The sequence below is a fragment of the Panthera uncia genome, chromosome B1 (genome assembly GCF_023721935.1).
Source record: "Panthera uncia isolate 11264 chromosome B1, Puncia_PCG_1.0, whole genome shotgun sequence".
Taxonomy (NCBI): domain Eukaryota; kingdom Metazoa; phylum Chordata; class Mammalia; order Carnivora; family Felidae; genus Panthera; species Panthera uncia.
This window is the reverse complement of record NC_064811.1, coordinates 193,580,343-193,652,431: the sequence shown is the minus strand read 5'-3', so window position 1 is coordinate 193,652,431 and position 72,089 is coordinate 193,580,343. Positions and strand designations below refer to the sequence as shown.

General features: G+C 43.3%; 2 protein-coding genes and 1 long non-coding RNA gene across 9 annotated transcripts in view; 2 read left to right on the top strand and 1 right to left on the bottom strand.

Annotated features, from left to right (window-relative positions):
• LOC125923480 (zinc finger protein 705A-like) overlaps window positions 1-12,353 on the top strand; it is a 20,828-nt gene extending 8,475 nt beyond the window's left edge. For 5 of the 6 annotated variants that reach the window (XM_049631807.1, XM_049631810.1, XM_049631808.1 and 2 more), the window contains 2 exons: window positions 856-951; window positions 11,970-12,353. In XM_049631807.1, the coding sequence (XP_049487764.1) occupies window positions 856-951; window positions 11,970-12,076 (203 nt within the window). In that variant the 3' untranslated portion in view covers window positions 12,077-12,353. Of the gene's footprint in view, window positions 1-855; window positions 952-1,226; window positions 1,295-11,969 lie in introns of all 6 variants that reach the window. The other variant, XM_049631811.1, reaches the window with a different exon arrangement.
• A 9,034-nt stretch (window positions 12,354-21,387) lies between these two features.
• LOC125923479 (uncharacterized) lies at window positions 21,388-43,182 on the top strand. Its single transcript, XR_007458054.1, has 4 exons — window positions 21,388-21,498; window positions 33,243-33,347; window positions 39,398-39,535; window positions 42,497-43,182. It is a non-coding gene; the product is annotated as an uncharacterized LOC125923479 (long non-coding RNA).
• On the bottom strand, window positions 31,848-63,470 carry LOC125923478 (zinc finger protein 705A-like). Of its 2 annotated transcripts, XM_049631805.1 has the most exons (9): window positions 63,095-63,470; window positions 55,666-55,947; window positions 55,327-55,397; window positions 37,791-37,827; window positions 37,097-37,182; window positions 35,153-35,279; window positions 34,336-34,431; window positions 33,768-33,850; window positions 31,848-33,323 (listed from the first exon to the last, which is right to left on the bottom strand). In XM_049631805.1, exons 5-9 carry the CDS (start codon window positions 37,106-37,108, stop codon window positions 32,679-32,681), a joined length of 963 nt encoding a protein of 320 aa, XP_049487762.1. In that variant the 5' UTR covers window positions 37,109-37,182; window positions 37,791-37,827; window positions 55,327-55,397; window positions 55,666-55,947; window positions 63,095-63,470; the 3' UTR covers window positions 31,848-32,678. The 2 variants fall into 2 exon arrangements, with proteins under 2 accessions (XP_049487762.1, XP_049487761.1); XM_049631804.1 differs by lacking the exon at window positions 37,791-37,827.
• Between the last annotated feature and the right edge of the window lie 8,619 nt (window positions 63,471-72,089).

Genomic DNA, 72,089 nt, shown 5'->3' with positions numbered 1-72,089 from the left:
CCGTTTGTGGAAATTATACCTATTACTTATTTTTTTAATGTTTATTTTTGAGAGAGAGAGCAAGCAGAGGAAGGGCAGAGAGAGGAGGGCACAGAGGAGCCAAAGTGGGCTCTGAGCTGTCAGCATAGATCCCGATGTGGGGCTTGAACTCACAAACCATGAGATCATGACCTGAGTTAAGTCAGACGCTTAACCAACTGAGCCACTCAGGTGCCCGATGTTTTATTAGCCTTTTACCTATTTTCAGAGAGAAATTAAGTTGTTCTGGTGAAGCTTCTGTGTACTTGTTTTATTTATTTTTAATTTATTTATTTAAATTCAAGTTAATTAACATACAGTGTAATACTGGTTTCAGGAGTAGAACCCAGTTTTTCATCACTTACATACAACAGTGCTCATCCCAACAAGTGCCCTCCTCAATGCCCATTACCCACTGAGTCTACCACCACCACCCCCACTCTCCTCCAGCAACTCTGTTTGTTTCCTGTATTTAAGAGTCTCTTATAGTTTGCCTCCTTCTCTGTTTTTATCTTATTTTTCAAAATTAATTTAACTCTACTGTGGGAACATGTAATTTCTCCTTTGTTGAAAAACACTAAAGATTCTTCACTCTGTCTTTGATCTTGGTCCTGCAAATCAGCAACAAGAAAATCTCCCTGTGTTGGCATGGTGTCACGATGTTCTTCTTGCTATGGTGAAGGACCTTAGTATTTTCAGTGTTCAAGGTGCTCTTCCCTGGGCTCTCCTTTGTTGTTCACCTTGTTCTTCCTTGGTATCCTGTCCTGAAATTAAAGATCATTCATGTTTCTCTGTACAGGATCTAAAATCGGTATGTCTTTTACTCCCCACAAACAGGGTATCAAGTTTGCAAATCAGATGTGATTTCCCAGTTGCAGCAAGGAGTGGAGCTGTGGAGGGAAGGGAGAGGATTTCCCCAAGGCGTGATTCCAGGTGAGCTCCAGGCTTGTGTGTGCTCAGCACTGGGAAGATCCTGATACAGGGAGAGCAGGACAGGGAAATGTCAACAGCAGATATCTTATGTCCTGAAAACCCTTGATAGTTTTCACTTACCTGAAATGCCTTTCAACTCACTGATATATTCCTTCTTTTCACATTTTTCCCCTGTGGAAGAGTCAGTATTTGAAACATACACAGGCCTTGCATGTTTTCAACAGTTTTCTTCCTCTAAGGCACACTAGCAGTTCATTTTATTTACATTATTTTAGACAGAAAAAGTAGCCTTATGAGGCAAGAAGATGTCTGCAGGAAGGACCCATCTAATTGCATGTCAGTGGTAAGTTTCAAGGGGGTGAACCCTCCCTGAACATTAATGATATGGGACTGACAGATTTTAGAATGCAGCACACAACTGTGATTTGAGTAAATGCTGCCCAGCAGAGAGCTTTGGGTAGTTTGAAATTAGGGAAAAAATTAAGGTATTGCTCAAAGACACCACCTGAGTTCTTCTAAAAGGACAAACATAAACATGGCTCATGCATCTAGTCTTTGAAACTAATGAAATCTTTCAAATAAATCTGATATCTCTGCAGTTGAGATGTTATGAAAAAGGAAATCTCTTTGTATTGCAGAAAATAATAGGCATTGCCTGTATAACTAACACAGGGAAGATTTTAACAGGAGATGTTCACTGCATGCATGGTCAAAGTAGGAGTCGTGTGTAGAGAAAAGAATTAACGAGTGTATGTGAGAAATTCTTTAACAGCCTCTCATCTTCGAACAGCGGAGATTTCACACTAAAAAGGATACCTATGAATATGATGAATGTGGGGAAGTTTTCCCTTACAGATCCATGGTGACTCAGTATGTGCTAAATCACATGGTGGTGTGTGGGGAGGGGGGAGCCCTATAAATGTAAGGAAGGTGGGAAGGAATTCTGCCAGAGGACTTCGCTTTCTGTGCACAAAAGGACACACACTGGAGACAAACCCTACAAATGTAATGAATGTGGGAAATGCTTCAGCCAGAAGGCTAAGTTTGACTCACACCAAAGAAATCCACACAGGAAAGAAACCTTATACATGTAAAGAATGTGGGAAAGGGTTCCATTGGATCACTTCAGTTTATATACACCAGAGAACCCACAGAGGAGAGAAACCCGATAAATACAACAAATATAGGAAACACTCCAGCCAGAATGCTAACTTCTATTCACACAAAATAAGTCACAGGGGAGAGAAAGCCCACATCTGTGATAAATATGGAAAAAGTTTCTATCATCCTTCCTCCTTCAGTCAACATAAAAGAAGTCAAACTGAAGAGAACTAATAGGAATTTTTTCGTCAAAATTGTCACCTTAAACAGCATGAGTAATTTTACACCAGAGAGGAGCCCTGTGTATGAAATGAATGTGGCCAAAGTCTAGGTAAACGTCTTACCCTTTAGTTAAAATAATCACATAGAATGGAAAAGCCTTCATCAGTCTCTGACCTCAGTTCGCATGAAAGAACCCGTATGATAAATGTGAGGCAGGACTGCCTTTGTACTCCACTCTAACCACCCCAGAGAGCTCACAGAGGGAGAACTGTATGCACACAGTCACTGTGCCTTCACAACGTGCCATCACACGCAATCTGTTCTTTAAGCGCCATGAGCAAATGCTACGGCAGAGACTACAAAAAAACTCTACCTAGAGAAACCTATAACCCACACTTCATCAGAGTATTCAGACCTTTGCCAGATGGCCTATTACAAACAATGTAAGATGAAAATAGAGATTTGTGTTGTGATCCATGAATGTTTAATGAAGAATTTGTAACAATAAAAATTAAATCCTTTCAATAGATCAGTACTTGAAATTAGTAAAAATTGTTCCTCAAAAGGCTAATATGTTGTTCACTTTATATTTTTATGCAGCTTTGACCATAATTACAGACATGAGTCAATCATAAAATAACCTAAATACGCTGAAAGATCATAATAGAAAATAATGTGATTTACATGTATCAGTGTTGAGGGGCATTCACTTTTGAATGTCCCCTCTCTATAAAGAGAACTTTCCTTTTATTCTTCTTTTCTAATCTTATACTCTAATAAACTTATGCCTGCTGCTCAGAAATAAATCCAGGTTTAAAAATACATGTACATGGTAAAAATTAATACAAACATGCAAGAATAAACATTTGGTTTGTGAATAAAGTCCAGTGTTAAAACAGTACTCCTCTTTTTAAAATGTCCAACCTGTCCACATTTTCCTACTTGCACAGCCACAGTCATTCTTACCTCGAACAGAACAGAGGAGGAGAGAGTGGGGATGTGAGGCCAGGAGACCAGGGCCCGGTTGGGGTAGGATAAACATGGGCAGAGGGAGAAGTGAGTACAAGCGGGTGAGGAGGCAGCTATAGGTGCATGGCTGGCATATGAGGTGCCAGGTGATGTTGGAGCAGGGTAGATTGAAGGGAGCATTTGGTGGCCTTAGGTGTTGACGAAAGCAGAAAAGAGGGAAAGGCGTAAGAGCCAAGTTACTGAATGAGGATGCACAAGAGGGAATCTCCAGGTAGACTCAAGGTCATAGGCCAAGCCACTGGAAGTGACCAGAGCAGCGCGTTGGGACAGGTATTGGTGATCCACGGTGTGCACAGGTCTCAGAAAGAGGGTCCAGGTAGGGAGGGTTAATGTAGGTTAAAGGATAGGATGGGGGAGTATGGGATACACTGAGGGGAAATAGGGGTCCAGCTCTGAGGTGAGGGATTGGGACCATGGTAGATGGTCTGGGTGGAATCGAAGTCTTTTTCTTCTCTCCCAGCACTTTCTGCTAAACCCCTAAGCGGTTATTCCTTATATATTACAGCCTCAGACTCTCTGGGTTGGAAGAGGATCAACAGTAATTTTGAGGCAGTATTCAAAGTTTGCCCCCAAGATTATACCCGCTAGTGTTCCCACCTATATAATTTCTTTCCTTTGCTTCTGTTCTGGACCTTTGAATGTGATAGAATATCATTCTCATCATGTGGCAGTGGGGAAGGGGTTTTGCAGATGTGGTTAAGATCTCGAATTGGTTGTCTACAAGGTGATCCCAAGGACGTTTCTCCTGAATAAGCATAACCTAATCAGGTGAGCCTTTTTGAACAAGATCTGCAGGTCAGAAACAGCATGTCAGAGAGACGTGAAGCCAGAGACAGTCTGCTGCTGGTCTTGAAAAAGTGAAGGGATGGGGCGCCTGGGTGGCGCAGTCGGTTGGGCGTCCGACTTCAGCCAGGTCACGATCTCGCGGTCCGTGAGTTCGAGCCCCGCATCAGGCTCTGGGCTGATGGCTCGGAGCCTGGAGCCTGTTTCCGATTCTGTGTCTCCCTCTCTCTCTGCCCCTCCCCCGTTCATGCTCTGTCTCTCTCTGTCCCAAAAAAAAAAAAAAAACGTTGAAAAAAAAATTTAAAAAAAAAAAAAAAAAAAGAAAAAGTGAAGGGAGGATAATTAATAAAAGTAAAATATAGGGAGTGGAGAGGAGTATCGAGGAAGTGGGAGGAGGAGGAAGACACTTCTGAGAACACTTCTGTTTGGAAGCTTGGTTTGGGAACGTTTGCTGTACCAGCAAGGAAATTAAGTGAAAAGGACGAGTGGGGAAAAATTGGAAAACAAACGAGCCTAACTTTTTATCAAATAACTACCATAATCATAGAAAATAAATTAAAAAAATACCCAAATTCAAGTAATTTTTGAGCACAGTGTTTTTATACACTCAAGTGAAATACAACAATACTTGCAAATTATTCTTAATGCCTACTTGATTTGATGATTTTTTTCAGTGGTGTGAGTGTAGCAGTTTTTAAAGTTTTTATTTTTAATGTATGACTGAGTATGCGATTAAATATATTTAGGTGTTTTTCAGCCAAAAGTTTACCTGGTAATAGAAAATGGAGATACAGATACTTGAGAAAGGAGAAGATAAGTTTCAGGGCATTTGGATTGGAATTAGACTTAATTATCATGAATTGACAATCTGTGTTCTTGTGCATGTGTGCAGACATGTGTCCTGTGCCCTGAAAGGGCCTAGAAGTAGGGAGGGACACCTCAGTTGCAATGACAAATATCACTCAATTACTGGTTTCTAAATTTCCTTCTCACTAATTGGAGCTAGGCTTTCTTGGAGAAGGGGTTGATTGAGGTGGGCAAATGCAAGATTGGTATTGAGTAGAGAAAGTACAGATGAGTCTAAGGTATCTTTTGCTGGAAAGTAAGGAGGTACAAAAGGAGAGTGGACAGGTGAAAAGGAAATAGGGGGCAGACTGAAGGGGCTCCTATGGCCACATTTGGGACAACCATATCATCAAAATAAAAAACAAAAATAATGGATTTTTTTAGCACATTGAAAGATTAACATATTCATACACATATACATACGTGTCTTCATATGTGGCAGGAAGTGAAACATCACAGTAGAATACTGGCTAAAAAATGCAGAGGGAATGGTAGGAAAAACACCACTTGAAACTACCTTAGTGAAAAAGGTTAATGTTAGGTAAACACTTTAAGCATGTAACTGAAACATCGATGAAAAATAATTGACATCATAATGAAAAACATTGACATCATGTGGTTCCTGGTGTAAATCACTGAGAAAGACTAAACGTCACTTGTGGAGTGTTCCTAAAAAATGAAAACAAAAAGAATAATACCACGTAAACTAAATCCCACCATTAGAACATGGAAGGAAACACCGTTTTGGGGAATTCTGGTGAACAAGTGGCTCATACTCTACACAAATGAGTTTCATAGAAGACAAAGCTGAGGAAAGTAGCAAGCTAAGACAGCTAAAAAGCAATGCATGAGCCAGAACTGAATCCTAGAGAGCGGAAAATTAATAACATTTATGTTAGTACCAAAAGAATGGAATGCTTAAAATACATTTAACACAGGTAGATCTGTACTCAAAATATTTTGAAAGAAATGAAATAGACCATGAAATATTTAAATGGCCTAATTGAAAGTGATTATGGGTTGGAAGATTTAATATCAGATGGCAGCACGCCCAGACCTACAGATTCAGTGTAATCTTTATCACAGTTGCAGCTGACCATGAAATGCACGTGGAGATCCAAGGACCCAGAAAAAGCAGCCTTGAAAGAAAAAAAAAAATTAGAGTGTTCACACATCCCACTTTCACATCTTACCACAAAGAGACATTAATCAAGACTCTAGTGCTGGAGTATGAATAGACTTCTAGATTAATGGGCTAGAATTAAGAGTTCAGAAGTAAATCCTCACATTTATAGTCAATTTATTTTTGATAGGGGTTCCAACAATATAGTTATTTTAATAAATGGTCCTGAAGTAACTGGACATCCACATACAAAGAAAAGAAATTGTACTCCTACCTAATATGCAAAAAAAAAAAAAAAAAAGCCCTCACATGGGTAAAATAGCTAAATATAAGAGCTAACATCACAAAACTCTTAGAAGAAAACAAAGACATAAAAATTTGTGTTCTTGGGAGCACGTGGTGGGCTCAGAAGAGCATGTGACTTGATCTCGAGGTCATGAGTTTGAGCCCCACAATGGGTGTAGAGATGACTTAAAAAAAATAAACTTAAAAATACATATATTTGTGTTCTCAGATTAGGCAGTATCATAAGCATGTGCAACCAAATAAAACTGATAAATTGGACTTCATCAAAATGAAAATGTGCTTCCAAGGACGCTAATAAAGTTGAAAGACATCCCACACAAGGGGAAAAAATTAGTTGCAAATCAGAGATCTGAAGAGAGAGTAGTATCCAGAATGCATAAAGAATTTGTACAACTCAAAAATTATCTAGAAATCAAAATTAAAAATGGGCAAAAAACTTGAATAGATCTTTTGCAAGGAAGATATAAAAGCAACCAGTAGGAATAACAAGAAGATCCTCGAAGTCAATGGTCATTAGGGAAATGCAAATCAAAACTGTAAAGGGGTAGCACCGCACTGCCACTAGGATGGTTCATGCAAAGACGGTGGAAAGTGAGAGGATATGGAACATTGAACTCTCATCCTTTCCAAGTGGGAATGTCACATTTGGAATACAGCCTGGCTGTCCTTCAAGAAGATAGAGTTACCATATACTCAGCATTTCAGCTTCTGCTGACCTATCCATAAATGAGAACATAGGTTCATGCAAAAATGTACGTGTGAGTGTTCTTAGCAGTTTTCATAATAGCTGAAAAGTGGAAACAACCTAAATGCCCATAAGTTGAATGAAAAAGCAAAACGTGCCATACTTGAACAGTGGAATGTTACTCAGCTATTTGAGAAAGGATGAAATGCTAAATACATGCTCTTACACTGATGAACCTTGAAAGCTTTCTATTAAGTGAAAGAGGACAGACACGAAAGATACTTCTCATGTAAATCTATTTCTATGAAATACCCAGAGGAGGCAGGTCCACGGAAACAAAGTGGAGTAGTGGTTGCCAGTGACAGGGAGGAGGGGGGATGCAGAGTGTCTGCTAATGAGGATGGGGATTCTTGGCAGATGATAAAAATGTTTTGTAATTGGTGATGGCTTCACAGCTTAGTGAATATGCTAAAAGAAAGTCACAGTTTAAAGGGTGAATTTTATGGAACGTGAATCGTATCCCAGTTGAAAAGGATGACACCAGCTACAGAACCCGAATCCTGGGGGTGACCTGTGACCTGGGAGACGAGAGAGCTCAGCAGGACACAGAGCGTCCCCGCGGCTGCAGACAAAGCAGTGGGGCTGAGGAACCTGAGGGCAGCAGGCTTGGCCCCTGTGCACCCGGCCTTGCCCTCCTCATCTTGGGAGTTTGCTCCAGCGCTCCCGGAAGAGTTCCTTCTCTCCTTGAAGTCATTGCATCGGACTTTTCTCTGGGGCTCCTCCTCAGGAATGAGAGGGGTGAGTAAAACAGGAGCAACCCTGAACTCCTTTCGCTGGCCTGTTTCCTTTAGGTGTTGGCCACAGGGGGACTCAGCACCAGAGAGCAAGGTCGTAATACCGGGATGTGTGGGATTTGGCGGGAAGTTGCTTAAGAGACTGGCATCTTTTGTGTGCATGGCTACCAAATGTAGAGGCAGTCATGACACACCTTTCGGCTGTTCTCTCGTGGAAGGTGCACCTTGAATTCTGCAGAGATGTGATGCGGGTGCAAGCGGAGCCTGTGGAACAGCCTGATTGAAATTTGACTCACTGAGCCATCCGTCACCTCAGCCAAGAGCATCTGCCTCACGGTTCCCATTCTTGGCTCTGTGAGAATCCCATCCCAGACTCCACAGCTGCAGATGGGTTGTCGCACACTTGACGTCAGGCAGGAAACCTAACAGAGGACCGTGGGTGGGGAGTGAAGACCCACGGGCAGGGGCCACAGCCTCGCAAGAGCTCAGTTTCTTCCGGGCCTCCTGACACCGTGATACCCCTTCATCTGCCTCACTGAGTAGTGCCTTGATGGATGGGGACCTGTGGCACACACACGGCCGTGAACACCTTTTCTTTGCTCCTGTCGCTCCAGGGCTTCAACTAATGATGGCAAATTCTCCATTCCACGTTTTTGCGCCACTGCCCACGCACACGTCCACAACCAGCAGCTTATCGTGGCCCCACGACGGCTGGCAGTCTTTGTGCCAGTCCTCATGGGGGGCATTCAGCTCAGCTTACTGACCGTGCATTGTGATAGTGTGTTTAAACATTGAGAACACAGATCCGGGTTTGTAAAATAAAGTGTGTATGCCTTTACGCACATGCAGATGTTCATACTTTATACACAGCTGTCCGTGACCTCCAGCTAAAGACTGTCCGAAACGTGCCTGCAATTGAACAAAAATTGGATTCGTCACTCCTTTCATTTAGAGACAAGTTTCAAAATGGAACTTTGGAAATTCTCAATAAGAAGGTCTTAGAACGAGCTGATTTTCACTTGTGTTAGTTGATTTCGGGGGGCAGTTAAAAGTTAGAAGAAGATCTAGATATTTTCTGTCAGAAAGCAGGGATAATTGTTTAACTGGTGTCTTATGAAACCTTCTCTCTCTGGAGGTATGCATAGAATAAGACTACAGCTGTATCTTGTAAAGAAGCAGCGATCACTTATATAGGCTGAGAGGGGTAAGGAGTTGGTATTTTGTGGCTTGGATGATGTCTCTAGTTTGTGTCTGGACATGACAGCTGGGTGGAATTGTCTTCCTCTTGATCTGTCATCAAGGTTTGTCACATAACGGCCTGAGATGATGTTGCTGTTCTGCGTGATTGGTTATGTTCACCAGGAGCACACCACGACCTGGCTGAGGGTCCAGACCAGTCTGGGGATGGCATGGTTTGCTTCCTGCTCATACAATTTAGAGAGAAGCAGGGGCAGAGGTGAGCTGGAACATTCAGGCTATTCGTTCTGGACTCTAGGTCTCTGGTAAAAACAGAAGTGGAATGAAACCTGGCAGAAGATAATGGAGCCATGTAAGCTTGACTGAAGGGTAGGGGAGCTGGCCTTGGGGTAACAGTGACCTTCGGCAAAGGGATGAGCCAGTGTCCAGGCAGCCAGTGAGCCGTGGTCTGTTCTTCTTAGGGATGATCCCTCCCTGGTGGCCCTCACCTTCCCTTGCGTCAAGAACACATGTTTGAGAGGTGCCTGGGGGCTCAGCCTGTTAAACGTCCGACTGCGGCTCATGTCATCATCTCCTAGTGCATTGGTTCTAGCCCTGCGTCTGGCTCTGTGCTGACAGCTCAGAGCCTGGAATCTGCTTCGGATTCTGTGTGTCCTCCTCTCTCTGACCCTCCCCCACTCGTGCTCTGTCTCTCTTTCTCTCAAAAATAAAAACATTAAAAATTGTTTTAAAAAAGAGCACGTTTTTGCTCCTGCCTTCCAGCTCTGCTCTGCCAGCTCTGTGCACCAGCTCAGTCCCGAACAACTGCCTGAAATGCCGGTGCTGTGGGATTTAAGGCTGGTGTTGCGACTTTGTCACTGCCAGATGCCAGCTTGGAGAGGGTGGGAAGTAGAAAGGCTGAGCAGTGAGCTACACTCAGTGTGTCACAGTGCCCCCCCCCATGTTACATTTGAGAATATTCCAAATAGTAAGTGAATTGATAAAGATTTCTTCCATGAAAATCATTTTGTATGGAACATTCATGACAGTGAAAAGTAGTCAAAATAAAAACTAAAAACCTTGGCTTTTACTCTGAAAATTGATGGGTAAACTGTACATGATGTAACAGAATGAAAGGACACTGCACATCGGCCCTGACTGGAGAGAGCAGAGGAGCCGGTGTGCTCGTGGGCATGTCCACGTCACGTACCTGGGATGCTAGGTTGACTTGGGAGTCACTCTCCTCTGAGCTTGCTGGGCTGAGTCTCCTACAGAAAAGTCTGTAGGATTTACATTTATCTTCACGGAACTAGTTTTTCTCCTGCTTTTTGGGGCTCAGTGGCAATTTTCTCCTCTAAGTAGACAGACCTCCTTTCTATTTCCCAGACTCCTCTGGCTTTTTAATTTGATTCAGGAGAATAACAAGGGGAAGATATGAGTAAGTACTAAATCCTGTTGAATGATCACTCTAGCATAATACAGGAACACAATGGTATTTTGTTATTGCCACTATTATATAGGAATCACCATATTTTAAAAACATATTAAAAGTTGATGTTGGAAATCTATTACATCTTGGTTTTTAGAGAACTAGGGTAATGTAAAAACATAGATGAGTCTCGTAACTTATGCGTGATGTATATTGCTGGTTCATATGAAATATGGAGATTCTTATGTTCCAGTCATGCAGAGAGTAAAATAATTCTGTTTTAAGCTCTATCTTAGGGTCTGTCATCTAGCCACATTTCATGCTGGGCTCACTCAAACACTACAGAACTGTGAATGTTCAGAGGAAACTTCTAAAACAATTAAAATGGCATAATGTATAAATTACATTGAGATGCAAGCAATTAATATGAAATTTGAAATTAGTATAAACACAGCAAATATTTTATGGCATAGGCTGAATGTTTTCAATTAAAATAGTTTAGTGGGTAGTTATTTGAATATTCAAATAAACTGCTCTTTAGCAGAAAATGATATATTTACAGTATGCCATAGTGCAAACCACTTAACACTTCATGTGAGAACATGAATCAATATTAGGAATTCTTCATTAATGTAAAGTGAATAATAATGATTTTATTATGTGGAAAATGAAAGGACATTAAAATAGAACTTCGTGGTATTCCTTTTTTTTTTTTTTTTTGCAAATACACAGTTTTTAAAAATTTGATCAGCACTGAGGATTTTTAGTGCAGTGAAAATATTCTGAATGATGTTATACGATGGATCTATGTCATTATACATTTGTCCAAACCCATAGAATGTACAACCAAGAGTGACCGTGAGGTAAACTGTGGACTCTGGGTGATGATGTGTCAGTGTAGGGCTATCCTTGGTAAAAAACAAAAGACGTACCCCTCTGGCAAATGGTGTTGATAAGGGGGGGGGTGCTGTGCATGTATAGAGTCAGGCAATAGATGAAAAATATCTGTACCTTTCTCTCAATTTTGTGGTAAGCCTAAAACTTCTCTAAACAAATACTTAAAAAAATCATTAACTGGAAAATGCCAACACTTTAAACATTGTTTTCTTTGTTGGCCAAACAATACCTCACACAACTTCTATATAAATATTTCTGGGAAACTTAGAAAACATTCCGTTAAAATTTTATTGACATTAAGTATTATATCAGACTAATAAGTTAGTAATGTAGAATATATTAGTATTACTTCATAATTTGGTATTAATAAGGTATAATTACTTTCAGGAATTACTGCATAATTCAGTATTAGTAGTCTAAGCACAGATTATATAAATAATGTTATTGATATTGATACTTACACCCTTAGACTATTTCATTATAATTTAAACTTAATGTTTTCATTAATTTATCATTAATGTTGCAGTTATTTTATTATTTAAAGTAGCTTTTCCATTTTAATATTAGATGTTGTATCACAGTTACTTCTATCAAAGTCTTCTCATTGGTTTCTCTTTTGAATTTCAGACTTGATTGCGGTCAGCCTATCATTGAATCCCGCTGTTCTGAAATCTAAGGGTTCTCACTGCCTGGGTGCTGCAGGAAGAAATGTAACTTTTTCACCTCAGTCATAATTTGATAATTTGATTTCTAATGTTTTAATTAAAATAATTTTTAAAATGTGAAAATCCCTAAATTTTCACTAAATGCAGTGAAAATCTCTTCACTAAATGCAGTGCAGATTGGTACAGATCAACTACAGTTCTTTTCGTTTAATCCAGAGTTTTCAGAACTCTTCCGTCTATATGTGGTCATGAGTCAACAGTTGGTGACCTTTCTCTGGGCTGCAGTTTTCCCCAAAGAAGAGCTGCGCAGTTTGGCTTTAGGAACTAATAAACTGAGTTAAAGCTACCTTTGCATTTTAAATGTAGTGATATTAATCAGTTCAGCACAGTGATCACCCAGAGATTGCTTTCCTCCACGGAAAAGACTAGAAACTCGGTGATCGTTCTCCTTGCCGTAGTTCAGGCTGATGTACTCGGAGAACTAGGACTGGGCTGGGTATGGTGACAGGGAGGGTCAGTGAGCAGTGGGTAAGGGAAACTCATGTCCTCAAATGGCTTTCTCTTGGAGCTGGGAACTCCGGAACCAGTTCTGGAGATGGTTCCACATTCAACATCTTCTGTGCTTCAGAGTCTCCAGGTCTTACACTTGTCCTGCAGAGGAAGTCTTCAAAGGATTTGAGCACCTGTTTTCTTATTTGGGAGGTTTGGTCCGTGTGCAACTATAGTGTCACGAGACACCAGTGGGGTAAAGAAACTTGGTTCCCGTGGGTCATCTGAGAACCCGGAGCGAGGTGACAGGAATGGTCACAGATGCACAGTAATGAGCATACAAGAGTGCAGATAATCTGTTCAGTTAATATTCCTAACCTGTGACAGATGAGCTCGTGTCTTCAAGGGTGTCCCACCGCCTGTCCCCCCAAGGCCTTAGCTACAGTGCTGAGGGAAGAGGGGCTGACCTCTGGGAGAGGAGACAGGCACCTCTCAGGCGGTCGGGGCTCCCAAGGTGGCCACGGCTCTGAAGCTGGTCAGTCGGCTTGGACCTTTTCTTGGTAAACTAAGCACATTTTCCAGAGATGTTTAAAGCGGCGACAGCTCCAAGGGTGGTTTTCCTTTCCTGTGGACAGTCCCCCAGTAACACGCACTGAAACCTAGACACAAGTTCATTGTGATGGGCCCTGGGAGAAACCGCGTGTTATTGCTGTCACACAAGCAGCTGCCTCTGAAAATCATTGTAACATTATAGATGGCAAGATTGGGGAACTGTTTTCTTTGAAATTCTGTTTTCCTTTTGGAGATGAGAAGACTAGATTTAACTTCTTACATGACCATGCCCATCTCTGAGTGTGAGAAAAAATAACTCTAGAAAGGAAAACCTGAGGGGTGACATCTGCAAGGTGGAGGGGTAGGAGGGCCCAATGCTCATCTCTCCCACAAAAACAATAAACAACTACAAACTGGCAAAAATAGCTCTGGGAAAGCTTTGGATTATGGCAGAGCAGCAGCAACAACCTTGCAGAGTTCAAAACCCAAGGACAGCCATAAGAAGATCTGGGAAGCGTTTACCAGTGTAGCCCCATCCCCGGTCCAGAGCAGCTCGGCGTCCGGTCCGTCAGATGAGCCTCAGCCCACCAGAAAGGGAAAGGAGGACAACCTCACCTCGGGGCACATTATTAGCCTTTGCTGCCAAGGTCTCCCACAGTCTGCACCAAAGCTGAGCCAGCTGACAGAGTGGTTGCTGCACAGACCTGCCCCCGGGGGCTCTGGTCATTGCTGTGCTCCGTCCCCCAGGATGGGGACGCTTGGGGCACGACAGTGCCTCACCACGTACGGGGCCGGAGCTGTGCCTGCTCTGAGCCCCACCCTCAGTCGGGGCGCAGCTTTGTCCCCCCAGCACCAAAGCATCCTCCTCTGCCCTGTGCCCCAGCCCTGGTTCCCAAGTCCCACTTGGGCCATCGCTCCCTGGGCCATGCTGCCCTGAGCCCCGTCCCCAGGCCTGGCCGCAAATACTGTAATTCCCAGCGCAGGCGAGGGTGCAGCGAAACAGGTACTGCCATGCGTTCCTGACAAAATAGCCTTTCTGGTAGCAGTTTCTATGAATCAAGAGTCGAGTTCTGTTAGGCACTGAGCTCTTCTTCCGTGCCAGGTATTGCCGCAGGCGGATGACAAAGGCGCACCCTCTCCAAGACAGATGGCGTCCGGGGAGGGAGACAGACCCCAGGAGCTCTGTCTCAGGGGGCAGATGCAGAGACCTCTGCCGGGTGGGGTAAATGCGGGAGCGCCACCAGGGTCAGCCTGGCCCGCTTGGGAGGAGGATTGGAGAAATGGCCCTGAGCTGAATCTTAAAGCATGACTAGAATTAGTTGGGTGGAGAAGGACGAAGGGAAGGACATCTGGGCAAGTGGAGCGCTGACGAAGGCCTGGTGTCTGCGGGAGGAGGGAAGTGATGCAGCCTGAGTGCGGCTTCCGGAGCAAGGGCTTCACCCCAGAGGCCGCGTGAGGGCTGGACACGGGGAAGGATGCCGGTAGATACGTACTGTTTAAAATCCTGCGTCAAAGTCACCGTGGATTATTTCTCAAATTTAAAAAGTAACAGACGGAAACAAATGATCCCCATTAGTCATTGGGCAAAGGATTGAATAGACATTTCTCCAAAGAAGACCTTCAGTTGGCCAATAAGCCTGTGAAAAATGTTCAACATCACTAGGCAGGAAGGACTGATGAAATGGAAATGACCATGAGATGTCACGTGACCCCTGTTAGGATGGCTGTTTACAAAGTAATAATGGTGTCAAGGATATGAAGAAGCCACAATCCCTGTGCATTGCCCACAGGGGTGTAAATGGTATAAAATTTCCACAGTGGAAAACAGCTCAGCAGGTCCTCAAAAGGTTAAACACAGAATTAACCATACAAGCCAGAAAACCCTCTCCTAGGTATATAGCCCAAATCGTTGAAAGCAGCGGGGGGTGAGATACTCAGCATCATTTGCAATCAAAAGGTAGAAACAACCCCAAATGTCCATCAACAGACGAATGGATAGACAAAATGTGGTATAGAGGTGCAGCCTGAAAAAAATGCAATTCTGACAGATTAAATTACAACAGGGATAGACCTTGAAATCACTGTGCCAAGTGATTCAGCCAACCCAGAAGGACAAATACCATGGGATTCCACTTACATGAGGTACAAGTAGTGATCAAATCCAAAGAGACAGAAAGTAGAAGTAACTGGGGGCTGGGGAAGGAGTCATCGGGGAGTTTGGGATGCTGAGAACATTCTGAATTTTGGATAGTGGTGATGGTTGTCCAACAATGTGAATGTACTTAATGCCACTGAATTATATACTCAAAAATCGTTAAAATGGTAAATCTTTATACGTATTTTACCACAATTTAAAGAAAAAAAGAAAAGACTGACCTACAAGTTGAAGGACAAATGGACACAGGATGCCTATTGTTTGTGACAAAGGTGTGGGGCAACCTAAGAAAGTGTGAGTTCCCCTTTCCACGGTCAAGGTCAGAAACCCTGCTACTGCAGCCCTGACTCACAGCCCAGATCCAACGTCATGGTTTATGTCCGTCTCCAGACAGCTGGGAAGGATGTGTATTCTGCTAACTCGAGTGACAGAAAACAGAAAATTCGGTCAATTTTGTTTGGCTTAAGTGTTGGAGCTGTCGAATGACCCAGGATGTGTGCCTTGGGACAATCTGGGCAAGTGGTTTGGAAGTTTAAAGATCCACGTAAGCGCATCCTATGGTTTAACGTATCTATTCATGGTTCAGCTGCAACAAAAAGTCTTCCATATATGGTCTCCAAAAGTCACGGACAAGAATGTTCACAGCAGCACCTTCATTAGTTAACCCCTACAATATTCACATCATGCCCGTTAACAAAGAATAGGTAAGTAAATATTGAATAGTCATTAAACAGAATAATCAACAATGTGAATTAGTGACCTACAAATCGACCAATGATTAGAACAAATTTTACGGACTTAGCCAGACACAAAAGGACACGTGATCTATAAATTCAAGTTTTAAAGGACAAAAATGAATCCATGCCATCAGAAGTGGTGGGAAAGGCTACCTTTGGGATGATGAAGACTGACCACGTGCGCAGGGGTTGAGTGGCAGATACTGGTCATGACTCCCGCTTAGTCTGGCTGCCAGTGCAGTGGATTCAGTTTGTGAAAATATATCAAGTGTTTCAGTTCCAATAACAATTTCTGAAAAATTGGAAAGCAGGCTTTCAAAATGCTTTAAGGAATTCAATAGTGACGTGACATTGGAGAGAAGGTTATAGTGTCCGGATATAAACCAGATCTAGCCAGGTGTGCACCGTGATGACAGCAAAGATTGTCAAGGCACAGGAAGACCCACAGAACTGGCCACGGTGTCTCCAAATTCACATCTATTTTAACAAATGGCCCGGAAATGAAGAAAACTCAGCCCCAATTTTCCTCCCCTTGGTGGGCCAAGGGCTTTTTCTGGCTGCCTCCTCGTCTCCTTGAGAGTGGTAAGTGTTAATGTTGGATAAAAGTGCACTCTGGTAAAGGCCGTTTTAGGTGATTTGAAAAAAATTTATTATCGAGTTATTTTAGTAATTTCTAAAAGGCTTTTGATGTGTAAAAGGTTAGTATTTTCTGTTTTGTTGGTTTTGTTTAGGTTTCCTAAATAAGGAACGTCTCCGAGTTCTTTCAGTAATCTCTCAGTAACTGGAGACCCCACACATGGCCGCGGGAAGGTTCCTGTGGTTTCCCCGCTCTGCTTCTAGTCTCCACTGTGCCCTCCCTTCTCTCTCGCCCCCATTTCTTTAACCAAGAGGAACGTGGACACAAGCATCCCCACTTGATGCATCCCCCGTGGCCACCAGGTGGCGCTAAGACCCTGTGGTTTGGGCTCCAAGTTTCTGATCAGAGACCTGAGGCTCTGGGAGAAACTAGGACCCCTCAGAGCACAGCGGAGCCGCTGGCCCCGCCCAGTGTCTCAGTGAAGGACGCACCACATTCTGGTGAAGGGAGGTTGCGTGAGGAAAGACACAGAAGGAGCATGATGTTTTGAAGTGGAAAAGCATTTCCAATGGGCCCGTGAGCTAGGAGTGGGGGAATGCAGGTCAGGACAAGGAGAGGGGAAAGGATTTATCATAAATTGTAAAGATTCTATTAAAAGAACAGCCTGTAACTATGCATCTTAGGTGACAAAAGATAGTGCTAAGAAGCCATATTATGTACCTTCCATATAATTCTATTACATTTTATTACTATATCAAAAGTTCAGCAATAAATAAGGGAAGGAAAAGGAAAGTCAACGAATCAGTGTAGTAATTTGACAAAGTTATTGTGCAGACGCCAAAAAGACAGTTTGGGACCCAGGAGCATAGAAACCAAATAGGGAATGAGGCTTTAGATTGTTACAAACCAGGTTATATAAGAAGACAATGACTGCTCATTCTTCACAGTGACTAGGTATACTATTAAAAAAAAATTTAATGGTAGGGAATTTCTTTCTGGTTACCTCATATCAACTTTGGGAAACAGTTTTAGTTTGATTTTTGATTTCCAGAGGCATGAAAAAGAAAATGACTCAGTCCGAATCTGCCTTGCAAACTAAGCTAAATGATGGTTTGCTTATCCCACTAAACTGGATTTCTCGGCTCAGGGAATTTTTTACGCTGCCTCCATTTGTCTTGACTTTAACAGGCTTTAATAGTATCATCGTTATTATAATAAACAAAAGAATGAACAAGTAAGTGAACAAAGAAGCCTTCACATCCGCTGCGCGCCTCCCCCCATGTCCACTAGGTGGTGCTATAACCCCGTGGTTTCCTCTCCAAAAAGCAGAGGAATCAGAACTGCCATCAGACACTGGTACCTGAGGGTCTGGGAGGAGCTAGGACCCCACGATAAAACAGGGGCTGCTGGCCTCTCACACGGACTCAGTGAAGGAGTCACCACATTCTGGGAGGGGAGACTGAGTTAAAAGCACAGAAGGAGCATGATTCTTTGGAGTGGAATACCATTTCCCATAGGTTCATGGGCTAGAGGAGGGGTGGTGGATTTATGTTTATTAAATTGCAGAGATTCTATAAAAATAAAATAAGTTCTATAAAATAGATTCTATAAAAATAAAATGCATCTTAGGTGACAAATTAGAGTTATTAAAAAACCATGTTATATACCTTTAATATACTAGTATATTAAATAATATGTATATATGTCAAGTGTATCAGTAACAGAAGTAAATGCAATGAATAACTGAATAGTACTTAGTAAAAGTTTATTGTGCACACACGAAAAACAGTGCATGACTTATGACCCAGGAAGACTCACACACATATGGGACGAGGCTCAGGACTGTATTGTTATAAAGTAGCTTGTAAGAAAGAAAAAAAGTAGCTTGTATACTGGGAAAGCAGTGAAAGTTTATTCTTCACAGTGATTGGTAATAATATGATAACTCTCTAATCATAAAGAATTGCTTCCTGGCTATTTGGAAGCCAGTTAACCTTGGGAACCAGTTCAAGTTTTGCTTGTGATTTACAGAGGACACACAAAATACGACACAGAACCAGTGAGTCTCAGAAAATAACCAAATTTAAGATGTGCTTGTTTTACTAAATTTGTTTTCCCTGCTCAGAGAATTTTCAAAGCTGGGCTCCATTTCTTTTAGATTTTAACAGACTTTAATACTACTGTCATTATCATATGAAAAGGATGACCGGCTACATCTCCCACGGACACCAGGTGGCGCTAAGTCCCTGTCCCGGGGTTTTGGTTCCAGGAAGCTGATCACAGCCACTGTCAGACCCGCTGGCCTCTCTCAGGGACTCAGTGAAGGAGGCACTACGTTGGGGAGAAGAGGTTGTGTGAGGAAAGGCACAGAAGATGCATGATTCTTAGGAATCAAATAGCATTTCCCATGAGCTCATGAACCAGTCGTGTAGGAATAAAAACCAAGACAAGGAGGAGGTGAAAAAAGGATTTATCATAAGCTGCAAAGACTCTATAAAAATAAGGGCACATAACAATGCATCTGAGCAGGTGACAAAGGAGTAATAAAAAGAACCCATGTTATGTAGCTTTAATAGAGTATACAGTAAAAATTATATATATATATATATATATATATATATATGAAAAGTTAAGCAATACTGAAGTACCACCAATAAACTGTTGAATAGTACTTGGTGAAAATTCAGGACACACGCAAAAACTTTCTGAGCCTGAAGTACTCCAAACATGGGATGGGTTCAGGGATATATTGTCATAAACCATCTTATATTCGGGGAGAAGAATGACTGTTTCTTCTGCACAGTGACTGGTTATAAGAATGTTCAGCGATGTGGAACTGGTTACTCGATCCTTCATTTGAACCTTGAGAAACACTATGTTTTCCTTACGATTTCCAGAAGCAGAAAAAGCCAAGACCCAGGGTCGGTTGGTATTGGAAAATATGGCAAATGAGCTTTGCTTATTTGACTAATCTGGTGCTGTTGCTCGGGAACTTTCAACACTAGTCTTCGTTTGCTTTTGACTGTAACAGACGTTACTCCTACCGTGGTTGTTATCACTGTTGGGAGAAATGGATGCATTCACACCTGATGCACCCCCCAAAGCCAGCAGGTGGCGCCAAGACCCTTCGTTTTGGCTCCGGATTGCTGATTTCAGAGTGCCTGGGGATCTGAGGGGAACCAGGACCCTATAGAGCCCAGGGGACATGTTGGCCCCTCCCAGGGACTCACTGAAGGAGTCCCCACATTCTGGGGAGGGGGTGTTGAGTGAAGAAAGTGACAGGATGATGAGCATGGTGCTTTGGAGGGGAACAGCGTTTCATGGGCTCATTGGCTAGGGGGAGAGGGGAAAATACAAGGACAGAGAGGAGAGGGAGAGAAGATCTGGATTTAATTACAAACATTCTGTGAAAATTATCGCCAATGTCAGTGCGTCCTATCAGGAGACAAAGGAGAGAGTGATAAAAAGGTCTTATGTCATGTGACTTTAATATAATAATATATAAAATAATGCATAGATATATGCATAATGAAGTAATAATAGAACTAGAATCAATGAATCCTTGAGTTGTAATAAGCAAGTTTGCTGCGCACACACTAAATATTCACTCTGTGATCCAAGAGCACTACATGCATGCAACCTAGAAGGAGGCACAGGGGTATGTTGTTATAAAGCACACTATGTAGTGGGGAGACACTGGCTGTTTATGATTCATAGCGATACATTGTGCTACTACATTTTTTAAAATAATGGGAATTGGTTGCTCGTTACCACATATCAACTTGAGGAAATAGTTTAGATCTTGCTTGTGATTTCCATAGGCAAAAACAAGATATAACTAGACCAAATTAAAAATCAGGTAAATTAAGTTCAGCATGCTTCACTAACGTGGTGTTGTCTGCTCATGGACTTTTCAAGGCTGTTGCCCATTTGTTTTGGGTTTTTAACAGGCTTTACTAATACCGTGATTATTTTCAATATTAGGAAGACCACACTAGCATCCGCACCTGTTGCATACGCGATGGCCAGCAGGTGACGCCAAAACCCTTGGGTTTGGGCTCCAGGGAGCTGAGAGTTTGGCTGTCAGGGGCTGAGGCTGTCAACCTGAGGTGCTGGGGGGAACTAGGACCCCTCAGAGCACAGGGGAGCCGCAGGCCCCGCCCAGGGACTCAGTGAAGGAGACAGCGCGTTGTGGGGAGGGGAACTTGAGTGAGGACAGGCAGAGAATGTGTGTGACACTTTGGAGCTTCCTCGAATCTTTTATGATTTAGGGCTAATGGTGGTGGAATAAAAATCAGGACAAGCAGGAGAGGAAGAGGGTTTATCATAAATTGTAGACATTCTCAGTAATGTCCATAGCAGTTTATTCAGTCCATAGCAGTTTATTCAGTATATTCAGTATATTCAGTCCATAGCAGTTTATTCAATTTGTGGCATAGGAGGACATGAAAAAAATCAGATGTAATATATAGTGTATAATAATAACATAAATATGCCACAAGTGCAACAATGATAGAAGTAAAGTCAATGAATCACTCCATTCTACTTCGTCAAAATTGCTTCTGGACACACAAAAAAGGCAGCTTCTGACCCTGTGGCGCCGCTATGTAGCATTGATGCGAGTCAGGTGTGCATGCTGTGATAAGGCAGTTTCTCTACTGGGAAAGCAGTGCCGGTTTATTCTTCACCATCTGGGCTCTAGTGTGAACAGCTGCATAAGTGACAGGGAATAGCCGATTGCGTTTAGGTAACCAATAACCAATGATCACCAGGGGTGCTGTTGTCCATCCATGAGCGCAGAGCTTCCTGCGCTGCGCCCTGAAGGCCGGCAGGGGGCGCGCCGACCCGCTGCCCCTGGCCCGCGTGGAACGCATGCGCATCTGCGCATCGCGCTCCTGCCCTAGACGCTAGCTCGGGGACGTGTTCCCTCGGGGGGCGATGGACTAGGCGACACCAGGGACTACGAGGGACGGTATCTGCCGTGAGTGACGTCTCTGTGCGGCCGCACTGGTGGGAGGGGGCTGTTGCGGGATGTTTCTCTTAAATAGCAAGAGAGAAGCTCGTTGTTTATCCGCACCGCCTGGCGTGGAGGCTTTTCCCAGGACATATTATCCGGGCGTGCCCGTTCACCCAGGGCCTTTGGGTGGAAGTCACAGCATGCTGTGGGCAGGTGCAGGGATTCGGGATTGTTTCGGGGGGTGTAGGGGCCCTGGTGCGGCTCCGGGGTGCACACGTGCACGGTGGGGAGGGGTCGCGCAGCCCCGGGACCCCCCAGGCGGGACGAGGACCCTGCCGCCTTCGCTGGGGGTGAGCGCCCGAGGTGCCTGGTGCGAGGTGTAAACGTTTTAACCCCTCGTGTGTCCTACGCATTAAAGCACAGGGGAAAGATACGGGGAGTTTACAAAGTAGGTGCCTTAAACCTGATACCACGGTTTTCAGTGTAAATAATGGCTTAAATCTGTGCTGAGATAAAGGCCGTATCTAAATGATTTGCTTAATTGGACGGAAGAGCCCTTGTTAAAGAAGGGAGCCATGATGACATTCATCTTGATTGGCCTCCAGTGTAAGCAGGGCCTGCCTTTGGATTATTAAGTACGTGAGGTTATCAGCTACGTAACAAGGGAGTGAGTCAGCTCCTGTTGGGAGAGACGGAAGGAGGCTCTGGTTCCCCCCAGTGTGGTGACCGCGTGCCCAGTAATGACGCAGTTTTGGTGGTTTTGCCCTCCGGGTTCTTGTGGGTCGCGGAGAAAATTTTCCTCAGGCGGGTGCAACGTCTTTTATTTTGTCAAGGAATTTTAAATTTGCTGACAATTGTGTATTCAGATTCTACGGCACAAATAAGTGAAATGCTTAGATTTCAAATATAACGAAATGAATACAAATTTGCATGCCGAAAACGGAAACACCGTGAAAGGATATAAAAGAGAGTGTTTAAAAACATTTGTTTATCTATTTATTTTGAGAGAGAAGCAGAGAGCACGGGCGGGGGAGGGGCGGAGAGGGAGGCTGAGAATCCCTAGCAGGCGCCGTGCTGTGACCTCGATGACCTGAGCCGAAATCAAGCGTCACTTAACTGGCCAAGCCACCCAGGTGCCCCTCAGAGAGAGTCTTCACAAATCATGTTCATGATAGGCAAATTCAGTATTGTTAACATGACACACCTCCCCAAATTTGTCAGTAGATTCAATGCCATCTGAATCAGAATCCCGGTAAGTTGTAGATTTTTAAAACCGTTTCCAACGTTAGAATAGCTTGCACACTTAGAGAAAGTCGAAGATTCCTCACCCCCTTCGGCTCATTCCAAAAATTAACCCAAAGGGCCATCGCGATTAGAGAATGACATTGGCGACAGAACAGACCCATAGGTAAATGGAACAGAATTGAGGGCCTGAAAATAGACCCATAGTCACCGGAGCTTGGCCTTCGGAGCACAGCGGTACAGCGGGAGGGGGGCTGGGGTGGATTCTTTTCCGTAACAACTGCAGCAACTGTTCGGCCGCGTGGAGAAATGAACAGAAAACCCACCACACGCTAGAACTTACATAAACTTGAAAGCAAAATGCAAACTTAAAAAATTCTGGAAAAAGAAAATACCTGCTTGAACTTGGGCATAGAGGTAAGTTTTTGTATACAACACCAAAAGCATGATCCATGAAAGAGAAACATCGATAATGGCGAGTTTCATCAAAATTATAATGTTACTCTGCAGAAGATTCTGCTAAGAGAATGGAAAGGCTTCTGCAGACAAGGAGATCTTTGCATAACAGATACCAGAAGAAAGGATTTGTATGGAAAATATGGTAAAGACTCATAACACCTAAAAAGAAGAAAATTTAAAAAAAAGTAAAAATGAGTAGAGTTCTGAGGAGAGATACCAATACAGAACTTAGATAGCAAGTTAATATACAGAAACATCCTCAACACCACTCACTTTTAGGGAAAAGCAAATTAAGTGAGTTACCACTTACTACTGCACATTAAGATGATGCTAAAATTTAGAAAAATTCACAAAACATTCTGCTGACCAGCCTGAGGAACCACGAGGACCTGTGGTGGGAAGGAATGTGACACAGATACTTTAGAAGACAGTCTGGCAGGTTTCTTACAATGCAAACATGGTCTCATCTCATAATAATTGTATTTCTAGATATTTATCCATCTGGACTGAAAACTTATACCCACACCATAACAGCACACCAATATTTATAGCAACTTTATCATGATGGCCCCAAACTGGAAGGAGCCAACACGTCCTTCAGTGGGTGAATATATAACCAAAACGTACAACCGTGAAATGGAATAGTATCCAGCGATGAAAAAACAATAAAGTATGAAGCCACATGAAGACATGGATGAAGGTTACATGCATATTTCTCAGTAGAAGAAGCCAGTCTGAAAAGGACACATACTGTATTATCTCTATGATCTTGGAGAAGATGCAAAACTATAGAAATGCTAAATAGATGAGTAGATTCCCGGGATCTATGAAAGGAGAAGATTGAATAAGTGAAACATTCTAAATGACTCTTTAATGGTGGTTACCTGCCCCTATGCATTTGTCAAATCCCTTACGATTTTACAGCAAAAATGGTGAATCGTAATGAGTTTAAATTTGAAAATAATCCTTTGGGAACTAGCTTAATCCCAAAATGGAATAAGAATGTTACAGAATGAATTTGCTAAAAAGTATGAAACAAAGAAACTGTAGGTGGAGGAAGGATGGGGCTGGCCTAAGTAACTTGGAATGAGTGGAGTCTGTAAGACCAAAACCAAAAGGAATTGTTACATAAACAGTGTACTCAACTTGATAAAGTTCTTTCCCGGGGAGGTACTAGTTAACAATTCTGAAACCACTATACACATGAACTGGAATTTAACAATTGATGGCGGATAGCAGGAGCCAGGTACCTCACTTTTAGGGTAGGAAGTTAGAGATAAGCATGGAAAGGAGGTTAGAATAATCCATGTTGGATACATCACTATGAACTAGTGCTTAGCTTAGCACAGATACAGATGGCTTTCATAAACAATATTTATAGTTGGGTGTATATTCGTAGGTTAGCGCGTGCACACACACAGTTCCTTGCACTGTCCACTGAGAGGGTCAAGAAGCAATGGCACTCCGTAGCAAAAATGTGCTCCGTAGCAAGCACATTTAGCTCTAGAACCTGGGTTTAATACTGGTCTCCAATAGGATGAACCAGGGCTCCTCAGAGAAATGGCTGATATTAGGACTGGGCAGGAAATGTACAGACAATCCTGAAGAACCTTGAGTTTCTAAAAAGGAAGTTAGTTAATAAAACAAAAAATAAAGATGAGGTTAAGCCAAAGGAAAACAAGAGCCGAATTAAAGATCTCCTAATGCCAAAGTTGAAATACTTTGGACAACAAAATAAAGTAGAATTGAGTTCTGATTCAAAGTATAAAATCTATAGATATGAATTGATGTGTATACATGAATGGGAAAGAATAGATAGTACTCATACCAAGAGCAAAAAAGTAACTGATTCATAACTTTGTTCTTCAAGGAGGTGGAACATAACTCCCCACTCCTTAAATGTGGGCTGTATACAGTGACTTCCTTCCAAAGAGTATGAATAGTAAGGATGGGAAAACAAGTAAATTCACAGTGGAGAAATCTGACAGCACTGTTAAGTCATTTTGAAAGCATAGAGCCTTGATAAAGAAGTAATGAAAATGGCTATTTACCTCTGTTATCTTCCTCTCAATACCAAAAACCACAGACATTCTAATCATGGGGGGAAAAATCAGATAAACCTGAATGGTAGTTCTAAAGACTGTCAAAGTCATCAAAAACCAAAATCTAAGAAAATGTCATAGCCAAGAGGATCCTAAGGAGACATGATGAATAAATATGATGTGGTATACTAGATGGGAGTCTGAACAGTAAAGATAAACCTACAGAAGTCGGAATGACGTATCGACTTTAGTTGATGACATATTAATTCATAAATTGAGTCAAAAATGGCATAGTGGTGCAAGATGATAAGAGAGGGAACTGGGTCTTAGGTATATGGGAAATATCTTTATATTTTTGCAAATTTTCTGTAAATTTATTCTGAATACAATCTATTCCAAAATTAAAAGTTTATTAAAACTCCATTATAATTTTCTAACACTTACTTACCTATTTGATTATTCCTACTATTAATAACTCGTAATTGACAGTGTACTAGTCATATTATCTATGTTTTTAATTTGGAAGAATTTTGACATAGATGGGTAAATAGAACTAATATGTGATTGTGTATTGCATATGTTTTTTTTTGTGTATGTGGTTCTGGTATAGTTGAGTTTATGTGTCTTACTCTCTAAAAATAGCTTTTCTAAGAGGGTCAGCATTCAGATTTTAAAATTCTCTGTCATATCTTGTCTCAACATTTCCAAAGGCTGATTTCAAGCACTTCTAATGGTGAATTGATTCATTGTAATTGGCTTCCTTACTCCAAAGGATTCTTGTTCTTCTGTGTTTCCATACACACTTTTAGCACAGTCAAATCTATCCAACTAAGAGAAACTTGTTAAGGTTTGTAAGAGTGTAAACAGAATGTAGCACCATGAAGATCTGATAGCTTTTCGTAGTGCTTACCCAAACAGGAGAGTTTTAAAAACATTTCATCTGAGTTTCGTAGATGGTGGTTTGCAGAGTAACAAAAAGTAAAAATGTCAGACTATTTTGTAAAAGCTTTCAGATGCTGTTATTTTTGGGGGGGAAAGAAATACCTCATAGTGTTATTGGAGGCCCAACCCTAGAAATGGTTGTAACTATAGTTGGCCTTACAAGCTACTATTAAGTTGTTATAGCTAACGTAGTTAATGATCACAAAAGATTTGCCTGTTATGTTTAACAAAATTCAAATGGAATTTCTAATGAGGAAATCACAGTAGGCCTCAAATACTGTTAAGAACATATGAAGCACGGGCACCTGGGTGACTCAGTCAGTTGAGTGTCCGACTTCAGCTCAGGTCATGATCTCAAAGGCGGGGTTGGAGCCCCGCCTCAGGCTCTGTGCTGCCAGCTCAGAGCCTGGAGCCTGCTTCCGATTCTGCCCCTCCTCTACTCACACTGTCTCTCTCTCTCTCTCTCTCTCTCTCTCAAAAATAATCAAACATTAAAAAGATATGTTAAAAAAGGACACAGCAAAATACATTTCATGCTTTTCCATTCTGCAACAGGAGTCATTCATTATGAACAATATACTAGATTATAAGGTATGTTCACATAATCATAAAATATCAACAGTCAAAATAGTTTATTGACTTTACTGATATGAAAGAAAAGCTGGAAATGATCTTATTATGAAGAAGTTAATGAAAGATGATTTTGATATAAAAGCGTACCTGGCATGAGCCATGACAACAGAGCAGCTCTGGCAAGTGTATGCAAGGGTGGAAGCTGTTACCACCCTGTCTCCCCACACCCCATGGTTATGGGAGATCTGTGCTCTGCTCAGCTCATTATTTGTATGCAAAATTTATTCTGTGCATTTAAGTAGGGTAGTCTTTTTAAATAGTGTACAAACAAAAGGTCCCCATTTTTTGTGTGTGAAATTGGTGAGCAGGTGGGATGTTCTCATGGGTTTGAAGACTACTTGACAAACACACAAGATGGGGGATCAAGCCAAATGCAGTCAGGGTGCTTCCTTCACAGATTAATGGCATCGATCAAATTAGTGACATGTATCAAATGTGTATGTTCAGAATACCATACTACAGTGATTAGTTGCATAGAAATTTATAATTAGCATAATGTGTTGCTTTAGCATGGTATTAGCATGGTATTTTGAACAATGTGGAGACATTTAAGAAAGCTTTCCAAGGAAACATCTCAATTTTTAAAAATATATATTCATGGAGTTCTTCTAGACCAGCCATGTTTGTAAATGCGTTACATGATTTAACTCATTCTGTTCTCAAAAAAGCCTATGAAATATTATCCACAATTAGTAAATGGTTAAATGATTTACTCAAAGCCCCACAGCTCCTAAACGGTAGACGTGGTCTTCAGACAATGTCTGGTTCTAAATCTGTTCCTGTAACCTCTGCCTTGTACTGCTGCTTCTCAAGCTAAGATCTGGATATAACAGCCACCAGATTCTGAAGTCAGAAATAATTCTGTGTTCATCTCTGCATCCTGAGCTCTCAGACCAGTGCCTGGTATGTTTCATGTACACGGTTTTGATGAATAAATGAACACTCAAGGAGAATTCTCCAGAGAAGTGATACACTGAAATAAAACCTGTACTAGAGACATGAAAGCCAAGTATTGTGAAAGGTCTCAGGGTCCAGGACCTAACTTGGGCTGATAGAATTAAGACCGGTTTTATGGAGTGACATGTGAGCAGTGTTTGAAAGGTATTAACCACAAGAATATTTGTGTAATGTGGAAAACAGCCTTGCCAAAGCTCTGAGTCTTGAATTGAGTTCTCCTGCTGGGTGTTAGTAAAATATACCAGGAGAAAACAATGTTAAGTTCCTCTGGGAGTTTGTATTCTACTTTTGGAAATGGAGGTAACTAAAGTATGGAGTAGGTTTAGGGTTCTACTAAATTTTTGTCCTGGGAAAACAAAAAACAAAAATCCAAAACTGCGGCAGCAGGGTATTTCCCATAATTCTTTCTTATAGGCCATAGATTAAGCTTTCTGCAGAGAAATGCACGCTAATAACTTTTTATGTTGTAGTGTGTCTAGAAAATAAAGGTAGGGGTATTTAAATATGTTATACCATGATGATGTGTGTTGTCTCTAAACACAAGGCAGTTAGTTGGGGTCTTCAGGAAGTAATAAAATGAAACTGAATCCTTGAGGATAAATTGTTGGTTATTCGGAATTTGGACACAACAGATAGCATTCTTTCTACATATTTACCTAATGTTAGTAAGATTTTTTAGAGAGTAGAGGTAAGTTAAAATCTTCAAATGCCAGGGGAAACAGAACTGGACTAGGAAAACAAAAATTGCAAAATTAAGTTGGAGAATGAGCTATTGATAGTTCAAATAATTGGGGGGATGCTTCATGAAGAACAAAAGCTATTTGATTTCAGTAAAACAGCAGTGTGATGTTCTAACTTGCCCACCTACTTTGCCACACTCCCCAGCTTTGTGGCAGCCGTGAGTGGCCCACGTTCCCGAAGCAGCCTTCTGGTGCCAGGGCAACGCAAACGTTGTTCTCAGGGAATCGTAGTTGTGCGTTTGGACCCGTCTGGGGGCTCCAGGAGGGACGGGCTCTCCTTTTGCGATGGCCTTAGAACTTTCTGGGGGCTGAAGGGCCCTCCTGGCTGGCAATGTCAAGAGCGTCTCAATGAAATCTACTAGCTGCACTTGCAGGGATTGAGCACAGGGGCGGGAGGCAGGTGGACCAGGGAGCCCCCGAGGGAGGACGCTGGGAGATAAGCCTGCCGAGCGCCGAGGCATCTGAAGGCCACGCTGATGCCTGCGGTTGGACACGTGCTGGGAAAACGTGTGAGGGCACCACGCGAGCCCACCGTCAACACCGGAGCAGGTGCAGGGAAGGGTGGGACAGGGCCGAAGTCCTGCCCAAGCCCTGGAGGAGAGCGCCTACAGAGTCAGTCTGCCGTGACTGGCGCCGCACCGGGGTGTTTTGGCTGCAGTTGTTGAAGGAGATCGGTGTCAAGTCACGAGGTGACCCCTGAGCTGACGGAACAGACTTCAGGGCCACACACGCCAAACAGCCGTTACAAAGAGTTGAGAAAATCATTGAACAAGCGTAGTAACAACAGACCCTGGGACGGTAGGAGAATCTGATTTCTGAGGACAGCTTCTAATATTCAAAATATCCAGTATTCAGCATAAAATTATGAGTCATGTGAAGAAATCAGAAGGTATACCCCACCCTCGGGAAAAGAAGATCGGACAGATGCGGTCTCTGAGGAAGCACAGACCGTGCACGTGCTGGACAGAAGCTTCAGAACAGGTGTCTCCGTGAGGCTCAAAGGATTGAAGGAAACCAGAAGAACGTTATTTCACCAAGTTGGGAGTTTCAATAATGAGACAGAAGTTATAGGACGGAATCAAATAGAAGTTCTGGAGCCGAAGAGCACAATTCCGAAGAGTACAATGACAAAAGAGCCAAAGATGAGTCTCCGTATTTTTTATTTCTTTGCAGCAAACCAGGCCCATGAGCTTAAAAACCCACCAGTGCCAAACTCGCATTTTTACACCCAATTGTTGTAAACAGCTCGGATTAGCAGATTTTTAACCATTCAGAGCCTGCGTGCTGTGCATACTGACATTGCACCTGCTAGCCACTAGCCATAAAGGTAAACCGTGGACCATCCAATCCTCTCAGCGCTGCTAGCCCCCCGTAGATGTGACCCGGGGACTCCCCGTGTGCGAATGAGACTTCATCTGGATGCGAAGATGGCTTTCCCCCCGCCCCGCCCGGAGCTCTGTTGCCAGCTTCCCCTTCTGGGTGGTGGCCCCACACGGTTTTCCTCTGGAAGGAGTCAACTTGTGAGGGACTTCCCCTTACAGCAAGTTGTCAACGTGCCACCCAGGCAAAGCTAGTTGTGTCACTCCATCACCTTGTAGTCATGGATTTTCCTTTATCTGCCCTGAAGTCCCTTGATCTCAGTACAGCGGCCCAGCACACTTCCATCCATAGGTCGGTGGAGATAAAGCCCCTCGGAACATGAGATCCTCTCAGAAGGGGGTGTGTGCGTTAATCTTAGGGGTCCCAACTCTAGCACAGGCCCCACCCCCAGGAGGCACCAGGACGGATCCCTTCCTTCCTGGAGACACGCTGGGGCAGAGGGTGTGTGATTCGCAGCCGAGCCACCAGAAATGGTCTCAAATTTAGTTGGGGCTCAGGATTATAGCTAAAATCAACTGTAGCATGGGGATAAGGTACATATTGTTATAAACAGATGACATATAATACAACCTGTTTATATTTTTAAGAATGGTTATGAAATATTTCAATATAAAAATAGGGCAGAGGGGTAAATTCACATCTCTGCTTATGCAATGTTCCTGGCAAATACAAAATACCTATTACCTGTAATAACAACTTGGTGTATGTAGAACCGAGTTCTTAGTCTTTCCAGTAAGTCTGAAGATGAAAGCAGTAAGCTTAATTCTGCCTTAGAACTGATGAGTCACAGAAAGGTTCAGTAACAAGATCTCACTGGCTGTGACAGTGGAAATGAAAACCCATGAGGTTTGTCTCCAGGGTCTGAATTTCTAATCACAAATTTGTCCCCTTCATACCTCCCTGTGTCCCTGCCTGATCACAGACCTGCCTCTCCAGCCTGGGTGCCAAGATGTTGGACATTGATTGCTTATTGTCCTCGCACATGACTCACCCTGGCTGCAGGGTAAAATCACTGGTGGATAATTTTTAAAAATGATCTGGGGCGCCCGGGTGGCTCCACTGGTTGGGCGTCTGACTTTGGCTCAAGTCACGATCTCATGGTTTGTGAGTTTGAGCCCCGCATCAGGTTCTATTCTGACAGCCCGGAGCCTGGAGCCTGGAGCCTGCTTTGGATTCTGTGTCTCCCTCCCTCTCTCTCTGCTCTTCCCCCGCTCATGCTGCCTCTCTCCCTGTCTCTCAAAAAAAATTTTTTTAACGATCAGTTCCACCCAGAGATGTGCTCATTTAATTGGTCCCAGGCTAAGATTTTAGGATTGTGGCAGCTTGGGAAGAGAACATCCCCCCTTGAGGTTTAGGTCCAGTATTAGGGTTTGTTGAAGGGCAGAGCATTTCCAGGGCCTGGGACCAAAGCTGGGGAGACGGCCCCTGTGAGAACTTTCATTTTGTTTGGAGAAGAGTACGTTACATGTATGCCAAAGTCTTCTGTGATGTCTGACAGGTTAGGGGATTTTATGGTACTAGTTTTCTTTGCAGGACTGTTTGGGGGTACACGGCCGTAGCTCTGGAGCGCAGGTAGGCACATAACTCAGGACTCACTTGAGCAGATGTTAGGTATGGGTGTGGGTTGAACTCCTACCCCCAAAGAAGCTTCATGGTTGGTCTGGAAAGACCACTGCCTGTTTCCCTGGCCCCATGTGGTCGCCTAGGGGCACAGGCAGGAGACAACCCTGCAGCTTACACTAATGTCCAGTAGGGTCCTGCCAGGCCGGGCCGAGTGTCCCTGCTGTGTGCCACCAGGGCGCAGGAGGCAGCTGACGGTGACACGTTGGAAAGAGTGGACCTGATCTGTGTGAAAAAAACTGCTGGAGAAAGGGGGAGACACGGAGTCCTGCTGAGTCTCACCCACGTACTGAGGAGCGCAGGCTCGAGCCCCTGTTTACAACCGCGCAGAGAAAACTAGAACTTCACCAACATTAGATTTTTCAGCAACAGGGTTTATTGTTTAAATATTTACAAGTAATAATCTATTGAAAAATTTAATTTCTTACAAACTTCTGCATTCAGTATTCCCGGATCACCTTACTATTTTGCAATTACATGCCACATTTTCCCCATGAATATTTTCTCAAAATCCTGAACTATTTGCTAAATTCTACGTCAAAAGGCTCTTTTAGAGGTTTTTGTCCCCCGACTTAGTTTTCTGATGTGAAATCTAGCTGAAGTTACCTCCGCTTTGGTTTCACGACTGATGTCTCCTCAGGGTAAGAACTTTAACGTTGGCTAAGAAGGGAGTGACCACTGGATTCTCCTCTGCTGGTGACACTGCTCTGTAGGGTCTGTGTCCTCACACGCACCACGGGGCTTCTCTGTGAGCCAAAGGGTTCCCGTGAGTCTTCACCGCGGTGTGACTTCTGGTGTTCCTTAAGAGCGTTCCTCCTCTTCCATCTGGGGCGAGCGTCTACTCAGACCTCACTGAGCTTTCTTGGGCGCAGGCCCGGTGCCCGCTGAGCGGCGTGCACGGTGATTACCGACCTCGGGCTTCTCCCGTGCGGAGGTGCCGAGGCCAAGAGCCGTGGCCGCAAACCTGTCCCTTCCTCGCATTTACAGGGTGAGTGCGCTCGTGTCGCCTGCGGTCGGAGCACTGACCGAAGGTCTTGCCGCGTGGACGGCACACGGCGGATTTCTCCCAGAGAAGTTTGCGTGAGTCCGACGAATGAGACCGAACGACGTGCGAGTCCTGTGGCGCGTTTCAGTGTTAACCGCTGTGGTGGACGTGGCGCCCGCCTTCGTGACAGTCGTGCCACGCGGGTCATGTGAGGTCAGGACATTTGCCGAAGGCATTCCTAATTTTCTCTCCGTTGTGGGTGCCCTCGTGTCGTCTCAGGGCGGAACACTGACTGAAGGCTTTCCCACAGAGGTGGCACTCGTACGGTTTCTCCCCAGTGTGCGTTCTCTCGTGCCGTCTGAGGGCAGAGCATTTACTGAAGGCTTTCCCACAGAGGTGGCATTCGTACGGTTGCTCCCCCGTGTGCGTTCTCTCGTGCTGTCTGAGGTTGGAGGACTGGCTGAAGGCTTTCCCACACAGGTGACACTCGTACGGTTTCTCTCCAGTGTGAGTCAGATTGTGTTTTCTAAGGTCAGAGCTTTGAATGAAGGCATTCCCACAGAGACGGCATTCGTAGGGCTTCTCTCCGGTGTGCGTCATCTCGTGTCTCCTCAGGCTGGAGCAATTGCTAAAGGCTTTCCCACACAGATGGCACTCACATGATCTACCTCTAGTGTGAAGGTGCTTGTGTTGATTAAGGTACGACTCACTAGCGGATTGTTGACGCTGTTTACTGACACAGGGGGTCTTTTCTGTGGGAGTCAACAGACGCCGAGTCACCATGAAGCTGCGAGTGAAATCTTCTTCCAAGTCACTGCATTCAAAGGGATCCTCTGGCGAAGGAGACTTCTGCTTTGGGGAAAGAGGTGGAAGGTTGGTAAAGCTTTGCCTGTGTCCATACGTTCCCTTCTCTATAGGAATAGAAATCGTTCAGTGATGGTCTCCAATCAAAATTCAGTATTACTTGCATACACATGATAGGTTACTCCCCTGCATACATGAAGATTTTCCCTTTTGTAGCATCCCAACCGCAGAGCTTATTACCTGATTTTGGAGACCTTAACGTGTTTCAAAGACTAGGCATATGATCAGTGTTTATGAACTTTTGATCAATGTTTAAAAACTTTTTCTTAAAGATCCCAGGTTATGGATTTGAGCTCAGATTCATTAAACCTTTTGCTCAAAAACAAAAGGCTTAATCCCAATTTGATGTAAATTAGGCTATTGTGCTCAATTACTAACATCCTATTTCCAGGTCTTTGAGTGAGCTGGGTGACTACCCCCGGAACTCACCTCTGGCGTGACCGTAGATGTGTCCTTGCTGCTGATACGCTGTGGGGCTATCATGTCTTGTTCTTTAAGGGCACTTTCCCCACCTAAAACAATTGAAAAAAACACAAATATTTCGAATGGCATTAGGGGAATGAAAATGTTGAAAAGCACCAAGACCCATGGGATTAGGTTTCAAAAATCAGCACTTTGATGGGGGCAAATAAATCAAGGGATGGAATACTCCAGGAATACTAAGTAATTGGCAAGTGAAGATTTCAAATTGAATTATAAAAAAATTCTAAGGGAGAGAAGTTGGGTAGGCAGTGTGAGTTACTGCGTGAAAATTTAACTGCGATAAGTACATGAATATGCTCTCCCTAAAGCCAAAAAAAGACAGTGGCAGGAGGAAACATGAACCGTGCCTGTCACATGAGAGGAATAATGGTAACTGAAGAATTCTGCCCCAGTGTCCTTCCTCGCATTTTAGGAAGCATCCCTCACTGGACAAGACCTTCAGCCGGCATTTCCAGGAACATGCTCCCTACTGAGTAGGCACATCGCCTACTAAGCACAGGTCCCTGCGGCTCACCTGGACCCTGGCTTTGGAGAGATCCGCTTCCTTCAGCCCACAGCTCTTCTCCCTGCTCCAGCTGGAAAATCACATCTGACTGGCAATGTTGGTACCCTGGTCATTGAAAAAAGGTACATGGATTTTGAATTCTGTGCTGATAAAAGTCCTCTCCTTCCCCGAAGCTAGTAATTATCATCAAGTCCAGGACAGGCTACTGAGGAAGGACAAGGACAACACTGAAGTTCACCCCGGGCACAACTTGGATAGAAAAGAACACTGACATCCAGACAGTGTGTTCACGACAGTGAAGACCTCTGGATGCTGATGTCCGTGCCCAAAGCTCAAAGAACGCCAGTCAGTCAGTATTACACACTGAATATCTCCAGAGTGGGTTGAATATTATTTTCAAACAGACACCAATAAACATAAGCTCTACAAGAATAACCAAGTTCTATTGTTTTCATTAGTCTGCTTTCAACTCTTGCCACAGTGACTAGAGCAGAATAATTATTTAGAAAATGTTTAATCAGCTTATTTCTACATTCAGAAATACTGAGTTCCCAGTTTTCTTTGTGTTAGAGACTGAGTAGCAACAAAGACATTAAATTGTGGCTAAGATTACATTCTAGTGGGGTGACAAACTAGATGGAGCAAAATACAAAGAAATAACTTATTTTTCAAGGAAGGTCTATGAAAGATTCAGGGAAGAGTGTGGAGTGGGTATGTCGAAGCTATTCCAGATCCCTGTGGACGGACGGACTGACTACCTCCCGACCCACCCATCTGTATACGTATACATACGTACAGATACACACATACGTACTGGCAGACTCACCCAGGGAGACCAGATGACGTATGTTTTCCAGCATCACATCTCTGAACAGCTTTCGCTGGGATGCATCCAGTAGGGCCCACTCTTCCTGGGTGAAGTCTACAGCTACATCTTCAAATGTCACTGATTCCTGAAACATCATGGATATTCCGGTTTAGACCGAGCACTCCCAACAGGCGTCCAGAGTAGGAGGGTTGAGCTGACAGCTCTGAGGAAGGGGGCGGAGGCGCCGGGTGTGTCGAAAGATCAAACTGAACGTGGGGTTCCGTCAGCTCATTCTCAGTACCGAATTGGCAGCTGCCTTTCAGATTCATCACAGAGATACATCCAGTCTGAAGCAATAAAACTTCTTTATAAGGGGGTATCATGTGAAGCGTGACATAATATTACCTGGAACTTTAAAAAAAACAACAACAACTGGTATTTCTAGGGGCTCCTGGCTGGCTCAGTCAGTAGAGCAGGTGACTCTTGACCTCTGGATTGTGAGTTCAAGCCCCACACTGGGTGTGAAGCCTACTTACAAAAGTAAATACATAAAATAAAGACAAAATCTAAAATAAAAACTGGTAATGATGGTTTCTGATATGTGATTATAAAACTGGCACTTGAAAATTAATAACTAAAACTCACTTTCTGGTAATTTCAAGTAACTTGACCGACTCACTGTAAGGCAAACAATAACCGTGACTTGTCTCTTTAAACCATGACGCCATTCCCATAGGTAAACATTTAATAAACTGTTACGAGTACTGGAAGACCTGATAAACTAATGTACGAAGTTCTTCCTATCTAAGTAAACGTGTATTAAATGTAAGCCATTTGCCTGTTACGCCTTACATTGTCCCAAGAACCTTGAAACCGTCTCTAGCATTCTTCAAAAATGAACAGGTTTCATAAAGAACTTGGTAAAAATAGTGTCGTCTCGCTCATCTCTATGGGACGCAGATATTCATAATAAAGGACAAGGTCAGAAGGCTCAGCAGCAAAGCCAGGGACCTCTGAGATGGCTGTGCTGGGGGACAGTCCTGGCCTGACCGGTTCTGTGCCACGAGGACTCCCAATCCCAATCTTCTCTGGGACCTCAGACACCAGTTATCACCGTCTCCTATCTGGTCCTTCTGCTAAAGGATAACAGAAGTCTCTTGACTGGTTTTGGTTTATTTAATTCTTAAAAAGTTTCTGCAGGATCTTAAATTGTACTTTACTCCCTTGTCCTGAGTATATAGCCACAGTTATGGAAATAATACTCTCTATACACTAATTGCAGCTAAGAAATATTTTCTTAAAAGGTTAATTAATTACAGTAAGGCAAAATGTGTGACTGGGAACATGAATGATAGTGAAAAGTTAGTTCTCTTTTTAAGAAGTTTCCAAAAGTACAAATACACTCTATCAAAACTTTAAAACTGGACAGAATGAGTGACTCTTCATGCCTTTTCTGGCCTAAACTTTTCTCGTGCTCCTTTCACACCCAAAGACCCCAACCAGGACCTGTAACACTGGACTGTCAGAACCCACCTCCCTACTGGACTACAGTGTTGCCCTCCTGGCTCATCTCTTCATCACAACCCTTTACAAAGGACCATTATAGCCAACAGCGTGATCAGTGAGTGAATCATTTCCCGGTAAGGATATGGACTAAGTTAGAGAAAGGAATCATTTCCCGGTAAGGATATGGACTAAGTTAGAGAAAGAAAACTTCTTTCTTCTTTTCTGTAAATACATAAGCTTAATGGAGGCGAGAGTAAACTAGTGTGAGGTGGAAAGGTTATTAGTTACTGAGGAGTTCCTGAGCCATTAGAACCATCCCAGAGTCCTGGGGAAATTTCACTGGAGCTCGAATCCCTGAATACTTCCTCACTGCACCTGGAATATCTGTGCCAATGGGAAAATCCCGCCCGTCAGATGGCACAAGGGTGTAAGCGGAAAGAGGTGATCCCCACTCACCAGTGGCTGCATTGTCAATAACCCAGGTGCAGGTGTCTTTCTCTGGGTCCTCGCTCACTGGCAGTCCAAGCACTAAGCAGGCAAAGCTGAGGACGGAGAAAGAAGCCATGACATGCAGTCCTGCACATAATGTCCAGTCTAAACTGTCATGAAGCCCTAAACCTTCACCTGGATGTGACACTCCCCACCCAGCCCCACCAACCTGCAGTGCACTCTACAAGAAATGCAGAGGACTCGCCTCCTCTCCCGTGGTCTAAAGTTAAGAAGACTGACTACAGTTGCTAAAAAAACAAAAACAAAAACCAAAAAAAAAAAAAAAAAAAAAAAAAAAAAAAAAAACAACATACAAATATAGATGTCTCAGGATAAGACCACTGAAAGTATTGAGTGTATATGGCAATCGGCCCACGGCATCCAGAGTTCTTCAGTTCCCTCTGTGACTCCGGAGCGTGGGGATCCTGGACTTCGGCCGCACGTCGAGTTTGATTTCCATCTGGAGGTAAATACTCGACTTTCTCAGATTTCCTCATTCTCCTACACAAGCAGTGGTTGTCCAGCATCCATGGCAACCTTCTGGAGCCACACTGCCTTTCTGCTCTCCCTCAACTCCACCTCTGCAATCTGCCCCTCCCAGATGTGGATGTCAAAAAACTAAGTTTGTTTTATGATAGGATTACTCAATTCAAGGACTTACTCCATTTGGAGAGATCAGTGGCACTCATTCTGCTCCCCTGCATCAGAAAGGAGGAGTATAGGAGTCAGAGCATTCCTGTTATGTACTGTCCCAACCCTCCAGGTCAAGGACATTCAGGTAACTTGGAATGGCTGGGGTTCAGGAGGATATCTAGCTACTCTTTATTTTAGCTAAGTGGTAGCACAAGGCCTTGAAATCCGATTCTATATGAATCTTCATTAGCTGCACTATCCTGCATCACACACACACATACACGTATACGTACATGCACATTTACGTATATACACAAATGTGTGTGAAAGACAGAGTGAGAAAGCCATTTATAAACTGTAAATTCTCCCCTAAAATACCAATAATAATTAAATGTATTTCATGGGAAAATGACGACAATGTGTCATAAGCAAAAATAGGATAACTCACCCATTTGTACCTGAGGTCCAGAAAAAGAGGGAAAAAAAGGAAATTTGTATCAAATGTGACTCTGCTTGGATATTTACATGATCCACTTATTTAATCCTCACAATAAACTGGTGATTTTAATTGATTTACTAATTTAACAAAAAACCCGAAGAGAAGAGGTTCAAAAAACTTTCTGTATTTTAATCTTGTTCTGCCTGTCTCCCATGCTCAATCCTTAAGAATCACACCCCATGCCTGGGTTTAACCTGGAAAATCATGTCAGTTCTGACTTAATGAGAAGCCCTCCGCTGTTACTACAACGTCCTCTTCCTACTTTTTCAAGAAACACACCCCACACTCAGGTCTGTGTGCGCGGGAACCGACAGCAGGTGACTTCCGTGCACCTGCCTTTTCTGTGGCCAAATGTGACCCACGTGGCAAAGAAGCCGATCCCTGCCTAACACCAGCACCACCACTCCTAGGGCTTTTCCAACCTGTCTGGCATCTCTACCTTGGAGAAGTGAATCATTCTTCCACGCTCCATAAATACTTCAAATCTGCAGGCTCTTCAATCTACACGTTCTCCCCTTTCAAAAGACACGATTCGTCCCTACTACAATACTGTGTTAGTTTGCTCAGGCTGCTGTAACACAGTACCGCCAACCGAGGGTCTTAAACAACAGAAGTGTATTTTCTCATGAATCTGGCCGCTGCACGAGACCAAGGCCTCCCCACCCAGTGTGCTCACAGCTGTCCTCTCCCTGTGTCTCCACACTCTTGCTTGCCACACATCGGTGACATCAGTCCCTCTTCCTGCAAAGACACCAAACGGACTCCGAGCCCACCCCACTGACCTCATTTTCCCTTAGTTACCACTTGTGAGGCCCAATCTCCAAATACATTCTTAGGGTTGGGACTTCAACATTTGACTTTTGGGAACACAAAACTCAACCTATAACAGAGATGAATTTACATACAGTGACATTCTGCCTCAGTTTTCCCCACAAGTCCTACATTCATGTCCACTGGTTATTTTTTTCTATCAAATTGAAGTCCTGTTGCCTCTAAGTCCAGTGTGTCCAACTGAATTCCTTTCTCCTGTTTTGTTCAGAACTATATTATGAACTCTCCTTTCCCCAAAACATGTCCATCTCTCCACAATCACCTATCTCCTCATTGACGCTCATTATCTCTCTCGTAACTTGAAGCAAAAATCTCCTCTGGACGGATTTTCTCTCCAGCCCCTGGCCTTCCATCCTCCCTTCAGAGCCGAACCGGAAGTGCTGGTGTCCCTCACTCACGTCGTCCCCTCCCTCCGACTTACAAAGACCACCAATGATTACTTTGTAAGTACACGTTGTTAATATCACTGTCTCCATAAATAAATCCTTACATGGAAATGAGGAGAAGTTAAACCCTGACCTCCTTTTCTGAACATCTTGCTGCTGTTACCTGACACTTTAAGTCTCCTCTACAATCGGTCCTTCTCCCATGTCCTCTGCAAAGAATTCCTCAATCCTGTCGGAATGTCTCGAGACTTCACGTGAGCTCCTGCTCTCCTTTTATACCGTGTCCTGGTAGGCTCACGCATTTCTTCAACTGCTCCACATTTTTTCTGTTGCTGTCCCTAAATTGAAAGTAACCAATTTCTTGTCTGGATTCCATTTCTGAATGATCACCTCTGCCTGCAAACGTACATACACCTAAAATGAAATATTTCCCAGGACAGTAACTCCACCGCTCGAAACATCAAATGTATTCCTCGTCTGTCTGAATCTTAGCTAATGGCTCCATCTGAGTGTTGGTATTGTAAATGCCTTCATCCACCCGACAAACACGCTGCTATTATTTCTAAACTGGCCACTGGTGTCATTCTTCATTTCCACCTCCATCCACGAACGTCCTGCCCCATACTCCTCCTCCTCCAGTTTCAGTCTGCATCTCAATTATACAGAGACACTTTCACTAAACTCCAACCAGAGTAAGCCTCTCCCTTGCCCTCCGCCTTGACTTAAACAGAACTGCTGCCCTTTCAGGTCCCTCATGAAATTTGTTGTTATATATTTACTTACTTATGCTGTCCTCTCGATGGTCTAAATGCGGAAAAACGCACCTATGAATGGTAGAGTTAGGCAAGTCCCCTCTGATCGTTACATCTGAATTATGAAAACAGAGAAATTCTATGCCCACAGTAAGGAAACCTCCCCCCAAATGCCTGTGGTCAGATAAACCATCAGTTTCTGATTATAAATTCCTCTCTGAAATACAGGAGTCAGTCTTTTCTGGTATAAATTCTCTCCAGTACTTCCCCAGACCCAAACAGATGGAAAAGCTAACAAAGCCAACTCTTTGAGGATGCAGCCACCACACAAAGACCCTCAGAGTTTCTTTCTAGTTCTAGACAGATCACTCTTTCGATGGTGATCCGTCTTTATAAGCAGTTGACAACGTCATCAGTAACGTAAACCAAAAGACATACCCTGGCCAGTCTGGATGACAGTCAATATAAATCTAATTGAGGCATGCGTTTTTTTTCTAATTAGGTAAATCATATAGATGCAGTTAAGGAAAAAAAGATGATGCTTTTTTTTGTTTCTAACAATACTTTTTAGACTCATGTTAGGTTCACTGCAAACTGAGCATAAGATACAGACAGTTCCCATATACCTCCTGTCCCCACAAAAGAACGGCCTTCCCCACTATCAATATACCACCAGAGTGCTACATTTGTCACAATTCATGAACCTACAGTGATACATCATTATCACCCAAAGTCCTTAGTTTTATACTAGCGTTCACGCTTGGTGTTGTAAATTCTACTGGTTTTGAAAAACATACAATGACATGTATCCACTGTTACAGTATCATCAGAAGATTTTCACTGGCCTAAAAATCCTGTACTCTGCCTATTCATCCCTGCCCACCACCCAATCCCTGGCCACCAATGATTGTTTTACTGTCTTCATAGTTTTACCTTTTCCAGAATGTCATATAGTTGGGATCATACAGTATGTCTTTTTCAGATTGGTTTCTTTTACTTAGTAACAGGCATTTAAACCTCCTCCATTTTCACTGGCTTAAAAGCTCATTTCTTTTTACCACTGAATAATTTCTACAGTTTGGCTATACTACGGTTATCCATCACCTACTGAAGGAAGGAACTTGGTTCCTTCCAAGTTTTGGCAATTACAAATAAAGCTGTTCTAAAACAACCACGTGTAGGTTTTTGTGTGGACCTACGTATTCCAACTCATTTGGATAAACAAGAAACATGACTGCTGGATCACATGGTAAGAGTCTGTTTAGTTTTGTAAAAAAAAACACCCCCACTATCTTCCAAAGCAGCTGTACCAGTTTGCATTCCTACCAGCAATGAAGGAGAGTTCCTGTTGCTATGTATCTTTACCAGCATTTGGTGGTGTTGGTATTTTGGATTTTCCCCTAGAATTCTAATGGCATGCAGTGGTACTCTCATTTTTATTTTAATTTGTATTTCCCTAATGACATGATGTTGAACATACTTTCATATGCTTATTTTCTATCTTCTTTGGTGAGATGGCTGTTCAGATCTTTTGATCCCCCCCCCCTTTTTAACGTTTATTTATTTTGAGAGAGAGAGAGACAGAGAGCAACTGGGGGGGAGGGTCAGAGAGAGAGACACAGAATCTGAAGCAGCTCCAGGATCTGAGCTGTCAGCACAGAGCCTGATATGGGACTCAAACTCAAGAGCCGCGAGAGCATGAACTGAGCTGAAATCGGATGCTTAACCGACTGAGCCACCCCACTTTTGCCAATTTTTGAATGGAGTTGGTCATTTTCTTATTGTTGAGTTTTAGGAATATCTTATATTATGGTTAAGTCCTTTATCAGATGTGTGTTTTGCAAATATTTTCTCCCAGCTTGTGGCTCTGTCTTCTCATTTTCTTCAGTATTGAAGCAGAAGTATTTAATCAAGTTCAACTTATCAGTTCTTTCATGGATCATGCCTTTGATGTTGTAGCCAAAATGTCATTGCCAAACTCAAGGTCACCTTGGTTTTTTTCCTTTGGGAGTTGTATAGTCTTGTGTTTTATATTTAGATGTTATATATTTTGAGATAATTTTTTAGGAGTATAATGTCTGTGTCTAGATTTTTTTTTTTTTTTTTTGGTATATGAATTTCAATTATTACCTGCCCTCTCACTGTTGAAAATGCTTTTTTTCTCCATTATATTTCTTTGTCAAATATCAGTTGACTGTATTTGTGTGGGTATACTTCTGGGCTCCCTGTTGTGTTTCACTGATATAGTTGTCTGTTTCACCAACAGATTACATAGTTTAATTCGTCATCCTTCTAAAGGTCTCAAAAGCAGTCTTCATCCATCTTGTGGATTTGGGTTGTTACAGGCAACACTGGAGAGAAGCTAATGCGAGAGCTGTATGCTGCTCTTTATTTTCAAGAGGACTCGTCGTGTGACATCTCTCAGGCTGTGAGCATCCTGGTGACTCCAGATAAATGAAACATTTGAGCTTAAAATATATATTTGGCTACCGAGTGTATATATTTTACTGTCAGGAAATAGAAAAACAAATCAGTATAGGTCTCTTCATCAGATTTAGTTGATTGATGCCTAACAACTGTAAAACCCTACAAGCTTCAAAGTATTAAGGCTTTCTAGAATAAATAACGTAGCTTCATTACTTATTTTACTATAAATAGGATGTGCTTTGTTTTTGAAAATAAGTTTCAAAGAAGTAGGACATATCTTAAGATACACGGAAATCTCGAGATCCAAAAGAACAGATTGTTTTTGAAGAAAAATCATTCAGTATACATTTTAAATACAAGCATTTGATTTAGAAAAAATTGTCATTTTCATCCTTGTCATCAGTATCACTGGCATTATCATCACCATCAAAAGCTAGTGTCCTAAGGCCAAAAGAACGTCGAACCAGGTCCTGCTGGAGCCAAACTGTTCAGAGGTCAAGGGCCAAGGCTCTGGTCTCAGCCCGCTGGGGCCCCAGCCAGGCCCCCCACATGCTGGGTGATGGTTAAATTGAGATGGCCTTTACTCCCTCCTAGGACTATTGAGAGGTAAAAATGGGTTAATGAGTGTAACGTTTTCACACTGAGTCACTGCTGTAATTACTTGTATCGGGAGCAGCAAAGGCCAGCTGCAGCTAAGTAGGCAGGAGTACGTGGCGCGGAGGGTTTTGGATCCAAATGTGAACCACTCTCCACAGCTCCCTGAGCCCATGTTTTTACATCTGGCGTCTCCCACGTGTATTTGTCTTTTTTCGTGGTCTTCCGGATAGACTGATCTTCTATAGACATAGAGCCCAGTAAATAACAGCAAACCGTTAACACAGAGGAAGCAGTAAAGAAACAAGCTACCTTATATTCTACAAAGTGCTGACAATGCCATGATAGCACTTTCTGAGCACAATTAAAAAAAATTAAATAGCCACAGTGCAGCAGTGAGGAAGACAATAGCCCAACATGAGCACCAAACTTATGGGGCTCCTGACTTAACACCAGTCACAGTCTTCCCTTTGGTCTGGGGTGGACACTGGGAGTCTGCATTTTGACAAGTACATCAGGGATCCTGATGTAGGAGTAGAACCCTGAAAATGTGACACAGTGGCCAATAAGCTAAAGACAGATTCTTAATATGGATTCAGGTCACCATAAGACACGGCCAGATTCATCACTCACTCATCCCTGGTTGAACTGAAATCATCTGCCTCACAGGCACTTGTCTCATTCATGGGCCACAGGCCAGCTGGCTTTACTGTCTCACCCGTGCACAGCCCTTTTACTAGAACTTCCTTCCCATCCCCCCACTTGGCATTCTTGAACTTCCCCTTTAAGAATCTGATTACATATCATACCCCTTTGGGAGATGGGATCCCCTTCCCTGAACATTCAGTCTAATGTTGGTGCCAAACCTCCCCATTATCCCAGGAGGGCATTTAGGACACCTCCCTGCAACTGCCACCTTGACTGTCTCCTTCTCAGAGCTGTGTGAGCTGAGGACAGCAAAAACACTTGGCTTGGCTCATTATTGTCCCCGGGTCCCCATAAACTGTATGGGATATGGAGAGATACGATGCATGTTAAAAGTAGTGAGAGAACAATTCATATAAACAAAGCCTTCTGTTTTAGATCTATCAACACAGGACTAAACCTTAGTGCTTTGGCGGCACTATTCTCGCCTTCCGCCCTTCTACCAGAAACAACACTTTTAGCCTTCAAACGAAACGCAAAGGGATGGGACTAATTTATGGACGACGAAGGCTCCACTCCAGAGCACAGGCTCAGGATCCTGGGGTTTTACGTCCCAGTGGAATAACCCCCCTCTGCGCTGATGGCAAGTCCTCTTTGGGGAATTTGTGGGGGTTTTTTCCTCCTCTAATTCACAGCTTGGTTTGCAAACTGACTTCAGTATCAACCTCCACAAGAAATAGCTGAAGAGACTTAAGGTCGAAGGTCTTCCTGGGATCCACAGGGCTGGCCCAGGGCTGGTGTCCAACTGGTCCTCAGAAAGTGGCTGGGAGATGGGGGGAGGTATCTCACTTAGGCACCGGCTGATGAATTATCTGCCGTCCATGTCTGTAGACAGTCCTGCCAGACTGCAGTATTAAACTGGAGACCCCCATGTCCGTAGTCTGTGCAGGTGCCTGTGTGCATATGATGAGGCAGTTCTATCTGGGACAGCTGTAGAGCGAATGCTGGGTAAACAGCAGATTCTCCTAAGTGTTTTACCATGAAAATTCTTGGGCTTTGTTTTTAGATACAGAAAGATTTAAGTAAAATATTATTATATAGCGATGACTTTTCATCCAGAAAGCATTTGCTACGGACAAGTACATATAAATGCTTGAAGATTCTCTAGAGAGCTCAATAAAAATACAACTTTTAAATTTGGTTTCGTAAAATTGTTTTAAAACATACATCAGCATTTATACTTTTCTTTTGTGCCTGTTATTTCTGTGAAAAGCAAATTTCCTTGATCAAATTAAGTAGATGTGAATTTTGTTCTTGCTATTATCTTATTTTCAATAAATAAAAATCACTGCGCCAATATTGCTGTTACGATAATACCTTAGGAGTTCAAAAATCTATTGTCTTAAGAAAATACAGAAAATGATGGAGTAAAATGGTGGAGGAGTGGGGAGACCCTAAGCACGCATCCTCCCTGGAACACAGCTAGATAAATATCAAATCATTCTGAACACCCAAGAAATCAATCATAACTCTCAGAGAACAAACCTGCACATCTAAAAACCAGAAAAATGACCCATGGAAGGAAGGAACTGCATAGAATTCGTGGGAGAAAAGAGCTGCAGGTGCTCCCCAGGGAAAGAAGCCCTGGTCTCAGTGGGAGTAGGGAGAGGAGGGAGAGGGAAAGAAAAAGAGGGGGGGGGGGCGTGTAAGAGGGAAAACACACAAGGGACTGCTCAAGAAAATTACTCCCCAAAACCTCAGACAAGGAAAAAGGACAGGGTTACACCACCACCAGTTTTCCAGAAACAGTGGAGCACACATTCCTAAGTTTCGGAGGTCTGTGACATTTCCAGATTCGCACCTGGGGAGCTGAGCAGTGGGACAGCAGAGCTGAGCCCCAACGGCAGGAGGCCTGAGGATCCCCAGGATCACATGGGGAGAAGCGGTTTGGCTGCTTGGAGTGCATCTGGGAGAGGTGATTCGGCCTCTCAATGGACACAGGACCCAGCAGGCAACATCCAAAACAAAGAAGCCAAGAGAGGTATGCAAACCCGGGCGCCAGCTGTGTGTTGTGATTTACAATAAATTCTGATCCACTGCATGATCCTGCGGCTGTCTTCTGTGACAAACTGGCACCACCAGCCGCAAGTCATCGTGACTGTCCCCAGAAGATCAGTGCAGGTCTGTGCTGTGGGGGTCTCTGAAGTATGGGGTTTTGAAACACAGCCGCACCTGATTTAAAACACAGTAGCGCTGCACTATTTGGCAGGTGGACAGGTTGGACACGGGGTGAAGGTGGGGATATGACGGAAACCAGGGACACAGGTGGCATCGCTGCGCGTCTGTGAGGGCTTACTGAAGAGGGGTGGTGTACACTTCCTGCTCCTGAGTTGAGAGAACAAGAGAATGGGGAGAAACCATTTTCTCCCGCACCCACCAGCTTGATCCATCTTGGTGAGCTAAACAGCGCCACCAAGTGGAGGACGGAGCTGCTACACCAAGTCCTGCCCCAACCCAGCACCCTGAAGACACATCTCCAGGAGAGCAATTGTACCTGAAAATCAGAGCAGCAGGCCCCTTCCCCAGAAGACCAGCAGAAACACCTAGCCCACACCAAGTCTATGAATCAGACTGGCGCAAAGCTTCAGCTCTAGAGGAAAAAAGATCTAGCATCCTTTGGGGTTTTTCTGTTTGTTTCTTTTTGTTTTTGTCTTTCTTTTTATTTTTTGATACAAAAAGAGCATTCTAATCTTATTTTTTATCATTTTTAAATTGTTTTATTTTGGATATATTTTTATTAGTTTTTTCTTTTCTTTCTTCCTACCTTTTTCCTATCAAGCTTCTTGTAACAAGCAGATCAGAACACACCTAGGATCTAACTTCATGTATTTTTTAGATTTTTTTTGTCTTCAATTTTTACTTTTTGTTTTATTTTGCTTTATTTTTCTTTCTCTCCAAAATGACAAGACGAGGAATTCACCTCAAAAGAAAGAACAGGAAGAAAGGACAGCCAGATATTTTAATCAATGCATATATAAGTAAATTGTCTGAACTAGAATTTAAAACAACAATTATAAGGATATTAGCTGTGCTTGAAAAAAGCATAGAAGACACTAGAGAATACCTTACTGCAGAGATAAAAGAACTAAAATCTAGTCATGCCAAAACTAAAAATGCTGTAACCGAGATACAATCCCAAATGGAGGCCATAAAAATGAGCATAGACAAAGCAGAGGAGCAAATCAGTGATACAGAAGATAAAATTATGGAAAATAATGAAGCTGAAAAGAAGAGGGTAAAAAAGGTCATGGACCACAAAGGCAGATTTTGGGAACTCAGTGACTCATTAAAAATGTATTCGCATCATAAGAGTCCCAGAAGATGAAGAGAGAGAAAGAAAGGTAGGAAGTTTCTTTGAACAAATTATAGCTGAAAACTTCCATAATCTGGGGAAGGACACAGATACCAAAATCCAAAAAGCACAGAGAACTCCCATTAGATTCAACGAAAGCCAATCGTCGCCAAGTCATAAAAGTCAAGTCAAAAATCACAAACACAAAGATAAGAATCATGAAAGCAGCAAGGGAAAAAAAAAGTCCTTAGCCTACAAGGGAAGACAGATCAGATTTGCAGCATATCTGTCCACAAAAACATGGCAGGCCAGAAAGGAGTGGAAGGAAATGTTCAATGTACTGAATGGGGCAAATATGCAACCAAGAATTCTTTATTTAGTTAGGCTATCATTCAAAATAGGAGGAGAGATAAAGAGTTTCCCAAACAAAAACTAAAGGAGTATGTGACCACTAAACTAGCCCTGCAAGAAATTTTAAAGGGAACTCTTTGGAGGGAAAAAGAAGAAAAAAAAAAAAAAAAAAAAAACAAAACCAAAGCAACAAAGACTATAAAGGACCAGAGAACATCACCAGAAACACCAACTCTACAGGTAACACAATGGCACTAAATTCATACATTTCAATAATCACTCTGAATGTAAATCAACTAAGTGCTCCCATCAAAAGACATAGGGTAGCAGAATGGGTAAAAAAAAAAACAAAAATAAGATCCCATCTTTATGCTGCCTACAAGAGACTAAAGACACCTGAAGATTGAAAGTGAGGGGATGGAGAACCATTTATCATGTTAATGGACATCAAAAGAAAGCCAGAGTAGCCATACTTCTATTAGACAAACTAGATTTTAAAACAAAGACTGTAACAAGAAATGAAGAAAGGCATTGTATTATTATTAAGGAGTCTATCCATCAAGAAGATCTAACAGTTTGAGTGTTTAGGCCCCCAAATTGAGAGCACCCTAATATATAAATCAATTACTAATAAATATAAAGAAACTCATTGACAAAAAAAAATTAAATAAATAAAAAAAATTAAAAAAAAAAGAAACTCATTGACAATAATATAATAATAGAAGGAGACTTTAACACCCCACGTATGGCAATGGACAAATCTAAGCAGAAAATCAACAAAAAAACAATAGCTTTGAATGACACACTGGACCAGAAGGACTTAACAGATACATTCGAATCATTTCATCCTAATGCAGAATACACCTTCTTTTCTCGTGCACATGGAACATGTTCACATGAAACATACTGGGTCACAAATCAGCCTTCAACAAGTACAAAAAGATCACGATCAAAGTATGCATATTTTCAGATCACAATGCTATGAAACTTGAAGTCAAACACAAGAAAAAATTTGGAAAGCCCTCAAATACATGGAGGTTAATAAAGAACATCCTACTAAAGAAAAAATGGGTTAACCAGGAAATTAAAGAAGAAATAAAAAAAAAATACAAGGAAGCATGTGAAAATGAAAAGACAAGGGTCCAAAACCTTTGGGATGCAGCAAAAGGCAGTCCTAAGTGGGAAGTATATTGCAATTCAGGCCTATTTCAAGAAAAAAGGATCCAAATACACAACATAACCTTACATCTAAAGGACCTAGAAGAGGAAGAGCAAATAAAACCTAAAGCCATTAGAAGAAGGATAATAATAAAGATTAGAGCAGAAATAAACAATATAGGGAAAAAAACAAAAAAACAGAACACATCAATGAAACTAAATGCTGGTTCTTTGAAAGAATAAACAAAACTGAACCCCCTAGCCAGACTTATCAAAAAGAGAGAGGACCCAAATGAAAGAGGAGTGATCACAACCAACACCAGGGAGATACAAATAATCATGAGAATACTATAAAAAATTATATGCCAACTTGGCAATCTGGAAGAAATGGACAAATTCCTAGAAACTCACAAACTACCAAATTGAAACCGGAAGAAATAGAAAATTTGAACAGACCCATAACCAGCAAAGAAATTGAATCAGTAATCAAAAATCTTCCAACCACCAAGAGTCCAGGGCCAGACAGACGGCTTCCCAGGAGAATTCTACCAGACAATTTAAAGAATAGTTATACCTATTCTCAAACTGTTCCAAAAAACAGAAATAGAAGAAAACTTCCAAACTTAGTCTACAAAGCCAACATTACCTTGATTATAAAACCAAAGACCCCACTAAAAAGGAGAATTACAGGCCAATATCCCTGATGAACATGGATGCAAAATTCCTCAACAAGGTACTAGCAAAATAAATTCAACAGTATACTAATAGAATTATTCACCCATTGATCCCATTATCAATGGGATTTATTCTTGAGCTACAGGGCTGGTTCGATATTTGCAAATCAATCAACACGATATACTACATTAAAAAAAAAAAAAGAACCATATGATCCTGTCAATGGATGCAGAAAAAGAATGGACAAAATATAGCATCAATTCTTGATAAAAACGCTCAACAGAGCAGAGACAGATGGAACATACCTGAATGTCATAAAGGCCATTTATGAATGACCCACTGTTAATATCATCCTCAGTGGGGAGAAAGTGAGAGAGCCTTTCCCCTATGGTCTGGAACAAGACAAGGATATCCACTCTCACCATTACTATTTAACATACTACTGGAAGTCTCAGCCTCAGCAATCAGACACCAAACCAAAAAAAACTGCATCTAAATCGGCAAGGAAGAAGTCAAGCTTTCACTATTTGCAGGCGACATGATACTCTATAGAGAAAACCCAAAACACTCCACCAAAAATTGCTAGAACTAATACATGAATTCAGCAAAGTCACAGGATATAAAATCAATGTTGTAAATATAAAATCTGTTGTATTTCTATACATCAATAATGAAGTAGCAGAAAAATAAATCAAGGAATCGATCCCATTTGCAACTGCACCAAAACCAGTTAGATACCTGGGAATAAACCTAATTAAAGAGGGAAAGATCCATACTCTGAAAACTGTAGAACACTCATGAAAGAAACTGAATAGGACACAAGTAAATGGAAAACCATTCCATGCTCATGGATTAGAAGAACAAACAGTGTCAAAATGTCCATCCTATCCAAAGCAATCTACACATTTAATGCTAGCCCTATCAAAATACCACCAGAAGTTTTTGCAGAGATAGAACAAACAGTCCTAAAATTTGTATGGAACCACCAAAGACCCTGAATAGCAAAAGCAATCCTGAAAAAGAAAAACAAAACTGGAGGCATCACGATTTCAGATTTCAAGCTGTATTACAAAGCTGCAGTCATCAAAGTATTATGGTACTGGCACAACAACAGATACATAGATCAATGGAACAGAATAGAAAATCCAGAAATGGACCCACAACTGTACAGTCAACTCATCTTCGACAAAGCAGGAAAGAATATCCAATAGAAAAAAGACAGCCTCTTCAACAAATGGTGTTGGGAAAACTGGATGGCAACATGCAGAACAATGAAACTGGACCAATTTCTTACACCACACACAAAAATAAATTCAAAATGGATGATAGATCTAAATGTGAGACAGGAAACTATAAAAATCCTAGAGGAGAACGCATGCAGCAAGTTCTCTGACCTGGGCCAGAGCAACTTCTTACTAGACACGTCACCAAAGGTAAGGGAAACAAAAGCAAAAATGGACTATTGGGACTTCATCAAGATAAAAACCTGCATAGCAAAGGAAACAATCAAAAAAACTAAAAAGCAGTCTACAGAATGGAAGAAGACATTTGCAAATGACACATCTGATAAAGGGTTAGTATCCAAAAATCTATAAAGAACTTACCAAACTCAACACCCAAAAAACAAGCCAGTAAATGGGAAGAAGACATATGAATAGATGCTTTTCTAAAGAAGACATCCAGATGGCTAACAGACACATGAAAAGATGTTCAACATCAGTTATCATCAGGGAAGTACAAATCAAAACCATGATTGGATACCCCCTCCCACCTGTCAGAAGAACCAACAAGTGTCGTTGGTGAGGATGTGGAGAAAGGGGAACCTTCGTGCACTGTTGGTGGGAATGCAAACTGGTGCAGCCACTCTGGAGAACAGTATTGAGGTTCCCTAACAAACTAAAAATAGAACTACCCTATGATCCAGCAATTGCACTCTTAGGTATTTACCCCAAGGATACAAAAATATGGATTCGAAAGGGTATATGCACCCCATTGGTTACAGCAGCACTACTGATAATAGCCAAAGTATGGAAAGGGCCCAAAGGTCCATTGACTGATGAATGGATAAAGACGAGGTGGTACATATATGCCATGGACTTTAACTCAGGCATCAAAAAGAATGAAATCTTGCCATTTGCAATGACATGGGTGGAGCTAGAACATATTATAGTAAGGGAAATAAGTCAATCAGTGAAAGACAAATACCGTATGATTTTGCTCATATGTGGAATTTAAGAAACAAAACACAGAACATATGTGGGGGGCTGGAGAAGAGTGAGAAACAAACCATAACAGACACCTAATGAGAGAGAACAAACAGATGGGTATTAAGCAGGGTGCTCGTGCTGAGCACTGGGTGTTACAGGTAAGTGATGAATCACTGAATTCTCCTGAAACCAATGTTGCACTATAAGTCAACTAAAGTTTAAATTAAAAAAAAAATCAAGAACTGCCCTTACATATTCCAGATAATTCAAGTCACTTGGATCACTCTGTTGGATTACTAGATCAATTCTTTCTCACGTATACACTTTTCTAAATAAAATTTCTGGGGCAACTGACCTTTATTTGCCGTCTTGGGAAGCGTATCAGTAAGTAAATCTTAACTGGAGCTTTAATACACACCAGGCAAGAGTCTGTGTACTTTAAATGTGCTGAATCAAACTCAAAAAATATTAAAGTGTTATGTTTCACATCATTATGAGGGAACTATGGCACAGGTGTGAAAAAGCACATGGCAGAAACATGGTAATAAAAAAGGGTGCCGAATGTACCCTTAGGGAGTCTCACAGAATCAGCAGCTTTGGACTTAAATGACAGCCAGGTCCCCGTACTATTCCTACTTCATAGATGAAGTAAATGGATGCAAAGAGAAGCCAGCTTATCCAAGAAACGTCAACTATCCACTCAACTCATCACTTCCAGGCACCTACTTCCAAGCTGCACTGGAAAGGCTTTGAGGTAGTCGAGTGCCCACTCAACTCTCTTTTCACTTTTGGCACTTTTATTACATTTCCCTTTGACAGCTCGTCCTTTTGAAAATTCCTGGAGTTTGGAGTATATAAAAAGCCCCCTTCTGCTCTGACATGGTGCTGGAGCTCATCTTTCCTTTGAGATTAGGTAATGACATTGTCTGGGTTTAGGATATATTCTTCCTATTGTTGAGAGAAATAACTTGTAACTAAGTCCAGAAGTAGATGGATTCGTCTTCCTTAGACCAGTCCATCCAGTAACCTCGCTTTTCTGAATTTAAAATGACCATAGTGTTGACTTACAGTTAAAATAGAAGTTTGATTTGGACTACCATCCACCCATCCCCAAACACCTTCTTTACGCATTAGGGAAATTTTAAGCTATGGAACATAGATATGTCCAAAGCAGCTTACATCCTTCACACCTAGTGACTGAAAGTTAAAATAACTTCTCGTAGAATGTCGTTAAGAGTTGAAGAGGCTGGACCACTTAAGCTTTGGATTTCTGCCCTGGGGCATCAGCCTTGGCAGCATCCCAGAACTCCACCAAGATTTAACCAATGCCGGATCTATTTAACCCTCAAAGAGGAATGATACTAATACTGCAGAAAGAAAGTCATTCACAACCACGGTTTTCCCTTGGGTCCTGATTGTGTGGAATCATGGAACTTCGTTCATTCACCGTCACCGAGCTCCAACTACAGCAGCACTCAAGACCCTTGCAGCTCCTCCCTTTTCAAACAAATAGAATGATTGTGACAGTGTGACAGTTGTGACAGGGCTGGTTTCGTAAGGGAGTGGGCTCATGTTTCTGGACTCTATTCTCTATTCTTCCCAACTACAAAAAGCTAGGTCCATTCAAGAGGTCACTGGGTCAGAGGTAAGAGGAACTACCCTACCTGGCTTCCTTAAAACATAAGCCACAGCATCCTAGTGAGATTGTTCTTCTCAAGTCCACCATTATACTCCTACCCTGGGGCAACAAAAGAGAGTTACTAATTTTCTTTTATATATTCCTTCAATGCCTCTGGTAGTTATGCTTGATCTGGCATGGACTGGCTCCTAAGAGTTGCTTATAAAATATTCAGAGGTTTGGAAACTGGATGGAAAGCCTTTGTTAGCTTGAATTTTGCCATGGTATACAAGGAAACCAGCAAATGGTATAAATCAGTGCTTTGTCTGTTTCAGAGAGTCAGTTAACTACTACTCTCCAGAGGCCACTGACCTGTATGTTTCCCTTTCCAACAAGACCACAGAATGTTGCTTCTTGCCTCCAAGGGCATCATCTTGAGAGAATACTACTTTCCTCCGTCATGTGCCATATAAAATCTTGCATATTTTACTTAAAATTGGTAACATTACTTTAAAAGTAACATGCTTTTTACCATTCCTAAAACACACACTTTTTAAAAAGTGTTTAATACGAAAAATAGACATTTCAAAATCTTCAAAATTTCTATAACCCCCAAACCCACGTCCCCAAAGATAATCATGGTTAGCGCTGTGGTCCCTAGCCCAGACTCCATTCCAGCAGAGGTGTGTCCATTCCAGGACTACTGATTCTCTTAAACTCAGTGACATCTTCTAGCCCTGCTCTGTACGAAGTCTATGGACAAGTCATGGAAGATCTAAGAAGCTAGCTGCCCAAATACATCATCAATATTGATCACATATTAGGTGACGGGTATTTACTTATAATCTTGCCATTTATTCAGACCCTATAAGTTTGCCATTATTATCTTCACTTTTCCTCTTAGAAAGCCAGCTTGCAGAGGATTCACATGACCTGACAAAAACCATACAGCATATAATTTACTCAACTATTTGCTCATATTTATCTGGCTCAAAAGCCTATTGCCTGACCACAGTTTATGAGTTATGTCCTCATGGTTTCAAATGTCTCAGAAAAACAGGAACCCCAGATGGATAACCACTTGCAGGAAGAGAAAGGATAAAAAGGGCATATGGTTTGTAAGTAAGGGTGGTGAGAAATGGGACCGAGTCCTTTTGTGGCATCACTTCCACCCTTCGGGATAAGGTTGGGCTGGAACTAAAGGGGACCAGAGTAGCGCAGAACTTCCTGCGGAAAAGCCTTGGCATCCTCCCTTCTGACATGGGGCATGGACTTCCAGGAGCTTGAAGATTTGGGGTCTGGGCCTGAGGCCAACACAGATGTGTGAAGTAGAGGGCAAGGCTTCAGTGGTGGGAGGAGTATTTGGCTCCAGCGGCTGCAGTGAATCCATCCTTTCCAGTTGAAACAATACTTGGCTTGTGAGACCATTCGCTCTCCTCCTACTGAGTTTCTAAAGCTTCTGAAGATACAGACTACTGCCTGTAGGAATCCATCTGCTGAGAAGTTCACCAGTTTTAGGTGGTGGAACCCATCAACCTCAGAGGGCCATCATGAGCCCCTTTCCTGACACTCAAGGAAATGTCCCCTACTCCCATGAAATGCAGAGCATTCAGCCTGGACGAGGTCACCACCTACCTGTCATGAAGACAGGAACAGGGTCCAGGCCAAAGTTGTGTTGGAAGAATAGTGAAGAGAAGTCACTTTCCTCAAAGAAAGTTTAGAGTTGTGCAGTTCTAGACTTGTCAGGAATTGGGGAAGTTTGGTGACTGGGAGTTTCCTCAAGTATGCGACACGCAACTAGAGTTTAGTTCGGATTCTGTCTCCCTCTCTCTCTCTGTTCCTCCCCCACTTGCACACTGTCGGTCTCTCTCTCGAAAATAAATAAAGATTAAAAGAAAAAAGTGGAATGATTGATGTTCAGGGCTCTTGGACAGTATCAAAGCTCCACTGACCCATCATATATACAGCCTCTGGAGAGCCCAAGATGGGTTTTGTGTAAGAACTGCCATCCCAGCTGCCATCCACATAAAGCGGATCCCCTCAAGCATTTTCCCAGAGTCCATACATACGCTGTAAGGTGTCACGTACAAGTCTCCATAGTGCAGAATGCTCCACTAGCATCTTCCAAAGCTTACCGACTCTGTAGAGGAAGAAAACTGGCATTCATCTCCAAGACTGACAAGAGCCCCAGTTTCACCCCGGTCCCTTGCTGTCCTTCTCCATGGCTACGAGGCCAGAAAGTGGTTGGATATCCTGTTCCAACTGTGCCCCAAGCTTTTATTCCAATATTTTCCCTTTTAGGGCACTTGGACTGAGACTCTATACCCTTCTGAGTACCTCTCTTGAGCTTCAAGGTACCTGCCCTTCAGAACAGTGGGAACACCCCTCCCCTGCACACTGGTCCACACCTGGAAATCTGAATCTCTTCTGTAATGCACAGAGATGAGAATGTCTTCAGCATCACACAGATAGGCAATGCCAAGGTGATGACCAAGCTTTGCTCTCTGCCCGTTGTATACATGTACTATGATGAAGAAATTGAATCTTTTGCCTTCTGGGGTAAGTTGAGGGGTCTGAGGAACTGGAGAAGTGTTTAAATTTCTGGGGAGGTGACAGCTGGATTCTGGGTACTGTATCCTCTTGTTTTCCTATGAGTCACCCAGTGGAGAGGACAGAGCTTTGATTCAGATCTGAAAGAGAAACTCTGTATTAATGCAAGCATCTGATAACTGGAGAAAGGTAGCCAATATCCAGGACACTTCACAATGCCCAAAAGATTCTCTATAAATATGGTTTACCAACTGAGTTATCCAGAGCATATGGGAGAGTCCAAGGAGAGAGAAGGAAGATCTCAGGAAACTAGTAACGCACTGGCCGTGGGATTATGTTAGATTTTGCCTTCAAGACAAATTTAGATTGAAATGTAAAATTATGTTCTACCTTTAGAATTTTTATTCAAAGGAAATCTAGGGATATCCAGGGAATCCCTACACATATGAACAGGAAAGTCCTATGAGTAGGAAGGAAAATTTTACCTACGTATCACTGTGCTTTGTCTGTGTTTCCAAGTGGTAGGCATCAAAGAGGGACATGAATGAATGAGAACCATGAATAAAAAGCAGCTCAGTAGCTCATTATTTCTTATATTATGAAAACTCCCAACTAGGTCCCACAAACTTTCCAAATGTCCTGTGTTAAACAGTCATTATTTTGAGCCAGGAAGAGGTCCTCCTATAGCACAACCGCGACATTTATTTTTCTGCAAACTACCACCATGAATTCATTGGGTTTAAGAATTCAACTTCATAAAAATGACATGAAAGAAGTAACCAACACAGTAGCTATTAAAAAGAAAGAGGCAGGAGTGAAAAAGTAATTGAATATTAATATTCAAAGAATCCCGTGGCTTGGAGCAAAACATCTTTAGAAGCTATCCAATAATTTTAGTAATGGATAGACAACAAATCATTAGAAACCTTAAAAATAGGACTTCAAAGCAGAATTAGGATGAAAGAGATCACAAGACAAGGGAAGAAGGAAATGACTTGGCAAAACTCCAAAACTTTCAAAAATAAAATTAAAAAATCATTTAAAAGAGACTACATTGAGGGGCGCCTGGGTGGCTCAGTCGGTTAAGCGGCCGACTTCGGCTCAGGTCATGATCTCACGGTCCGTGAGTTCGAGCCCCGCATCAGGCTCTGTGTTGACCGCTCAGAGCCTGGAGCCTGTTTCAGATTCTGTGTCTCCCTCTTTCTCTGACCCTCCCCCATTCATGCTCTGTCTCTCTCTGTCTCAAAAATAAATAAACGTTAAAAAAAATTAAAAAAAAATAAAATAAAATAAAAAATAAAACAGACTACATTGGGAGAGAAGAGAAAGGAACAGACACACTGCTGAAAAGTCACTCATTAATGTCATAGACAGGCTTAAAATGAGCAAAAGGTAAAAGGATTAAATAAAAAATCACTGAAAGCTGTGAAATACAAGCCCACAACCTAGAAAACCCATGTTAGTGGTAAAGATAACAAATGAAATAATATGACAAAAAATAATTTTATGAATTATTTCAATAAAGAAGTATTAAAACATACAAAAAAGCAATTCGTGCGTGAAAATGCACTGTTTGGAAAAACATATACACAGCAATACAAAACAAAAGTGCCCCCGTCCCCATAGAGTCTGTAATTCATAGACGAAGAATGATTTGAGGATCATAGTAAAAACTCAAGTGAGGTATAAAAGGACATTCACTGAACAAAATGGGGAACCAACTGTGACCTTTAACCTTATAACCAAGTAAATTCTTCCTCAACTATCACAAGAGATGGATTTAAGAAAGATTCGTGGACGGGAACAGCTGGGTGGCTCAGTCGGTTAAGCCTCCGACTCCGGATTTCGGCTCAGGTCATGATCTCGCAGTTCACAAGTTCGAGCCCCGGGTCAGGCTCTGTGCTGACAGCTCAGAGCCTGGAGCCTGCTTCGGATTCTGTGTCTCCCTCTCTGCCCTTCCCCTGGTCACGCTCTCTCTCTGTCTCTCGAAAATGAATATAAACAAACAAACAAATAAACAAATAAATAAAATAGCTATATAAGCCAACTTTAGAACCAATAAAACCTATTTAGCAGTTCCAAGTCATCTGTTCATTCACACAACACCATACTAACCAACTTCCCACCCAACCGGGAATAGTGACACGTCTTTGGTGACTTCAGGATGGTGATTACACAGTCCAGCCCCTCCCTCGAGATCCCTTAAAGGGTCACTGGGAAGAAGGCCTTCTGCATCCTCAATATCACCTCACTATTTTTTAGAGCACTGCTAACTAACCATGAAGACTTCCCAGTCCTTCCCAGGCTATCTGAACATAGCCGCTTAGGTCTGGGGTGCAGCATTTGTTTTCTCCATTCCAAAACCAGGTTCTCCAACAGATGTGTCAAAAAAATGACTGGTATCTATTCCCATTCACCTGTGTTTCCTTTTCTTTCCGAAGTGCAGTCTGAAAAAATGATATTATTAAGTGAGCTCCCTCAAATCCCAAGACCAGTGATGGGCCAAGCTATTCCAGGTGCTGGGGAGACGGCAGGTTACAGGTTAACCAAGAGAGTCTTGCCTTCTTGCCTCTGACCTTCTAGCAATACACAGATTGGAAAGCAAAGGCACAGAGTACAGGAAAATAGCTTTACATATGAAGAAGTATAAAACTAGAACAACTGTATCTTTCAAATTAATACTGTAAATGGAAACACCTATCAGCTCATTTGATCACAAATCAAAATCCAACCTTTCATAATTTTTAACATCCAGTACATCCAAAGCTGTTCAGAAAAGGTGAAAATAGCATGAAATTTATAATTATTCTAGAATTTCATATATGAAAGCATCACACTCCCAAAGAGAAGATCTCCCTTTCCAGTGCACAACGGTCCCTGAATACAAAGGGCTTGTGACAAGGATGGAGGAAAACCTCGCATTAAAAAAAAAAGGAACCTGCAATGTCCCTATACATATATAAATGTACCAATGAAACAAACTAAAGCAATAATCACAGAAAATTTTATCTTAAATATTTAATTAATTAAAGATTAAATAAATGATATAAGCACCTACCTCAAGAAAAGAAATAAAATGAAAAAACTACTTGAGGAAACCCATAAAAGGGAATAGGGAGAAGCAGAAATTACTTATAAGCCAAAAAAGTCCAGTAAAAACATAAGATGTAGAACAAGAAGTTCGGTGGAACTTGCTGTGCTGAAGGAAATGCTCTGTTATCTACATTATCCACACAGCAGCAATCAGATCCATGTCATTAAAGGGCACCTAAAATCTGGGGCGCCTGGGGGGACCCAGTCACATAAGCATCCAACTCTGGCTCAGGTCATGACCTCGCGGTTCGCAGGTTGGAGCCCCGCATTGGGGTCTGTGCTGACAGCTCAGAGCCTGGAGCCTGCTTCGGATTCTGTGTTTCCCTCTCTCTCTGCCCTTCCTTCACTCATGCTCTCAAAAGTAAATAAACTTTTGAAAAAATTTTAAAACTTAAAAAAAAAAAAACACCTGAAATCTGGCTAGCATTACTGAGGGTCTTAAGTTTAGTTACTTTAATTGTAATTAATCTAAATTTAATAAGCACATGTCACTAGTGGTTACTTTATTGGATAGCACAGCTCTAAAACCTTGGAGTAGGCAGTCAAAATAATGAAACAGATTAAAGACAAAAATGGAAAAGGGACACATATAGTCAAAAACAGGACATGAGAATGGGGGACTGATTACTGCTAACAGTAAAATTCAGATTTAAGATGCTGCTTTGATACAACAAATGTCTAAAGACAGATACAGGAGGGAACCAGACACCCTGGGATTCTATGGACACAAACTCCCTGGGGGAAATCTGGGCTCGAAGATAAGATGAAAATCTGCAAATATATTATGATGCAGCAAACATAAACTATGTTACTAGGGTGGAGGAGGAGAGTGTTAGGGGGCTTTCAAGAACATGTTACGAATTTATTAATTTATAATTAAAATGGGAAGCCAGCCTTATACTTTATCTTTTGGCTAATGGGAAAATAAATAAAATATTAATACAGAGCACAATGCAGTAAATACTTTCACTGCCATCTCATTCACAACTGAATTATACATTTAAGTGGAATCTCTATGTCTGCAGAGAAAATCTTTTGGCTGAAAATTTCTGCCTCTCACAATGAAATAATTCCAGTAGACAGCACAGTAAATATGCAACTGTATCTCAGGTCATTTTGGTCATTTCTCAAAAATACCTGGCAATCGTGTTAGGTCTTGCATGTAAATTCCAACTCCCATGCAAAATAAATGCTATTTCAAAATTTAGCTATGACAGATGAATTTCCATAGACTTGTCCTTCCTCTTTCATTCATCAGATGGTTGGTAACTTATTTCACAAATAAGGTAGGTAATTTTGGAGGTAGATGCTTTCAACTCTTCATCTTATTTTATTATTTTTTTAATGTTTATTTTTGAGAGGGGGGAGGGAGAGAGAGAGAGAGGGGAAGAGGAGAGAGAGAGAGAGAGAGAGAGAGAGAGGGAGAGAGAAAGAGACAAAGACAGAGTGTGAGCTGGGGAGGGGGAGAGAGATAAGGAGACACAGAATCTGAAGCAGGCTCCAGGCTCTGACCTGTCAGTACAGAGCCCGACACGGGGCTCGAACCCACAAACCGCGAGATCATGACCTGAACCGAAGTTGGACACATAACCAACTGAGCCGCACAGGTGCCCCTCAACTGTTAAATTGTAAAGTATTCCTGCACTCGTATCTGGTGTTTATGCCATCTTCTCCGTAAAAGGTGAGGAATAACTTTTAATCTTAGCTAGGTTCTTTACCTCCAACTTTATGTTTGGGTCCTGTTATTTCCTGCCGTATCATGAATTTTATGTTATTACTTATCAAATAATAACTTCCACTACTCCTCTCTATTTGATCCTCCCAGAACTTAAACGTTGCAGTATCTTCCTATCTTGATTGGATTAAACATCTTGAATTTAAAAAAAGAAAGCAGGGGCGCCTGGGTGGCTCATTGGTCAAGTGACCTCCTGATTTTGGCTCAGGTCATGATTTCACATGATTCGTCAGGTCAGGAATTAAAAAAGAACACATGAAAAACTTCTTTCTCAGCCAAGATACGTCTTGAAAGTCACTCCCTCACTCCTGAGCGTGGCGATGGCTTTCGGGGCTTCGAAACAGCACGGCCCCTCCCTGCACTGCAGACACACACCCAGGAGAAGGCATTCACTCTGTGGCAAAGCCAGTCCTCCGCTGCACGCTGAAATAACAGGGATTCAGCAGGATTACGCTCCTCCGTGAAGATCAACAGTCGGGCTTTTCTGCTCATTTCTTCAGAACACTCTCCTATCCCAGTGAAGCCCACACGGTCCGCGGCAGTGGTGAGTCTACGCACTGGCCTGACGGTCCCTTGAAGACAAAGACCCCAGTCTCTGCTAATACCTGCTGAGCACAGGGTCAGAGCTTCTCAAACTCTCCCCCATTCCAGGACCCCTAACTCCCCAAAGAGCACTCTAATTCCTTCTACAGGCTCCCTTCACAGAGCAAAGCACCGCCTCCTTCCTCCTCCTTGGAGAGATGCTTTTGTTCTCTATTTGGCTAAAAGAGCCTGGGTCCGGGGGCGCCTGGCTGGCTCAGTCGGTCGGGCGTCCAACTCTTGATTTCGGCTCAGGTCATGATCTCGAGGTTTGGAGGATGGAGCCCCGTGTGGGATCTGTACTGACAGCACGTGGAACCTGTTTGGGATTCTCTCTATCCCTCGCTCTCTGCCTCTCCCCTGTTCACAAGGGCTCATGTGCTATCTCACAATAAATAAACTTAAAAAAAGAAAAGACAAAAAAAAGCCTGGGCCCTTTCCCATCAAACTGCCCCGTGACTCCCTGCATGTGTACTGGGGCAGGTGAAGGGGTCGGTGGGAGAGGCCAGCAGAGCAGAACTCTCCTCACAGGAAAGACATGGCCTGGATGGGACAGTGGTAAGGCTTGCACTTCTCACCCCTACCCCTAAAATTTACAGATCACATATCATACACCTGAGCAAGAGCTGCTGCTTTCATGGTTTTAATCACTATCTCAAATATATAATTCCTCTTTTCCAGAACATCAGATTAAACTACCAAAAAATAGGTAATTAAGAAGACCTAATTAGTAGCACTGAAAACCGTGGAAGAAGGTCAATAGAAGCAGCTGAGTAATTTATCCAATTATGAACAGATGGGCTATCTTTCAACAAAGTCCCACAACAATCCAACCCATCCTTGGTCATTTCCAGAGAAAGGACAAAGGAAATAGATACACACTTGACTGGGAACTAGTTCACAGCCCACTAGGTTAAAAGATCACATAAGAAGAAAGAGAAGATGTGGAATATTAGACTAATTGGTTAAACTAGGTTTTGACTGTTAATATAAAAAATTGCCAATATCCTTAATCAAGGGCACACCGAAATAGTGTACAATTATTTACTAAGCACCAAAGAATACTTTCAACATATAATAACAGACTATAAAACCATTAAGACCTCATCATCTGACTGACATATTTAAGAGAGAATATACATTGGGAATTAAAAACAAAATTCTAATGAATTTGGGATCTACCCTTCTTTTGCCCCCATTGCTACTGTTGCTCGACTCCTCTCCCTTCTGCTCTTTTCCATCTCTCTGCTGATCCTTTTTTTGCCACTTTCATTTATTCCACTGCTTCTAGCTCATGTCACGCTCTCACTCTTATTTGGTCTTTCAAAGCCCATCGGACCCACTTCCCTCTCCTCAATTTCACAACTGCTTTTTCTCATCACTCTCTTTGGCTGTAGCTCCCTGCTTCTCCCTGGTCTCTCTCTTTCCCCTATCCCCCGGCCCCACCTCCACATTCACAGGAACAGAATGAAGATGCCCCTGTCCAGAAGCACGCTTTGTGGTGGCTCATCGGGAATGTAAACAATACGTGACAGGCACAGCCAGCAGGATGGGACGGGACAGAACAAGGGGTGCCACAGGACAGGGGCAGGTGAAAGCCCCAGCAAGGGACTCAGGGCCTCCCTGAGGAAGTGACTGCGGAGAGCCCAAGGACCAGCAGGGCCGGCCCCAGAAAGACGCGAGAAGGGAGAGAGGAACTCAGGAGGGGGCTGGGGTCTGCAGGATCCGGAGAGCAGGGCGTCGTGGTGCTGCCCCCTCGGTACCGCGAAGGGCGAGAATGCGCCTCGCCAGTGGGGCCTTGACACGCGCGGGGGCCAGGGAGAGACGGTGAAAAGAACGGAGGCAGAAAAACGGGCGAAACGGCCTGGGAGCCAGTTTACCGGAAACAGACGCGGATCCAGTGCAGCAGCACAACGTCTCCCGACCAGGCCGGGCTCCCCGCGGGCGGGGCTGGCGGGTGCGGGGACTGTCAAGTTAGCGAGGGCCCGGACTCCGGGTGTGGAGGCCGCAACACCCAGACCATCAACGTGCCAGCTGCAACTAGAAACGCTGAAACCCGCACCGGGAAAAGAGCCCTTCCGTCCGGGAAATCTGCATCCGGGTCGGCCGGAAACGGGGACCTCGGACGGGGCGGGGTCTGGAAGGAAGGGCTTGGGTGTGGCTTATGCAAGTCTCCGCCCCGCCCCCAGGGCGTTTCCGTCCTGCCAGTTCTTCCGCCCGGAGCTTGGGTCCCGGCGTTTGCCTCCAGGTGGCGGGGTGGCCTGTGGCGCCGGGCTGCCCACCCTACGCCACGTTAAATGACTCAGATACGCTAAGGGAAAAGCTTAGCGTTGGCGCGCCGGTAATACCGAATGCGGAGTTGTTTCCTTCGCAACAGCGTGAGAACGGCTTAAATAACCCTTCGTGCGTGCCAGAGTCCGGCGGACCGCGAGAGGCCCTCTGATTGCGGGGACACCCCTGCGGCGGCGTGGGCGGGGCAGGGGCGTCTGCGGCTCCGCCTATCAAATTGTGGTTTCCTTTCCGGTAGAACGAGTGTGAACGCCGAATTCACTTGTGCGAACCCAGGGGTTCAGCGGGACCACAGCGGAGGGTAGCTAACATTTCTAACATTTCTCCTCCCTGTTCGCGGGGAGGCAGAGGGACACACGGGCCCAGGATTGGGCCGTGAGGATGGTCGGCTGAGGCCCTCGTGTTACTGCGCAGGGCTTGAGGTTTATAAATTCACATACCTTTAAGACTGATGTGCAGGACATTCTGCAAGTTGCCGGAGTTAGTATTTCCTGAATCTGTTGTAATTTCACATTTTTCTTTATTCCGGAGGTACTACCCGAAAGAGCCTTTTTAATTTTGAAAAATCAGGGTTTTTTTAATCTGTTTTTTTTCTGTCTCCTAATGTTTTGTGTCGAGTATGGGCAAGTATTAATTTTTCATTATTTCTGTATAGATCTCACTGAAATGTCTCTTTTTTGACAACACCAAAAAGCATAGTGAAACTGGATTTTCAGAGTTTAGTTGCCTCATTCATACCCTTAATAAATTCTAAGGGAAAGTGTGTGAGTGAAAATCTTAATCTGTTTCCTTTGTAAATTCTGACGTTCATGCTAGAGGGAATTTGGCAAGACTAAATCCCAACTACTCAGGCTGCAGGATTTCTCAAAGATTATTTCCAGAGAAGAACCTTTCTGGTTTTCTCATAACACCTATTTCTCTAGTTTTACATTTTTTTAATATTAAATATTTGGACTCAAATGGGTTTAAATTCTGGAAGATAACGTTCTCAGGCAGGGCAACAGTAAACACCGTGGAGTTCATATGGAGCGAGTTGGGGGAGCCCTACCCACAATCCCTCCTGGTCTCCAGGGCAGAGATTACTTAATCTGAACTCACCTCACTCCTCTCATACCTGTGAGGAGCTGGGCACAGATTAAGAAGGGATCAAGGAATCCCGGTACATGAACCTCTCTCCCATTTAGTCTTTCTTTATCCCCCTCTCTCTTTACATGGAAGTCAAGTGATACAGTTCCACCAGTGTAAGCCATCCAGCCTCCAAGCCACCTCCTCCATCAAATCCTCTGTGTTCTGCTTTATACGGAGTGCTTTGGGAGGCCATAAATCGACTGAAGTGATTTTTCTTGGGTGCACATGTCGATGTGTATTATTTGGAAGCTCCTTATGAAAAGCTGAGCCCATAAGATGGTGTCTTAGTTGGGGCGCCTGGGTGGCGCAGTCGGTTAAGCGTCCGACTTCAGCCAGGTCACGATCTCGCGGTCCGTGAGTTCGAGCCCCGCGTCGGGCTCTGGGCTGATGGCTCGGAGCCTGGAGCCTGTTTCTGATTCTGTGTCTCCCTCTCTCTCTGCCCCTCCCCCGTTCATGCTCTGTCTCTCTCTGTCCCAAAAATAAATAAAAAACGTTGAAAAAAAAAAATTTTAAAAGATGGTGTCTTAGTAAAACAAGGTCTTCCCACACCTCTGAGTCTCTTTCCCTGGCTGGGAATTAGATCTGATGAAAGCTGAGGAGTGAAAAGAAGAAATGAGACTGAATTGAAGTATAATTTCTTCTATTTCTGTTTTCATTATTATTACAGTGAAAAACCATTTTCCAGGCATTCCTTAGAAACACTACCCTATGTAATCATAATGACTGTAGGATAGAATTTTGATGAGGGTCACTCTGATGGCCTGGTGGGTAGGTGGCCCCTCTAGACTGGAATGCATGTGTAGGGGTGCCTGTGCCCACATCATCCCAGGGATGATGATGCCTTCCCTTCTGGGGATGTCTCTGGTTCTAGTACATTTGCCCATCAAGTACCCTGAATGTCCTAACATCTGGGAGCCTCCAGCTGAGAGCAGAGACGTGCTATGAGTCAAAGTAGGGAGCTCCTGTGGAATGGAGCAGTTGTTCTGTTGGCTCTAGGGTGGTGGAATGAAGGAGCTTAAGCTTGGAGACTCTGATTCCCGCGTGGGGATGTGAGCACACGAGGGGGTGTAATGTGTGAAGTTTGAATATGGTGCCCCCCAGTGTTGAGACATTTGTTAGCCTTTTGTCCTGAGGTTCTGCTGAGGCCTTTGGAATGCTCAAATACCATTTGTCTCATTGCTTTCATGATGAAAATATGTTCATGTGTGGATGTGTACATTAATACTCTCAGCATGCCATGTTGAAAGTGAAGACAACAACCCAGAGGTAGAAAGTGGGGGATGAAGAATGCAAAGAGTGAGTTTGTGATGAAAATCCATGGGCTGCTGACTTGACATCCAGACTCAGTTACACATTTTAGAGGCCCCAGAGCTCTGTGTCCCGGGGGATCTCAAGTCATTTCCAGGGCAGGTCCTCATGCACAGGGCAACACAGACTCACCCACAGACACCAGGTTCTCGTCTTAAGTGCCATGTCTCTGTTCGGAGTCCTCAGAGAAGGGATCAGGATGCCTGCATACTCCTGAGGGAAGTTCACAGTCACTCTTTGAAGGAGCTCTCTTCCCAAGAAAGTATGAGTGCCTGCTCAGTCAGGGATCATTTCATTCCGGTATTTATGGAGGAAGAAGGACTTTAGCCGATGGAGGAAAGAATGAAGGTTGGCTCTGGAATTGTCTTAAGAGTGTCAGGATTCCAGAGAGCATAGTCAACTTTTATGGGTTCCTTTTAGGGTGTTTGCGTCTGTTCTCCTGGATGTGAGGCTCGGCTCACCCGAACACTGATGTCACATTGCAGTTCCTCATTAAATGCCTGCATATCTCCTCTGGTCAGGGTGGTCAGAGAGAGCTAGAGTCAGCATCGTTTGGTGTAGGGGTCGCTGAGGAGCACACTCTGATGGCTGAGTCTTCACCTGATTTGTGGATACTCAGTGATGCCCAGTGACATTGGCCATGCATGGGCACAGGACACTGACTGGCCTGTGCACCTCACAGAACCAATCTCTGCCCCACCTGGCACATGTACGAGAAGAGTTTCCATCTGAAACCCTGCACGTGTGCCCAAGGTCTCCCTAGGAGAGCCCCATGCCCCAGTTCCGCTCTCTTCAGCAACCACATGGTTTTTCCACTAACTTGGGCTCTAGAACATTCAACCAGTGACATGGTACTATGGACTGAACTGTGTCCCTCTTCCCCAAACTCATTATGTTGAAGCCCTGCCCCCCAGTGTGATGATGTTTACAGATGGGGTCTCTTGGAGGTAATTAGGGTTAGGTGAGGTCATGAGGGTGTTGGAGGAGGTCACTGAGAGGACATGATCCAGGCTGTAGAAAGCTCCTCGCCCCTTCCCCATCCTTGGAATGTATGTTCTGCCCACTGTGCCCATACTAGAAACCATTTCAAGGATGCAGCTTTGAGAGTGCAACGTGCTGAGACCATCCAATGGTAAATGTGACTGAACCCCTTTAAGGCCTCTATACAAAGATCCTGGTGACTGGTATTCAGACTGATTCATTTTGCAGCTTCCCAAGTCATGCCTTGCATGTAAGTTCCCTTTGCTTATTAAAACTGTAACCTACCAATCTGGAGTGGTCTTCTCTTTTCTTCGGTCTTTCCCTGACCTCCATGTGTGGAGGCCAGCTTCAAATTTTACCCAGGAACTCCTGAGGTTGTGAACCAACAAACCAATGGAGGGTGGGACCATCATTTGGGTCCCTTCTACGAAGAGGAGGAAGGATAGGACTCTGGGAGGTATTTAGGTGTTCCTCTCATCCCTCCCTCCTCAATCCAACAGTCCCTTCCACAACACCTGAGGCTGGAGGCTGTCTCCTCTGTCACCCCTGGTCACTCTGCTCAGAGGCAGAGTTGACCAAAAGGTACCGCACGTGGATACACCAGGATATAGGGGCAGCGTTCCTCAGAACTCTTTAAGATGTGAGGACTCTGACCATGAGGGGCTGGCTTCTCAGGAGGCTGGAATGAGGGAGCTGTTGTGAACCTGAGGCTCCACTGTTCATTGTCTAATCCCAGGAAGCCTGTTTGGAGGAACTGGCCTGGAACACAGCTGGACAGTGGAGGACGGGGCACAGTGCAGGCCTGGACAGTATTTAGGTGAGGTCTCCCAAGGAGAGCCTGGAGGTCAGGGGTTGGCATTTGGGCAAGTGTCCTCATGGTCTTTGGGACTAAATCCATTTCTGTTGAAGGGATACTGGAAAGTCTGTAAAGCCCCCCAAAATCATACTCCACTGAAGGTCTGGAAGGGGCTGGGACTCCATTTATTTGAGGGATTCTGCCAAGTCTGGATGGATGGGGATCTGGGCAGATCTCTCACCTGGTGCCTTGATGCTGAATCTGGAGTCCTGGCCCAATTTATGTGCAGCAGGATGTGGGCTGGGATGTGAGTTCATTTCAGGATACTTGGCTTGTTCCTGGGGACTGAGGAATGGCAGCCTGGGGAACATCCTGACAGCCGACATCCGGCCTGCCGTCTGCTACCTTGACAATGAGGGAGGGGTCCTGGCTAAAGTATTTGGAACATGGCTGGGGGGGGGGTTCAGTGACATTCCTTACCTGTATTTTATTCTGTCCATGAGGTGAGGAAGTCAGTTCAGGTCATTTCAGGGGAGACACCATAGGGCAGGGGATCTCATGCGGCCGACTTGTGAGAACAGCTTCTAGAACAGATTTCTTCCTTGTGCACAGGCACATCCACCTGCTTGGATGCTGTAGGAGAAGATGCCATGTATATAATATATAGTAGGATTTCCTCTCAATCAAATTGAAAAGAAATGAACCAAATAAAAAGTCATGGAACATAAAACATTACATTTAACAGTTAAAGAAATATGAACGATCATTTTGGTATGAAAAGCAAACAGCCTCAGTGCTGGTTGGGAAAACAGATATTATAATATTCATTTGATACAGTTTCTCTACCAAGCTGGAAAATGTAAAAGTTCTTAATATTGTCTTTTGTTAACTAATTAGAAGCAAACTCTTGTATATACTGTTTTGGGGAATTGTACACAGTTAATGCTGTTTTGAAGGCAGTTTGATGACTAATGTGTTTTGATGGACAATTTGGAAAGATTTATCATAATTTATAAGATATTCTTATACACAGGATTCTACCTTTTGGAGCCTGCTTAACTCACTTCCATATAATATAATTATGGGATCCAATCACATCTGATCGGATTCTCTGGAAAAAATATACAGTAATTGTTCACCATTTATAAGCATTGAAAAATGTTAATATATACGTGTGTAAACTTTTAACAACATATATTTTATGTAAGTAAAACCATTACATTTGTTATACACTTTCTTTTTTTAATGTTTATTTTTGAGAGAGAGCGTGCACAAGTGGAGGAGGTGCAGAGAAAAAGGGGGACAGAGGATCCAAAGCAGGATCTGTGCTGACAGCAGAGCACCCGATCTGGGGCTCAGAGTCACGAACCATGAGATCGTGACCTGAGTGGAAGTCGGACGCTTAACTGAGCCACCCAGGTGCCCCTGTTAATACGCTTTATGTTTCACTCTGCACCTTACCTTCTGACTCAAACAATTGTTCCTGAAAAATCTCCCTGTGGGCCCATGTAGCTCTGGTTCATTAAGGCTCACCGAGGTTTACTATTTATTTGTGTAGATGCACTGGGTTTTTCTCTTCTAGCCCTTGTTAGCTGACATTGGTAAAGTTCCATGTCCCTTCCAATAGAATTGTAGCCATGGGTATTGCCGGGCAAATGTCGTTGTTAATGTGAACAGAAATTAAGGACCAGGATGCCCACACCATCACGCTCCGGCATTTTCACACAGACTCCAATTCCAAGCATTACTGCTACCCTTAATGTCTGGCTGCTTGTCTCCTGATCCTCTCCAGCCTGGAAATCCCAGATGTCTGCGTTCATGCATCTCAGTGTGTCGCAGGGGGCGAAACAGGCACGTGTGAGAGGTCCATGGGTTTCCTGAAGGACTCAGGAAATTCTGCAGTTTCCCTGGGAGGGCGGGTCGCCAAGCTGCCTTCGAGGGCATCACACACCTTTCCAGCTCTCCAACAGGGATCCAGAATATTTCCAGAGTGTCAAGTTGGGCCGAAAACACTGTTACTGGATCTCAGTTGTCAGAAATGTCAGATTCTGGACTCTAAGCTGATGCAGACAACTCTGAGGAACCTCCTGGCCCCAAGAGTTCACCATCTCCAGCCTTTTCAGGAGGACAAGAGCAGTTCCTACATCCACAAATGTAGGTGGAAAAGTCTAGTGGCCCTGGAGGGCCAGAAATGGCCTCTTTAGGTCACTGCAGCCAGGACAATGTGCAGCCAGGACAATGTGCCTGGTCCCTCAGGACACACCTCACAGCACAGGCACCTGCAGGGATGGTGGGTGTGTATGTGGGGGTGGGGGGAGCTCTCAGTAATCACCTTTGCTATTCATCTAATGAAAGGTGGCAGATAATGTTTCTGTGAGAAGTGGCAATTGGGACAACTTTATAAGATATTGATACCACGTAGCCTAGAACATAGGAAAAATTATTCCTGACTCATTTACATCTCCATAAAAACCTCCAATATTAAGGCAGAGGATCACTTGCTCCTTATTTTTAAATAAACCATTTACCTGCACTCTATCTAACCACAAAGGTCTATGAATTCAAATATCATCTTTCTATAGAACACAAACACATTTTTGAATCCATTTAATCCCAAATTAAATGAATCCCAAATCTGACCAAGGCCAGGCAATGTGCACACACACCTGCAGTCCCAGATGCACACGCTTACCCCATATACCCACCAGATGAACCACAAAATGTGTGATCAACATGCCCGAAGCTATGTAGATGGCACAGCCCACTGCTCCTTGAGAACGCACCATTGAACTTATTTTGACAACCTGCCAAAAACTGAACTTACTTTGACAACACTAAATACCAGTAGGAAATGGGTGAAAAGAAAAACCTACCCACGCATCAGGCAAATCCATTCCCAATGCAGTTCTTCCAGGTCCCTGAACATGGGTCACATATTGCAAAAATGGAAACGCCCCCCCATCCATCATCAGCTGACTTTCCACACACCACAACTGGCAAATCCTCAGACCCAGAAGTAAGACCCGCTCCTCTCCAGAAATCCTGCCGTGGAGACCTACAGCCCAATACCCAGTAAACACTTATGCATGCTGCATGCGATGTCCATGAACATATGCAGAAAGACAGCGCCCCGCCTGCCTAGACAACCACAAGCCACGTCACAAAATACGTCCTGTGTGTGAGCTCACCTGGAATATTGTCTCCGCTACCTGTGGGCACAACCACAAACCTTCTGTCTTCACCTCCTCATCCACGAGTAACTGTGCGTGTGCGCACATGGATATGCTCGTGTGTCAACACTTGGACAGAGATGACTGGGATACATCCGGAGACCTGTTATTCTTCTTGTTACCCCTGGAGCTCCTCCCGACACGGGACTTGCCAACGTGCATTGCCACCTGTACATACCTGCATGGTTGAGCAGGTGGTTTTCCCGTTCAGGAATTCCCGTGCTGTATTCGGCTAGTGAATCATGACAACATTGGAAGGCAGGGGGAATTCTGTTTTCCTGAGGTTGGATTCAGGCTTTGGCCGGGATTGTTCTGGAGGAATTTCCACTGGTCCAAGGCACAGTCGTCTGGTTTCTGTTTCTTCCGCGTGCTCCTCCAACTCAAGAACTTGGACGCAGGAGTGTCCTTCAGGCAACAAAACTGTTCCTTTCTCTCTGGAATGGCAGCAGAGTTCTTCTCCTTCCTCTAGAGACTCCCCAGGTTTTCCTAAGTTCATTTCTGACTTCAAGGAGCCACCACTGTACTCATTTGATTTGCACAAAGGCTGTCCTAGGACTGCATGAGCCTCTGGAAGTTTTCTAAGTACCCTCAGGTGTGTAAGGCTGGAGCTCCACTGCAAGTCTCAGAGAGGGCTATCTGCCCGTCTGAGCAACCTCAGAATTCTCTAAGTCCTCTAGGGAGGCTCCAGAACCATGGGTGCTGTCCTGTTTTGCCCCTGCTGGTGGAGAAGTACAGGATGATGCCCTCCCCAGGCTTTGGTGAATACTGGTATGGAGATACCTTCACCATAATGGGGCTGGGAAAACCAGATGGCAGCAGGCTAGCCACGGGGGTGAGAGCTGATGGAGCGCTGGGGGCTTGATGCCCCTTGTAAGTAGAGCTTCTGAGACCTGGAGGGGGCGATGTGGGGCTGGTACTGTTATGCCCAGAATTCGTGATCCCCACATACCGCCAGGGAGCCGAGTCCGATGTAAAAGCAAAAGAGTCTTTATTCGAGCTCAAGCTCAATCCCCTACCTGCACCAACGCAGCGGTGAGATACCGGGGAGAGAGAGCGAGTTTCAAAAGGACAAAGGTTTTATTGGGGCCTAGGGGCAGTTGGTGAGGTAATGGCTGTGGCCCCAGCCGATTGGCTGGGGAAGGG

What these genes read in the sequence shown, in the direction of transcription:
- LOC125923478 (XM_049631805.1), bottom strand. An exon ending in TCTCCAAAGCCAGGGTCCAG is followed by an intron (nt 33,851 to 34,335) that starts GTGAGCCGCAGG and finishes CAATTGTTTTAG; the next exon opens with GTGGGGAAAGTGCCCTTAAA. An exon ending in CATCTACGGTCACGCCAGAG is followed by an intron (nt 33,324 to 33,767) that starts GTGAGTTCCGGG and finishes TCCCCAAAGCAG; the next exon opens with AAGTCTCCTTCGCCAGAGGA.